This window comes from Lygodium microphyllum, chromosome 4 (genome assembly GCF_053477565.2).
Source record: "Lygodium microphyllum isolate KBCC chromosome 4, Lygodium_microphyllum_v1.1.10, whole genome shotgun sequence".
In the NCBI taxonomy this organism is placed as follows: Eukaryota; Viridiplantae; Streptophyta; class Polypodiopsida; order Schizaeales; family Lygodiaceae; genus Lygodium; species Lygodium microphyllum.
In genome coordinates, this window is record NC_141138.1 from 87,122,456 (window position 1) to 87,194,544 (window position 72,089).

Here is a 72,089-nt window from a genome sequence, read left to right on the forward strand (position 1 = left end):
CATATGAATTGACGGAGCTGGATACTAAGCATGAATATAGGAATATGGAAGAAGAAGAGGTAGAAGATGAAGACATTAACATGGCAAAGGATACTTCTTATGACATTGTAGATCCATAAGACTTTGGTACATGCCAGAGGATGTGTAAGTTAGGAGGGGTTGGAAGTCATGGGATTTTATGTTTACAGTGTGAAAAATGGAGATGTTGTGGATCATGTATATCTATATACTTGGTCTATAGGAGCTTTAGAGGATAGGTTGCATGACATAATGTTGTAGTGACTCTTTAAGTTTATTTTTCTTGGATGTCACTTAGTTCAACAAGTTTACTAGGTTTGAGCATAGGACATGCTATATGCCTTTGTTAGTGACTTAGGTAACTTAAGTATGTTGTGTGAAACTTTGGAGTTATGTGGGAGAGAAGAGGGCATTCATGTAACATGCCCACCTATCAGCTGTCCAAGCACGTTTTACCGGTCCATCGAGAAACGAATCTAAGCGTCGTCACCCGGCACTCCCATGGAATGTTCCGGGGTTTGTCGTCTAGGGTCTCTTGAGTCTACCTCGCAACAGAACGTTCGGGGCCAAACCCACTAGGATTGACATGAAATCCGGGTTTCTAGCTGTCAAGGTCTCTTGACAGCATTCTAGCATTGGGTTTTGGGCATCCTACTTTACGTAGAGATACCCAATCGAAAGCAAATCCATACCGCACTTGGTTCAAAGAGAATGAAAAATGAGAGAGATGCACCACTCAATCTGTTTGCCCATAGGGCATAGTCTCATTCCGGTCTCCTAAAACGGCATGAATCGGGTTCTAACTTAACAATACCTAAAGTCGAACGGTGATAAATCCTTGTGAGAAGCCTCCCAGTTCTCTAGGACCACCTAGCTATAGGATGGACTCGTTGGGGATTCCGCCCACCCGCTTTCCTTGAGAGCTTTAGTTTTCTAATTAGGTCCTACCACATTTATGTGCGACATTTAAAATGAGCTTCATTAATTAAGTCTTTTAGGAAACATGGTTCATTTGCGTAACTTATAGCACATACACGAAAACAAAACAAGCAGTCCTTTTGACAAACAAGTTCCTTAACTTATCTTCAAGTTAATCTTTTCTCCTGTCCATAAAGGAGAATTATGTATCCCTTTTGTCCAATAGAAGTACCTAGTCCACGTCACATGGCCCCAAAATTTCCATCCTTTATCTAGAATAGGATCTTTCAACGCCTCCAGACGTTGGGATCACGGGGATCTCCAACTCCATTCTGGACAAGCAAGGGATGCCCAGAGCTCCACCTGACCCACAAGCGGTCTAGGAGTGAGATGCCATTTCTGTGGTTGACATTTTCACCACTCGACAATCGGCTTGTGATCGAGCAGTGCCCTCTCGAGGTAATCCACGGTGCAATCTTGGATATGATCCACGCATGCAAAATATCATTCCTTAATTACTCCAATTAAGAGTCAAGCACAATCAAGGCAATGAGCCATAATATCATATTCTAGGAAAACATTCCTTTATTCCCATGGCAACTTGTCATTACAGATTCTTGCCATGAGTTGGCCATCAACACAAGCCTTGGTATATTTTTCCAAATGTAATGTGTCCCCGTGTCCACTTGTAGGACACGTCTTAGCAGCCCATTGGAAACAGAGTCTAGAAAGCGCCGCCCGGCACTCCCAAGGAATGTCACGGGTTTGGTGATCTAGGTCTTCTCGAGTCTGCCATGAAGCGGAAGCATTCCGACTGTTCCTACTTAGGACCGACCTGAATCAGGATTTTCCTAATGGTCAAGTTCCTAGAAGGTAGCTAGTGTCGAGCCCTAGACAAACCACTTTGCACAGAAACATCAGGGTCAAAGCGGATCTATACTGCACTTGGTTCAAGGAGAATGGGAGATGAGAGGGATGCGAAGCTCGACATCTCTGCCCGTAAGGCATAGTCCCATTCTGTTTCCCTAAAACAGCATAAATCGGGTCTCTAGCTCTATAGATTCTAGGCCATTGTTATTTGGCTATCAAATCATTCAAGAAAAGTTCATGGCCAACCTGGACCACCCTTCCATAGGACTGACCCAGGGTCACATCCACTGCACTTTCCTTGGGTTGCTTTAGTTATCAAATTACCTACCACATTTACTTTGACAAGCAAAAACAACTTCCTTAATCAACCAATTACTCACTGGTTCCTTCATGTATCTTAGGCACTAACACAGAAAAACAATATCAAGCAAGTTCATTTTTCAACATTTGATCTTTATTTACCAGTCTTTGGAATACATTAGATAAATCTACCCAAAGGCTATTCCAGCAATCCTTAGGGATCGCTATTCCAAGTTCCTCCTGTTGATTAGTATGCGGGCCTCGAGATCCCATCTCGAGTCACGTCGGCCTCTTGTGCAGGATCCGGAGGCAAGGGATTTACGGCCAGAGCCTCCCTTGGCACCCAAGCGTCCTCTTGCTCCAAGTAGCACCCACACGGTAGGTTTGGTCCATGTACCCGGCACGGTTAACAACCCCCTTGGATAGGGTCATGCAAGTAGTCGGAGGTAACTGATACTGCCTCTCCCTCCAAGCTTTAAACCTGAAGCATTAGTTATTTTTCCAGTATTAGTTCCTTGAGCAAAGAAGTACAAACAGTGCTCCTAAGTGTATAATCACAAGCATTTTAATGGTCATTTGTACGGCCGACTACTAAGGTGTGATTCCTTCTTCCCAAATGCTTCCAGCATTCAATCCTGGATCAATCGCGACTTGGCAAGATCCCAAGGGTTTTATAAGCTGAGTTGCTTGTTTACCCTCTTTCCTTGGGTTAGGGTATACCCTTTTGACCCAAATTGTTTCCACCTTAGGTTTCCTTAAATTATAGATAATAAATCCTGGGCAACCTCGTCGCCCTAACTTGTTTGGTCAATTGCTTTCTTGGTAAATTTGTAACGCCGCTAACTTGACAAGTCAGCCCCAAGGAAGGATGATGTAGCAGGATGACTACTTATCCTCTAGAAAATTAGACTTGTACTTAGAACTCGCCAAACTTGTTCTAAGGAGTGGCAATACCATTTTATGATTTAGACACAAAACCATGCGACGTTGCAACTTGTTGCACGAGATAGGTGTCAGCACCTAACTTGTGGGATTATTTTTCTCATCACACGGTATTCCTTGGTCTAGAATACCTTTGGTCAAGATGTAGGGTTTGGGAGTCCTATTGACCCAATCCAAAACCTTGACCCTACTAGGTTGATAGTCGTTTTGGCCCTAGGGTTCCTAAATTCATACGGAGGTCTAGTATTTGGTCAATTTATCTTTAGGGTGAGAACCCTAGATCGTTATTGCACGGTGCTTAGATAGTCTTAATATTTCGAGAATGTGGGTAAGACCTTTGAGATTGGAAATATTAGATCGGCATCCCAAGTGTGATACTAGGCAGAATTTTAACGTATCTTAACCCTACCTAGCACTTTGAGGTGATTTTCATATGCAATCTAATCGTACCTTTATGATTTTCATGTAAGCTACTCAATTATATGCGGATTACTTAGTTGATCTAACCAACCCATGATTAGAGACGATCATCCCTTTTAAAGATGCAAATACTTTCTAAGGTGTAAGTAATTGCAAGATGAGTGAGATGTATCATTCCATGCAAATTCAAGTCCATAGACCTTTTTGCCTTTATGCAACTAAAGGATCTACATTGGTCTTTCTTTTCCTTACCCTAAACGGTATTAGTTGACATTCAGAACTACTTCTTGTAAATCCCACGTATATGCATCAAATTCAAGGCTTTAGTCTTTTAATGAAAATGCATCCTTTCCCAATTTCAAACTTTGATAAAAGAGCTTCTATGCATGGATGCATCATTCTTTCGTGATGAGATGCCATTGAATACATGGTTGATTTAATCCTTCTTCTATCGCTTATCGCAACCTAAATTGTAACTAACATTGCATGCGAATTGCATAATATCAAGTTCATAAATCTTTTCCTTTGGGAGATGTACAAATTTGTCTTTTAACTTATGCATCATACGTTTAGAATTTCAGCTACCCTTGACTATGGAAGTGCAAGCAATTGCAAATACACGACATGTGACTAACTTATAGATCGAATGAGCAAATAAATTTCCTAATGCATTTAAACTTCCCTACGAGAATTAAAACATTCTTAATGCTTCTTTTCCATGCGCACATATTTTCGGAACCTGGGCATTAAGAATTGGGGTGTTGTCCACTCTCGTACTCGGGGTGGAAGCTCTCGCATGTGCTCCTCTCGACTTTTGCTTCGGAGCCATTGATGCAGTAGCTTTCGACTCACTGAACTTCCCCTTGGCTTTCTTACGCGTTTCAAAGTCACTCTGCCCGAGATTCTCCTCTTTTGCACAAGAATTGGGCCTTGCAGTCACGGTTTTAAGATAACCGGAGGCACGGGGTGAACAAGGCCTTAGGAAGCCTTAATAGAAGCTTCCAAGCTTCTGGAGAACATGGAAGTGACATGGAGGTGGGGATAATGATGGAGAAGATGACGACAATGTTGATGGTGAAGATGATGATGATGGTAATGATGATGATGATGACGATGATGGGGGTGGGTACAACTGGTGGCATGGCCAGAGCGGCGGGGGCAGTAGTAGGTCGTTGACGGTAGCGGGCAGCAGCTTCACGGCAATGGGCAACTCCACCATGGCCCCTCCCAAGCTTGGGGGGGGGGGGGGCAGCCACACAAGTGGCAATTGCATGCCTCCCTCCCCCATGCCCCTCCATGACATTACTCATACTCCCTCTCCCCGCCATGCAATGGCTAAAGGGGAGGGGTTTTAATAAAAAAATTTGCACTTAATTCATTATCTTTTTGTCCCATGAAGGGGTGTTCTCGTGTGGGCTATGGTTTTTTTAGCCACGGTCTCTTACGCACAATGCGGGCTAGAGTTTGTTAGTGCACGAAGACGGAGCACTTAGCCCAAGGTTTTTCTGTTGTGGGAGGTTACTTTGAACCGTTTTTGCGCGAGATTTAGGGTCTTCAATATTTCGTAGTGGAAATATTACATTCTCTCCCCCCCTTAGAGGAATCGAGATGTCCTCATCTCGAGAAGATCTGGGGGTATTGTTGGTTGAGAGTACTTTCATCCATCCAAGTGGCATCCTCTTCGGGGTAATCTTTCCACTGGATGAGATATTCTCTCAAGGTCCTGGATCTCAAATGCCTCTTCCTAATATCTAAGATCCTGTCAGGCCGCCGTAGCTCAAGGAATCCTTGGCTCGGTATTACAACTTGTTGATCATCAAGCACGTGACTAGGATTAGGCACATACTTTTTCAATAGACTGATATGGAATACATTATGAACTTTTAGGCTCTCATGGAGTTGCAGTCTGTAAGCATTAGGCCCTAGGCACTTGAGAATCTTATAGGGTCCACAATACCTTGGACTTAGCTTTTTGCATTCACCCAAGGATATGGAACTCTTCTTTGGACGTACGTGAATGAAGACCATATCACCCTCAATGAAGGATCTGTTTTGACGTTTCAAGTCTGCGTAGGCCTTCTGTCTATCCTTGGCGGCTTGGATGTCCTATCTTATTGACTTGATTTGGTCATCCATGTCTTCCAGCATCTGCTTTGAAGCTTCAACCCTCAAGGTTGGATCCGAAAAGCTTAAAGGAGTACGACAATCGCGCCCATATAATGCTTGAAAAGGGGTCATATGAATGCTTTGTTTGTAGGAGGCATTGTAGGCAAACTCAACCAGTGGCAAATATTGAATCCACTTTTTGGGTTTGCGACAACAGTGTGCTTTAAGTTTATCTTCAATGACTTGGTTGACTCGTTTTGTTTGACCATGAGTTTGGGGATGATAAGCTGTACTAAAACAGAGCTAAGTCCCAATGGCCTCGAAGATAGCCCTCCATAAGTGTGATGTGAAAAGAGAGTCACGATCACTAATGATTCTTTTGGGTAACCCATTTAGTTTGAAAATCTCCTTGATGAATAACCTTGTGATGTTTGAGGTTTTATAGTTTGTCTTAACAGGGATAAGATGTACAACCTTGGTGAGCATATCTACCACGGCCATAATGGAGTTGTATCCTCCCTGAACTTGGGGCAGGCCAACAACAAAGTCCATACTAATGAATTCCCATCTCATTTGGGGAATGTCAAGTGGTTGCAATTTCCTTGGCATTTTGACATGTTTGACCTTGATGCGTTGATAAGACAAACATTCTGTGACATATTTGAGAATGTCACATTTGATTCTATCTTAGTAATAGCTCTTCCTAACCGCATTAAGGGTCTTGGCATAGCCAGGATGTCCTGAGAAAGGGGAGTCATGGGCTTCCCAAAGTATCTTCTGCTTAAGTGATTGGCTTGTCGGGATACATAACCTTGTCCTATAGTAGACAAGTCCACTATTATTGACAGAGAATTCTTGATACTTTGTTTGTAGCTTCGAGTCTTGATCCTTGACGGGGATCTCCCTTAGCAATTTCTGATAGGTTGGGTCATGGCATGCCTCTTCTCTAGCTAGCTCAAGAATTGGGTTGTTTGGCATTGGATACCTTTGTGGCTAGAGATCTTGCTGTTGATGGGTCTTGCAAAATCAGAGAATTCAGAAATGCCTTACGACTGAGTGCATCGGCAACTACATTCTCCTTTCCAGGCTGATATTTGATTTCAAAATCATATTCTTTCAGCACTTCAATCCATCGACATTGCCTCATATTGAGCTCATTCTGGGTGAAATTCCATTTAAGACTTTTGTGGTGCGTCACTAAGGTAAATTTGTTACCCAGCAAGTAGTGTCTCCAAATTTTGAGAGCATGGATGACAACCAACAGCTCCAGATTGTGGGTAGCATAGTTCCTTTCATGGCTCTTCAATTTCCTTGAAGAGTATGCTGCAGGATGACCTTCTTGCATGAGCACACATCCTAAGGCAAGTGCACTAGCATCAGTTATCACTTCAAGCTTCTTACTAAGATCGAGAAGTTTCAAGATGGGTGCTGATACCAAGCTTTGCTTTAGTTTGTCAAAGTAGACTGTTCAGCAGGTGACCATACAATAGATATTTGCTTTTTTAGTAGATCACTTAGAGGCACTGCAATCAAAGCGTATTTTTTGATAAAGACCATGTACCATCCTGTCAATCCAAGAAAACTACGTATTTCTTTGACAGAAGTTGGTGTTAGCCACTCCAGAATGTCTCTGACCTTGGCCAGATCTACTGACATTCCTTCCGCTGATACAATGAATCCCAGATATTCAATCTGTCGCTTGAAAAATGCACACTTCTTGGCATAAAGCTTGTGTGCTCTCATTGTTTCGAGGACAATGCGAAGCTGGGGTTCATGATCTTTTTCCTTCTTGGAGTAGACTAGGATATCGTCAAAGAAGACAAGTACAAAGTCATCAAGATAGGACCTAAAGATATCTTGCATTAACCTGTTGAAGGTAGCAGGAGCATTTGTAAGCTCGAATGACACGACTAGGAATTCAAAGTGTCCATATCTTGTGCTGAATGCCATCTTTGGGATATCTTCTTCCTTGATCCTTATCTGATAATATCCAGACCTGAGATCTATCTTGGAGAATATCTTCGCACCTTAAAGACAGTCAAGAAGTTCATCTATTCTTGGAATGGGGTATTTGTTTTTAATGGCCGATTGATTCAACCCTCTGTAGTCAATGCATAGTTGAAGCGTTTCATCTTTCTTCTTCTAGAACAACACTGGAGCTCCGCATGGCAAACTGCTACAATGGATATAGCCTTGGTCTAATAGTTGCTTGAGTTGCTCCTTCAGCTCAATTGCTTTCAGGATGGACATCCTATATGGTCTCTTTGCGATTGGTGTAGCTCCTGGCGCTAGCTTGATCTCATGATCGACTTCCCTTTGAGACGGAAGTTTTGTCAGCTCTTCAGGAAATACATATGCATATTCCTTTGACCATGAAGGTTCTTCCCTAGATTCTTGATTCTGATCTAGCTTATTTAGTTTAATCAAATAGACAGGTAGCCTCTTTCTAACTCCTTTTATTATCCATGTTGCTTTGGCCAGTTGAATTTTTGGCTTCCCAGCCTCTCCTTGAGTTGTGACTAGTTCCCCTTTAGAATTTCGGAAGGAAACTTGGCCCTTTCCACAGTGAATGTAGGCGTTGTTAGATATTAGCTAATCCATTCCAAGCAAACATTCATGGACACCTAAGTTCATTACCCTGAATCTGACCGAAGCCGACTTTCCTCCCAGTAGAAATTTCACCTTAGCAGTTTGCTTGGTACAAGAGACCTCTCGACCATTTGCTAATTCCACAAGTAAGGTAGGTGCATCTTTTGTGGCTATTCCTAATCTTCTTGCATAGACCATTGAAATGAAGGAATGTGTACTGCCACAATCAATCAAAGTTTTGAAGCTTTTACCTTGGTAATCCGAAGGAGTTTGAATCACCGAGAATTGGCGATTTGGGCCTTTCTTGTGAAGAGTGGCATGAACCGTTGCCCTCTCAATGCCAGCTTCCATGGATGGATCTTCTTCATCACCCAGCTCCTTGTTGGCAACGCTGGATGTTCTCCCTCTGGCCCTGACGGTGGCTCCTTGACCATGGGCAGCTCCTTGGAATGGCCCTTGACGTTGTCCTCTGGTAAGCTTGGAACACTGCCTTTTAAAGTGATCGGGCTCGTTGCAATGGAAGCAACGGAGATTGCGGCCATTACCTTGAGTAGGAACGAAATAGTTGACAGTGCTGGCCTTAGCTTTCTTCCTTTGTGCCTGATTTTGGCCCTGCACTCTCTTAGTCTGAGACCTATGCACTCCCTTGTTCTGATCCTTATAAGACCAAGTCCTATTATTCCTTGGCTTGGTCTGCACCTCTTGTATTATCGGTGCAGCTCGAATGAGCATGTCTTGTAGGTCCGTCGGACGCATTGATTCCAAGCGGGTGTTAATGGGTGGATTTAACCCAACACAAAACTTTGACACCTGTTGTGTCATATCCATTTGTGGCGCGTACTTTAAGAGAGAGACGAACTTTGAATAGTATGCATCCAAGGATAGTCCAAGCTGCTTTAATTCGTAGAATTCGTTCATCTTCTATGTGCGATAGGTAGGTGGCAAAAATCTCTCTCACACAGCTTTTTTAAGTTTCTCCCAAGTAATTGACCCTTTTGAGATCCCTTGGTCTCTACACCATTGTTTCCACCAAAGTCTTGCTTTGCTAGCAAGCTTTTGTTTGGCGAGCATAGCTTGGTTGGCGAGTACAGTACCTGCTGCCTTGAAGTAATCCTCCATGGATTCGATCCAGACCTTAGCGTTAGTTTGGGCAGTCCTTCCCTTACCATCGAATTCAGGAGGCTTGATTTGTTTGAGAAGGAACTTCTTCTCTTGAATTACAATTTGTTTGAGAAGGAATCTGTACTTGAGGTTGCGCCTAGGGAATAAGATTCTTTACGTTAAAAACTTGCTAAACGTTTCTTACATTACATTAATATGCCCAGTTTAGCTTTTAGCCAAGTGACCTAATCACTTAAACCAACACTTACAGCCAAGACAAATAGTGATAAAAATCTTATTCATTCATGTGGGCATAGCCCTTTTGAGTACATTTATTTTTGGAAAGGTAGAACAAGCTGGTTGGCACATCAATTCGGGGAAAATAAGAATGTGTTACATTCGGCTACATGAACTGAGTAATAATATGGAGAGGGGTCATGAATTTTTAGGAATCGATAGGTCATAGGAAGCTTGGGGTATCCTTACCTTTGATACCCGTTCTTCTCATAACGTTCCAGCACCTTGATTCTGTAGGCAAGGATTATTTGAGTCACTTCCTCGTACACGTACTTGTTCTGCTTGACCTTTCGACCGCCGACATGTAGGGTTGCGTTTGCGTGAGCCTCGACAAAAATGAACAGCTTCACGATCTTTAAATCCTCCATCCACTTGAAGTTGGTCTGAAGGTATGTAAGTCGGTGGGCCGCTATGTAATATATTCCTGATTCACCTATCCATCTCCGTTCCATGTACAGGGGTGAAGGATTGTAGATATGATCTAGAATATTCATCATGCCTAGCCTCTGTTGATAATCTGAAGTATGCATCACAGTCATAAACATAACCTAAAACACCAAGAATTTGTTTCATGCTTCATGACTCTGCAGGCCAGCATCCATCAGTAAGGAAATGTTCTTAACGGCAACATTGCTCTACTTCCCCTCATTAAGTTCCCTGGTAAATATTAGATCTCGTTGGTTCGCCCTGATACCAACTGTAATGTGTCTCCCTGTCCACTTGTAGGACACGTCTTAGCAGCCCATCGGGAAGAGTCTAGAAAGCGTCGCCTGGCACTCCCAAGGAATGTCACGGGGTTGGCGATCTAGGTCTTCCGGAGTCTGCCATGAAGTGAAAGCATTCCGGCCGTTCCCACTTAGGACCGACCTGAATCAGGGTTTTCCTAATGGTCAAGTTCCTAAAAGGTAGCTAGCGTCGAGCCCCAGACGAACCACTTTGTGCAGAATCATCAGGGTCGAAGCGGATCTATATTGCACTTGGTTCAAGGAGAATGAGAAACGAGAGGGATGCGAAGCTCGATCTCTCTGCCCGTAAGGCATAGTCCCATTCTGTTCCCCTAAAACAACATAAATCGGGTCTCTAGCTCTATAGATTCTAGGCCATTGTTATCTCGCTGTCAAATCATTCGAGAAAAGTTCCCAGCCAATCGGAACCACCCTTCCGTAGGACGGACCCAGGGTCACATCCATCACACTTTTCTCGGGTTGCTTTAGTTATCTAATTACCTACCACATTTAGTTTGACAAGCAAAAACAACTTCCTTAATTAATCAATTAATCACTGGTTCCTTCACATATCTTAGGCAGTGACATAGAAAAATAATGTTAAGCAAGTTTTTTTTAAATATTTGATCTTTATTTATTAGTATTTGGAATACATCAAATAAACCTACTCGAAGGCTATTCCAGCAATCCTTAGGGATAGTTATTCCAAGTTCCGTCCGTTGACTAGTATGCGGGCCTCAAGATCCCATCTCGAGTCAAGTCAGCCTCTTGTGCAGGATCTAGAGGCAGAGGATTTACGGCCAAAGCCTCCCCTAGCACCCAAGTGTCCTCCTGCTCCAAGTGGCACCCACGGAGAGACCTCTCGCAGCGGGTTCGGTCCACGTACTAGGCATGATTAACAACCCCCTTCGATAGGGTCAGGTAGATAGTTAGAGGTAATTGATACGGCCTCTCCCTCCAGGCTTTAAACCTGAAGCATTAGTTATTTTTTCAATATTAGTTCCTTAAGCAAAGAAGTAAAAACAATGCTCATAAGTGTACAATCACAAGCATTCTAGTGGTCGCTTGTATAGCCAACTACTAAGGTGTGATTCCTTCTCCCCGAATGTTTCCGGCATTCGATCTCCTGGATCAATCGTGACTTTGCAAGATCCCAAGGGCTTGGTAAGTTGAGTTGCTTGTTTACCCTATTTCCTTGGGTTAGAGTTTATACCCTTTTTACCCAAATTGTTTCCACCTTAGGTTTCCTTAAATTATAGACAATATATCCTCGGCAACCTCGTCGCCCTAACTTGGTTGGTCAATTGCTTTTTTGGTAAATTTGTAACTCCCCTAACTTGGTAAATTAGCCCCAAGGAAGGGTGATGTAGCAGGATTTCTACTCATCCTCTAGAAAATTAGACATGTACTTAGAACTCGCTAAACTTGTTCTAAGGAGTGGCAATACTATTTTGTGATTTAGACACAAAACCATGCGACGTTGTGGTACACTGATCGGATGCCGTAAGCGCGCGTAGTGAGCGTCAGAAGGTCTCCAGGAACAAAAGAACTCTACTTTTTACACACAAATCCATGTAGAAAGCTTGCATGACATAAACAAGAGACCAATTGGGTGCAATCTCTCCCCATGCCTTGTGTGAGCGCTCCACAAAGCATGTATTTCATATATTAATCATCTTCAAGCTCAAATAATAGCCCAAATTACAAAATAGCATGCTTTAGCTTTTGAGTTTGCTTCTGTGCCAAATAGAATTAAAGCTAATGGATGCCCAAGAAGTCAAGCGTACCCAAATACAATGTCTAAATACAAATATCTAAATCGTGCGCCCACGCGCATACAATAATAAATAAATATCAAGTGCCTTGATAAATAAGCGCGACAAAATATAGACTCCATGCCTAAGACACACGCCCATCAAAATATTAGCGATAAATTTGAATACATGCTATCCTCCAATGCTTTCCACTGCCACTACTGCTATCTCTACACATCAACTGAAGCATTCACAATTGTTAGTAAAATAATACATTTAAACCGACAAAAGTGAATACCTAGCAGTCTTCAGCTATATAAATAAATTGGTTAGAAATCAATCCTAACCTTAATTTATCTCGAGTGCGCACTCTAAACTCATAAAAGCTTATTAATTAAATATGTATTTTGTGGAATCACCCGCTATGGAATCACCCATGTACACATAAAATTAATAAAACGGCCGAAAAGAATAGGCGTCCCCATCGACTTCTCGCACAAAGAATCCACTTTGTGTATGAGCCCTGGTAATAAAATCTTACGGAATCCACCGTAAAACCTCACGGAATCTATCGTGGCACGGAATCCACCGTGAAATATGCCTCCTGGCATCACGTTGCAACTTGTTGCACGAGATAGGTGTCAGCACCTAACTTGTGGGATTATTTTTCTCATCACATGGTATTCCTTGGTCAAGAATATCTTTGCTCAAGATGTAGGGTTTGGGAGTCCTATTGACCCAATCCAAAACCTTGACCTTACTAGGCTGATAGTTGTTTTGGACCTAGGGTTCTTAAATTCATACAGAGGTCTAGTATTTGGTCAATTTATCCTTAGGGTGAGAACCCTAGATCGTTCTTACACGGTATTTAGATAGTCTTAATATTTCAAGAATGTGGGTAAGATCTTTGAGATCAGAAATATTAGATCAGTATCTCAAGTGCGATACTAGGTAGAATTTTAACGTATTTTAACCCTACCTAGCACTTTGAGGTGATCGTCATATGCAATCTAATCGTACCTTTATGATTTTCATGTAAGCTACTCAATTATATGCGGATTACTTAGTTAATCTTACCAACCCATGATTAGAGACGATCATGCCTTTTAAAGATGCAAATACTTTCTAAAAGGTGTAAGTAATTGCAAGATGAGTGATATGTATCATTCCATGCAAATTCAAGTCCATAGACCCTTTTGCCTTTATGCAACTAAAGGATCTACAGTGATCTTTCTTTTCCTTGTCCACATTCATAACTACTTCTTGTAAATCCCACGTATATGCATCAAATTCAAGGCTTTAGTCTTTTAATGAAAATGCACCCTTTCCCAATTTGGAACTTTGATAAAAGAGCTTCTATGCATGGATACATCATTCTTTCATGACGAGATGCCATTGAATACATGGTTGATTTAATCATTCTTCTACCACTTATCGAACCTAAATTGTAACTAATATTGCATGCGAATTGCATAATATCAATTTCATAAATCTTTTCCTTTGGGAGATGCACAAATTTGTATTTTAACTTATGCATCATACGTTAAGAATTTCAGCTACCCTTGACCATGGAAGTGCAAGCAATTGCAAATACACGGCATGCAACTAACTTGTAGATTGAATGAGTAAATAAATTTCCTAATGCATTTAAACTTCCCTACAAGAATTAAAACATGCTTAATGCCTCTTTTCCATGCGGAAATATTTTCAGAACCTTGGCATTAAGAATTGGGGCGTTGTCCACTCTCGTACTCGGGGTGGAAGCTCCTGCATGTGCTTCTCTTGACTTTTGCTTCGGAGCCATTGACGCAGTAGCTTTCGACTTAGTGAACTTCCCCTTTTCTTTCTTACGTGTTTCGAAGTAACTCTGCCCAAGATTCTCCTCTTCCACATAGGAATTGGGCCTTGCAGTCACGATTTTAAGAAAACTAGGGGCATGGGGTGAACAAGGCCTAGGGAAGCCTTAATAGAAGCTTCCAAGCTTCTGGAGAACAAGGAAGTGATGTGTAGGTGGGGATAATGATGGAGAAGATGATGACGACACTGATGGTGAAGATGATGATGATCACGATGATGGGGGAGGGTATAGCTTGGCGACGTGACTAGAGCGGTGGGGCAACAACGTGCAGCTCCACAAGGGACAGGTAGCAGCTTCACGGTGACGGAAGACTCCACCATGGCCCCTCCAAAGCTTTGGGGGGAGTTTATATGTTGAAGGTGGGGGGAGGCAGCCACACAAGTGGCAATTGCATGCCTCCCTCCCCCATGCCTCTCCATGACATTACTCATACTCCCTCTCCCCACCATGCAATGACTGAAGGGGAGGGGGTTTAATAAAAAAATTTGCACTTAATTCATTATCTTTTTGTCCCATGAAGGGGTGTTCCCGTGTGGGCTACAATTTTTTCAGCGACGGTCTCTTATGCACAACATGGGCTGGAGTTTGTTAGTGCACGAAGAAGGAGCACTTAGCCCAAGGTTTTTCTATTGCGGGAGGTTACTTTGAACCGCTTTTGTGCAAGATTTAGGGTCTTCGATATTTTGTAGTGGATATATTACACTAAATCACAATGCAACAATCAATTGATTAAAAGAAAAACATTTAAGGTGTTGTTCAATCAATTAATTGTATTTTTTCCAAACAATAATAATTCCATCTCATATTTGCTCTCCCCCTTGGGGTCAAAGAGCGATTCTATGCAAAATTTACTTAATACTTGCATGCACAATTCTTAATGTTATTCTTTTTATGATTATGCTACTCAAAACCCTTGATTGATTGTCCTATCAACGAATAAGCCATACGCAACTAGTGAAATTAACTTCCCTTGATACATGCGCTTTGCAAAATTAATCTTCTAAATATGTGAGAAGAGATTTATCCCTTCCCAGGACCTATTCTCGTATGTCATATCATGGGCCTAATGTATCTCATGCGAGAATCAAAGCAAGTAATTTAGAAAATACATTACTTACGACCGGAACCGTAGTTGGATTAACAGTGATGGCTTCACTCAAATCCTCGTGGCTCATTGTAGGATTGCCATCCACACGCGACATTCTTCACTTGGAGGCCATCGTCCACAATAGACTCAAGAGATTAAAAAGGTGGAATAGATTCGAGATGGGAGAGTGTAAGAGAAGATGGCTAAGTCGAGGATTGAGATAGAGGGAATTATGCAGCCTCTCGGGGTAACTCTTGTCTCTCTTTCTCTCTCTCTCTCTCAAGCTCTCTCTCACAATGTCTTGGAGGGGTATCCTTCTCTCTACCTCTCTTTTGCAGCCTCTCGGGGTTTCCTTATGCTCACTTGTGCCTCCCCATGCCTCTTTTTTATAATGAAATAGAGAGGAAGGGATAAGGCTGAGAATAAGAGTGGAGGGGCTTTTGGAAGACTCAGTGATTTGGTGCTCAGATCATAAATCTGATGGTTGCATTGGCTCCAAAAGGGGGGTAAAACTTCAAGACACTTGTTAGAAATCTCTCAGTTCACTCCTCCTTCTTTTCTCTATTCGAAGTGATGTCTGCTACATGTAGACTGCGATTGCGGCGCGTGCGATTTTGCCAGTCACTTTTCTTTATTTTTCTTTTTATAAAGTCTCCAAAACGAACTAAAACATCACTTGTTTTTTCTTTTAAATGACTTTTAGTTCTATCTTTTTAGGATAATATCTAAAATATACTAGTTTTTTTTTCGAAAAATCTAATATTTTTGGACCATCCAAACCATACACATTAATACTAGTGATTAATATGGCTCATAAGTCTTGTTCACGTTGTAACTTCCGTGAAGGGTGGCTACGGTCCTAATCAATCTGAGAAAAATATCGGATTATGACTCTCGATTTATTTTAAAATATATTTTAATTAAATAAAAATTATTATTTATTAATTTTAGTTAGTTTTTACCTTAGTTAGTCTTTGATTAGTAATCTTACTAACTTATTGATTGACTAACTAACTTTTGAACTAACCGACTAACTTTTCTTGCGTGGAAATATTATAATTCAACATGAAATGTGCCGAGATCACGGGCCTGGGCTGTAGGGAGAGTTTTGGACTATAGGAGGAGCTTCCAAGGGCATGTAATTGAAGCTCAACTCAAGGAGGAACATGCAAGATTAAGGGGAGGAAGGTAAAGTGTGTCTTTGATATACATTTTTGGGAAGAGAGGAAGAGAGCCATGGTGCTATCCTAAACAAGAAAGAACAAGGAATCCATGACCAGCAAGGTCACTTCTTACTTCATATTCATTCTCAAAGCTTTTCTTGAAGCCTAGAGCTTGATTCTTGCTCCTGGGATCTAGTGCACCACTTGGGACAGCCAAAGGTGTGCTTTTTCTTGATCTATGGGCTGTTTTGGTCTGTTCAAATCTATCATAAACAGGGCAGCCCACAATCCACTCCATTTGGAAGTGCTTGTGAACAAGTGATCTAAGTGAATGCTTTTTTACTCAACAACTTACTTTCTTCTATCAAATGCTAATGTGTTTAGAAGGTTGAAAAAGAATTCCTTAATCTCACTCTTTGAAAAAATTGGAAGTTGTAGATGCTCAAACCTTTTAGGGATTCAAGTTGAAGGTCATTGAAAATTTTAGAACTCTATGAAGATTGGGAGAATATCAAGTGGAGTCTCTTTTTCTTGGTTTATCCCAATTCATATCTTTAGATCAACTTTTCACAATGAATAGGTTTACAAAGAATAAAAATAATGTGCTTGGATATGAAAATTCCATCCATAACATTGATTAAAACATTTAGATTAGATTTGAAATCAATGGAGGAAGTATGCAAGTGTGATTTATTTCTCTGTAAGTGTTCAAAGGACCGCGTCACCTTATCATGCATCATTCCAGGATGAACATTACATTTAGTTTTCCAATATAGAGAATGGAACAGAACTAAGGGTGCACGAGCGCCTTTGAACTTTGAGGAAAGCAATGATAACTTTTCTTTGACTATCTATTTGGAGGATGATGATCCAATGAATCTCTCAATAAACAAGAAAAGGATATTAGTTGATGTTAGAGAGGCCCTTCAAAGTCTAATCTTCAAGCATTGATAGGATAACCCTATTTAGTATAAATGGTGTTATAAAATACAAGATATACGCTCGACTTTCTTATATACTTAAAATATATATGGCGAATATTATGTTGGCATAGAGGGAGAATAGATGAGAGAAAAGAAAGATGTAGAGAGAGAGGTAGAGAAATTGGTAACACACTAGGGACTAGAAGATGGGCCAGTCCCCCCCCTTGTGGAGTTATATTATTGACAAGAAGCAAGCTCCTCCGTTACACATAAGCCAGTTCTTACTTGTAGATCTTGGAAACAAGATCACGGTTCCTTGCATGGTATACAACTGGCTAACACTTGCACAACTTGGAAGTTGGCACCTTTTGATCCTTCTTGAGTCTCCTTCTCTCCTACACAAGATGTGTAGGGCTCTCCTCTTGGTGCTTGATTTCAACAGAGCTTCCACAGCACTTGCACATTCTCTTCTCCTCTTGGAACTTGATTTCAGCAGAGCTTCTGCAGCACTTGCACTTTCTCTTCTCGGATACATGCAAAGTGATGCTTCTTTCACCTCTCCCTTACACCCAAGGAGAGCCTTCTCTTTTATAGGCTTTCAAGAGCTTCTCTTGTTGGAGAGAGAGTTGAGTTGATCTTCATGCAAGATGTGGTTGTTCCACTCTACAGTGCTAATTTCAAGATATCTCTTTGTGCGTTGTTTGGATGAAAAATGTCCAACATAAAAATTGTAGATCTCACTATTTCCGATAACCAACGCGGCCTGTTTTTAGAGATCGTTTTTCTATTGTGAGATATTTTAAAAATGGATTTTCCAAAAAACAGCTTTTAAAACTGTATTCTTAACTTGTGGTCCATGCAACCACCTTGAGTCATAGATAACGAGAGTTCATTAGATTGCCTTGGGCCTCAACCTTAAGATTGAATTCCACACAAAAACTTGTGTCATTTTAGACCTTAGAAAGAGAAAATCACTTCTCTCCTCACTTCCAGAGGATCACATCTCTCCTCTTTCTTAGTGAGAGAATTCTCTCTCGTCTTTCTTAATGAAAGAAAAGACCTTAAACCTTGACTTGTAGGGGAGAGGATGACCCCAAACGAATGCAATGCTCATTGCACACAAGTAAACATTCCCAGGTGTCCCTGACATAAATACATATACACAATGTTAATACACTTTCTCTTCTTAGAACTCAATCCATCTTCATTTATGTGTAACTCATTGGTTAATGTGTACACTCTTACACTTGGCAGACACTTTTTTTTCCCTTCATAACTTGTATTGCATGTACCAGATATCCGCGTCACAGTGCTCTAATCACCCCATTAAGTAATGCACTAGGAATACTGGTCTCTAAATGGTCTCATGGCCATGGTAGATCATCATCAACACTTAAACAAAAGTGATTCATTAATTTATTGACATGAATTTATTAAATAAAGAATGCGTAATAAGCAATCAATTTAGTGACATCCCTCTGGCTTCTAAATAGTTGACCTCAACTGTAGAGGGGATACATAGTCCTTAAGAAGATCTGGAAAGTCTTGTAGTTCTCTCTCAGTCATAAACTGAGCGTCCAATGGGGGATAATTCTTAAACTTAACCAGATACTTCCGTAGTACCTTACCTGGCCTTAGAGTATTGTCCTAATGGTGTAAAATTCTTTCAGGCACAATGAACTCTTTTGTTTCTTCTATGTCAGGTAAATCTTCATTGATTGGTTCCATTGGAGGTTCTCCAATATAGGGACATAGCAAACTTATATGGAAAGCATTATGAATGTTCCAATGACTTGGTAGATCCAAACAAAAAGTCACATCGTTTATCTTATATGTGGTCTTGAAAGGGCCATAATAGCGATTAGAAAGCTTAACCACTTTACCATTTTGACCTTTCTGCTTCTTCAAGCGAGTCTTCTCAGACTTAAGAAGAACATACTGTCCCAACTTGAGATCTAACTTACGATGATGCTTATCTGCTTCACATTTATGCTTCTCTTGTGTCCTTTGGATAGCAGCTTTTTCTTGAGTGAAAGCTGTATCAATGTCTCTAACAAACTCATCTACTGCAAAGATCTTATCCTTTGTAAGAAGAATGGGTGGTAAATGAGGCTTACCGTAGATGATCTCAAAGGGTGCCTTACCAGTACTAGAGTGCACTGTATTATTGTATGCAAACTCTACTAAAGGCAAATACTTTTTCTATTCTCTTTGATTATCAGAGACATAGGATTTCAAAAGGTCCAAAACAGTAGAATTAGCACTTTCACTCTGCCCCTCCATTTGAGGATGATAAGAGGATGAAAACTTTAACTTTGTCTCGAGGTTCTTGAAGAGAGCTTGCCAAAAGAGGCTGGTCATGCAAGGATCTTGATCACTTATAATGAACTTAGGCATGCCATGATGCTTGAAAATATGAGCAATGAATAGCTTAGCCATATGATTGGCTTTGATTGTCTTTCGCACAGGTATAAAGTGAGCTTGCTTACTGAATCTATCAATGATAGTCCAAATTGTATCATTGTGTGCTTGTGTGCGAGGAAGCTCCATGATAAAGTCCATCGCTATACTTTCCCGAGGCTCATTGGGAATAGGTAATGGCTTTAGTAGACCAAGTGGTTTATGCCTGTCATACATTACTTTTTGGCATATCTTGCACTCGCGGACATATCTTTCAATGTTAGCTCTAAGAGTGGACCAAAAGAAATATATTTCCAATGCTCGAGTAGTGGGTAGAATACCCCTATGTCCAACATATGGAGATGCATGTGCTTCATCCATTACCTTGTGTCGCAATGGTAATGCTACACAAATTCCTTGATGATGATACAAATAACCATCTCAAATCGAGTAAGGTGTAATCGACTGACCTGAGCTAAGCTAATCCCATATGGTTGACAAGTCAGAATCAGTTGCATACATTTTGGGTAAATCCATGAACTCATTATGGTAAATAGTTGTGATTGCATTTACTCGAGGTCACCGTGATAGAGCATCGTCTACCAAATTCTTAGTTCCAGATGTGTGAAGGATTTGAAAATTAAACATAGATAAGAAATTTACCCAATGCATTTGTTTCTTTGAGAGCTTCTTCTGAAGGAGGAGGTATCTTAGACATTGGTGATATGTTTTCATAACAAAATCAGCACCAAGTAAATAGTGTTTCCATACTTGACGAGCATGTACCACCGCCATAAGCTCTTTCTCATATACTGGAGCATGTAGCTCATGGTCCTTGAGGCATCGGCTCTCAAATGCTACTGCATGATGCTCTTGGTTAAGCACAGCTCCAATGCAATCCCCAAAGGCATCACAGTGAACTTCAAAAGGTTTTTGAAGATTTGGAACTATGAGAACTGGTTCTTGAGTCACAAGAAACTTAATTCTTTCAAAGGCTTGTAGTTGCCTTGATCCCCAGAAAAAAGGCATTCGCTTCTTAATAAGGTCATGTAGAGGAGATGCAACATACTCAAAACCTTGTATGAACCTCCTATAGTATGAATATAGGTCAAATAAACTTCTAACTTCATGTACAGAAGTAGGTGTAGGCCATTCAACAATGGCTCAAATCTTCTCACGATCCATTCTTACCAAATTGTGAGAAACAATATGGCCTAAGTAATGAATTTTCGAAAGGAAAAATTCCCTAACACAATATTAGTGAGTTTGGAAATCTCCCAATTTTCATTTTTTAAATACTAAAAACATGGTATTCAGATAACATGCCGATACATTTCTCAAAACCATATGATGTGACCTATCATTGGAAAGCACTTGATAATGGAATCTATTGAGCTATAGAGCATTCGATTAATGTTTAAGTTACGACAAATTCAAAGATTTGACAACGTGTCCCAAACTTATGGAAAATTCCCATAATCCCCAATATGGTGTTCACTCTTCTTAGCATTGACTTGTAGTCTATGCTTGTGAAGCTCTTGAAAAACAATAGATATATGTTTTCTATGCTCTTCTTCAGACCGTGAAAATATTAGAATGTCATCAAAGAAGACACCTGTGAACTTTGAGTGAGGTCTGAAAATTCTCTCAATCATTTGATTGAATGTGGCGGGTGCATTAGTCAAACCAAATAGCACGACTAAGAATATGTATAGTCAAGATGTCTACGAAAAGCTATCTTATGAACATCTTCAGGTGCTATCCGTATCTGGTGATAGATGCTCTTGAGATCAATGCGACTAAAGATACTAGCCCCTTGCAACTTATCCAAGATATCATCTATCCTTGGGATAGGAAAACGATTCTTGATTGTGATCTTGTTCAAAGATCTGTAGTCTAAGCACATATGGAAAGAACCATATTTCTTTTGAACAAGTAAGATTGGAGAGAGTATGGATAAGAGCTAGGTTAATGAACTAACCCTTTTTCCAACAATTCATTTACTTGTGTTAGGATCTCCTCTTGTTGACTTGCACTTACTTGGTAAGGCAGCTGATTAGGTGGTGAACTGCTTGGGATAAGATCAATTGTGTGATCTTCCGGGTGCTTAGGAGGTAACTCTCCTGGGAGTGAATCACTAAAACAATCTTCATATTGTTTAACAAAATCATGTCTAGCTTGATCAATTAAAGAGAGGGGTTCTTTTAAAGTCTGAGACTTAGAAGAATTAGTTGGTATTGTGTGTTCATTAGAGGCACCAAGTGCCCTTGAATCATTAGTTTCTTTTGACTCTCTCACAAAAATCATGTACGTAGAAATATCTTTCTTCATTTCTTTAGAAATGCTAACATGACTAACCATTGGCACAGGCCAATCTCCAGTATCAGCAATGCATACTATCTTCCGACCCTTGAATTGAAATGCAAGGGTCTTCTTAAGAAAATCGGGAAGAGGTCTAATCTTGTAATGTCAAGGCATACCTAAGATCACATCACAATTACCTATGGGTGCAAGTAGAAAAGATTCTTGGTTGTGGTAATCCCCAATTCTAAGATTCAACTTTTCTTGAATATGAGTAGAATTGGTTGTGAGTCCTTCAAAGAACATGATCCAATTGGTATTCCCAATCGATTCAGTGGAATTTGTAGCCTTTCAATAGTATCTGCTGACACAAAATTATCTGTGGACCCTGGATCAAAGAGTATCAAAACTCATTGATTGTTGAGTGTCCCCCAACCCTTTAAGAGTTGTCTTTTCTTCTCATTTGAATGAGTGTTAGCTTGCACATCCGGAATAGAATTTGAGGATGGCGGAGGAGGATCTTTAACCACATTTGCTTCCTTCCTTTTGTGAGGACAGTCGGGCTTCATATGCCCTCACTCACCACAAATAAAGCACCTTCCTTCCTCTTTGCACTTTTGTATCTCTGAGGGTGAGAGATACTTGCACTTCTTCTTGTTACCCTCTGGCTTTGAATATTGGTCATGGGTAAAGGTAGGTCTTCTTCGATTAGTTCTATCTCTTGGTTGATCATAAAGCTACTTTTGTCTAGCTCTATAACTTTTGAGATGTACCAGGTGTATGCAAACTTTCAGCTATGATGGCAGACTCCATCATGTGAGATAAGGTTTCATGTGGAGACACCTTCATGGTTCTGAGTAAATGAGGGAGTAAGCCAGCTTCAAACTTCATTTTCTTCTCTTCATCGTTGATCTCCATGAATGGAGTAACCTTGAGAAGAGTAGACCAAAACTTGTCCACATAACTAGTGACCTTTTCATGCTCTTTTTGGCCTAGCCAATCCCACTCCTTCTTGACATCATTCTCAAAGTGAGGAGTCAAGAACTGAACATAAAACTTCTTATTGAACTTTTCCCAAGTCCTAGGTTTCCTTCCCTCCAAAATGAGAGTCAACCACCAATTGCTAGCGGTCTCTTTCAAGTGCATGCCTACATGCCTTAGCTTGGACTTTTTTGAGAAACTACCATAATAAAAAGCAACTTCAAATTGCCTGACAATGGCTAACGCCTTAGTAGGATCTCTCTTACCAGAGTAAGGATCAAACTTTATGTCCTTATCCCTAGAATTTTTCTCTTCTTCTATGCTTTTTCAAAAGTGCAATAACAACTTCCTTGAAATGTCTCCACTATGTTTTCAAACCTGTCTCTGTAGTCTGATCCTCTAGCAAATCATCAAGCTTCTCTTGAAGCTCAGGATCAGTTGCCTGTAGAAACAATTCAATTTTCTGACTTGCAAGAGCTTGCTATTTTGCAAGATCCAACTGCTCAAATCAACTTTCAAATTCTCTTAACAATTATGTAGCCACAAGACCCTTATTGGGTTGTAAACCCCTCTCTTGAAAAGTCTTGCACATAATCAAACTGGTGTCCGGCAAGACATTCATGGCATAATTGGTTGGGAATTACCGGTAGATGCATATTCAGTGTATGCATATTTAGCAAAGGTACAAAACACGGATGTACTTGTGGAAGAAAAACAAAAAAGAGATAAAGATATTGCAGGGATATCTAAAAGAATGACAAGAAGAAGTGTGGATTAACCTAAAGCTACAAATCAGCCACCTCCCAAGCATGTTATGGAAGAGGTCAGTCAGGAGCAAAAATAGGATAAGAGGGCAAAAAGAAGGGAAAGCAGCCAGGATATAAGTTGCAATCTGACATTGAGACAGCCACAGATCTTAAGAAGGTTTTTGAAGAACGGATCTTAAACATCGGGTGGAATTTACCTTGGGAAAGGTGCTTGGCATTGCCAACATGCAAGAATTTCATGATGAAATTGTTGACATAATTAAAAGGAAGCGTCAGTTTCTTGGTGATACCATTAGTGCATTACTGCAATTTGAAGAGGAAACTGGTTTGTTGGGTATTCAGGCTGAATATGAGCATGAAGTAAGTATAGGATTGTCTATGCAGGATGCTAATAATCAGTGGTGGACAACATGTGAAAAAGAGAAGAATGTGGCTGAAAATGCATTGTCTTGTAGCGATATGCATGGTGGAGTAAGGCAAATACAACAATATGGAGAAGAGACTCTAGGATTTATTCCTCGAAGTCACTACACAAGAAATCATTGGGCTAGAGCTACCACTGAAATGATAGTGAAAATAGGGGAGCGTGAAACTCCTTGTGTTGGTTTACTTGACCATGGGTCTAAGATAGATGTCATTGAGCATGGATTGTATGAAAATGGTGCATGGCCTGTAGACACGGATCATGGTTGGTGAATGAGGGTTGCAAATAATTCTTCAGGGGAGTTCTATGCTGCACATCCTAATGTAAAAGTGATGATTGGTGATGTACATGAAGAGCAACACTTCTTTGTGCAAGATAATTCCTCATATGCATTGATTTTGGGATAGCCCTATATTACAAGTGTGCGTATGGAAACAAAGGTACTTGATGATGGTTCTACTTATGCAAGAGTCAGAAGAAAGGATGGGAGAAAAGTAGTCCAATTTCTTACTGTTTATGTTAATCATCCTAGAAATCGGGATACGCTTCGAGAGTCTTCTTTGGTTTGAAATGCAAGGGAATTCAAAGACTTGGATTTTCATTAAGCACTGCTGTAATGCGGGGCTACAATAGTGCTGTTTAGAGGGTGTACTCACCTCTTGATGAAATGAAGCATGTATTTACTATTGGTAATTCTCACTTTATAGCAAACAGTTCATGTTGGTTTAAGCCTATGGAAGCTATGTGTAGGGCTGAACGCATATCTATGAAACGGGCTACTAAGGAACTGAGAGTATTGGGACTATTAGCTGAAAATGAAGGCATTTCAGGCATGTTTTATGGGCTGAATATCAATGACACTATGACTAAAATTTCGGCAACTATGAGGCTAAAAACAGAGTGTTTTTAGTATGTTCTTTGGACATATATGTTGTTATAGCATTATTTGCTCAATATGAAGGATTACAATGGGTTGAAGCACTTGTGGAGACAAAGTATAAGACAATTGACAAAAAGGTGAAACCAATGGCTTAGCCACTTTCAACAGAGAGTGAGGATATGTAAGAAAAAGTTTCAAGGCAGCCAAGCTTACGGGATCCTAATGATATAGGTTATCAATTTACATCTGAAACATTACAGGAATTGAAATTTGGTGCAGAAGGGTTTCTTTTGCCTGCTAAGAGAGAGTGTTTTATGTGGATGTTAGCTAGACATGGAAAGGCATTTGCATTTCAGCCAAGTGAAATAGGTTGTGTGGATCCAAATGTTGTCTCTCCTATGGTCATATTTACAGTGCCACATGTACCATGGAACTTGAGGCCTATTCCAGTGCCTAAAGCTTACTTGCCAAAGATGATGGATTTTCTAAATGAAAAGATTCACATGAAGATTTTGGAGCCTTCTTCAGTCCTGTACTCAAATCATTGGTTTATTGTGCCCAAAAAGAATGGGTCTTTGAGATTTATTCAAGACATGCAACCAGTCAATAAAGTAACCATAAGAAATGTGGGTGCAGGTCCTGTGGTTGATGAATTTGCAGAGGCTTTTGCTGGCAGAGTGATCTATTATTTGGGTGATCTTTACTCGGGTTATGATTAGTTCTAGCTTGCAATTGAAAGTAGGGATATCACAACCATGAAGACTCCCTTGGGGTTAGTATGGATGTGTACTCTCCCATAGGGAGTAACAAACTCAGTGGCACACATGACAAATGCTATGAATAGGGTACTCGGGGATTTTATACCACAATTGACTATGCTCTTCTTGGATGATGTTCCAATCAAAGGGTATGAAGTGGATGAAAAGAATGAAGATATGGATACACATGGATGCAGTCAGTTTATTGCAGACCATATTGTGGATTGTGCGAGGATTTTGACATGTCTAGAAGAGGTGCATTTAACTCTTTCTATGGACAAAAGTCTGTCTTCGGATTTGAAGAGGTTTTGATTGTTGGGCATATGTGTGGGTCTTATGGGTGAAGGCCATCACCAGCAAAAATAGATGGGATTGATACAATGCAAGATGTATACACGAATGTATCAGAGGTGCGTAGATTCTTGGGTGCATGTGTGTTCTATTTGATATGGATTCCTCACTTTGCACATGTAGCCGATGCTCTTTATCAGCTTCTAAGGAAAGGTTAAAGTTTTCATTGGGAAAGGAAGCATTAGAAAGCAATGAATAAATTGAAGCAACTCTTAAAATCTACTCCTACATTGAGAAAGGCTAACTATTCACATGGAAAGCCTATCATTATTACTATCGATACAAGCCCAATCGAGATTGGATGGGCAATTGGGCAAGATGATGGGGAAGGGCAAAGATATGCAATTCGCTTTGGTGCTAAAGTATTGATTGAACGACCAAGAAGACATCCACATGTTAAAAGAAAATTAATGGGAATTGTGGCAGCCCTTAAATGTGATAAGGAGTATTTTATGGGTACTCGTGTAGTCATTGAGACTGATTGTTTACCAGTATTGGGTATGATTATTAGTTGTGCTACTTCAGACATTGCTATGCTCCGGTGGATTGCATACATCAAATCTTTGAACCCTGAATTTCAACATATTACAATAAGAGATAACCTAGTGGCAGACATGTTATCTCGAGCACGTTATGAGAATGAAGATGGGATAATGGATGAGGAGGAAGAAGATGACTTTCTTATGGCTGAAAATGATGTTGCAATAGTGAATTTAGCAATGCAAGGTGTTTAACTATCAAATGTATGCTTTGAATATACAATGAAAAAAATATAAAATATCCTTATGTTTATTGCATAGCAAGTGTTGGGTCTAAAAATTGGAGCAGCTTGCATCTAGCAAGAAGAGCCCCAACTAGAGACTATAGATTTGAGTAGATTTTAAAAACATAGAAGACATATGGCATCCCATTCTTTCAATTTATCTTAGAAATGTTTATATTTTTACTTTTATGCAAAGATTAAATTAATTGATAAACTTCTCAAGTTGCATCTCGACTATGCATACTCGATTAAGCCCTTATATTTATCAAATGAGTGTATTGACAAATGTGAGGCATTATTCTTGAAAATGGATTTTAATGGGGGTCAAGTTTACTTAAGAAAAGATCCAACTCTTTTAGGGAAAACAAGAGATGTCTTGGTTGGCTGATATCTCTATGGGAGGTTCAAAAGCCAGACGCTTTTTAGGACACCATATAGAAAAATAGATGAGCATTACTTGGGAGTATTGGAGAGAGTTATGTGGGATAACGATAAATATTGCAAGCATACCGCTACTTGCATTTCTAAGAATGGAGATTTGGAGACACCTCTATATCTTTCTAAAGGTCCTCAAGCAACAAAAGATAATATACACATATCCAAAAGAGTTCAAATACTCAATTACAAATCTTGTTCAAGCAATAAAAAAGACATGGAGAGAAAAGCATATCACGTTTTATTTTGTAAGAGACAAAATGTCTAATCTGAGTTTTCTTTAATAACATTTTCAATGGTATAAAACGAATGTTACTCTCTTGTACTATAGCATATCTTTTATATCCATAGGCCTTAGTTTGTGGAGGAGTAAGCTCCCCTAACAATTTATAGCGGCCAAGGCAGCATGGAAAAATCTCACTATCAAGCACGTACAAGTTTCTTTTGAAACACACGACATGGAGTAGGAGTTACAAAAAGAAATGCTCTTGACAAGCTATTCAATTATTTTTTTCAACAACTTCAAAGAATAAATACTAAAGACAATAATGAAACTTGAGAATTCATAGTATTTTTTAAGATAGAAAAGTACAATCTAGCTCTCAAGAGCTTTTACATCTTTCTCCTTAGGGATCTTTCCTCTATAACATAGAAATTTTCTTCTCTTGTAGCCAACTGTGGATTTTATATCAATTCGATTTGCTGCCAAAGCATAAGATGAGAGGACCAAAAAGTATATTGCTCTAGAAGCAGAGAAGCCATGAACATAACCAAAAATCCTAATTACTATTGTCTTCTCCAAAAATATCACCTCATGGACATTATACTAAAACCTAGAGAAACCAAGTAGCCTTGTAAGTGCCTTAATATAGAGGATAGGCTATGTTATGTCCTCTGAAATGGAATACTAAGAAAACATGAGAATCCATCCTTACCAAGTAATGGCTAAGTGAAACATCCTTCAATGAACTACCACCAGCTCTCGACCCTTTGCCATGTCCCAAGAAGTTATTAGAATCTTCAATCTCCAATTGCAAAAAAGATGAATATCAAATGAAAGTCGAACTCATTTTTTATCTTATTTAGTCAATCTTTCTTTTTCATTTGGTCTCTCTTTCTCATGTTGCACCACATAGGCTTGGAAGTGATATTCTTGCCCAAGGACTTGGTTTGGGATTCCAAACCTAATCCTTAGTTAATATTTAGATAATTTTTTATTACATGTTAGATATACTAAATGCCCCACCCTTGTAAGGTGCCACAAATGATCTATGATACTCTTAAGTTGTAAGGCTTCCATTATGAGCATGACTTCTTCTCATACTCTAAGTTGTAAGGGCCCCATCATGAGGAGATATCATGTGTGAGCATGGACATTAGTTGGATCCTAACTTGTATGTCAGATGAGAAGTCATGTGTAAGCATGGACATTAGTTGGATCCTAACTTGTATGTTAGATGAGAAATCATGTGTGAGCATGAATATTGATTGGTTCTTGACTTGAATGTTAGATGAGGTCTATATGATCGGATGATAAAAGGGAAACCTTTATGGATCTAGCCTTTGGGTTAGATAGAGTGGTTATCTTGGTGGCAACTCAAGGCACAAAGTATCGAGTCGAGGATGTGGGAGTCATTAGAGACTTCTATTTTGGGGTCGGTAAAGAGAGTATTTCCTACCCAACTAGGTAAGGTTCATAATATGTGCAGACAGGCTGACTAGATTGCATTCCCAAGTTATAAAAGGAAAACCTCTCCAAAGCCATCGTCAATCTATCTTTAACCTAGCCAAAGTTGTTTTAGTTACAGCTAAGCTCTTCGCCTATTATATGTTTGGATCACTAGCTAAGCTTTCACAATGGAAGTGCACAAGTGGACAAAGCCATCTTTGTATCAATTCATTTGAAATTAAAGAAACTTATGTTCTTATATTTGCTGGTGCATTCTCTACTCCTTACTCAACTCTATTGGTTGTGTTGTGTAAATTTTACGAAGTAAGAACATATATACTTTTAAAGATTGTGATGCACGATCAATATCCATTGCTTTCCTCTTTGAAAGAGATATCTTGTTTTTTTACCTTTTATCCTATTTAGCCACCCTTTCTTTTTCATCCGATCTCTCTCTTTCGCATATTGCACTACATATACTTGGGAGCAATGTCCTTGCTCGAGGACTTGGGTTTGGGATTCCAAACCTAACATTTAGTTAAAATTCTGAGAAGGTTTTATTGCATTTCATAGCTTTCATGACTTTGCAATGATTGCATCATGCAATGGCCATATTCTCATATAACTTTTGCAACGCTTGGGGTAGAAAATTAAAGGGGATATGATTGTCTTATTTTTGCTCGCATTTGCACAATTCTGCTCAATAGTCCCTAGAGTATTTGTCACAAGGGTAAGAAGACCATCAATCTCGATGGATGTTGGATGGGCCACACAAGGGATCCCAACTCCCAAGCAAAATACACATGCTGCTAATTTAGCAGGGACTCCCATCATGTTTGTCAGCTTCGTGCTTTAAGGTTGACGTTCGAATGTCATGCCGCACTACAAATTGCTCACCCCACCAAGGATCTTTGTCTTGAGGTCTACGATGACGGAGTTGAGAGGGTTGAGATATCATATAAAATCTATCGTATATGCCGACTTTCTCATTTGTTAGAGAGGAACATGATATAATTGACGTGCCATCCACCTTTGTATATAGCAACGTATCTCAACTGAATTTGCTACGTTGGGGAAAAACCTTTCGAACTGTATTAAAGCGAGGAAGCAAGGAAAAGGATCAATACAAAGTTCGGGGGCTGTGGCCCCTTGATGGGATTCGATGGCTATACTGGTATACAAAGACATTAGTACACTGGTGTGCAAACAACATTGTCAGCTACATTGCATTTGCTGTGGCGTTGCACCTCGGAAGACGGCCTGTTATTTTTACAGCTGGGGATCTCTCTCTCCATAGAGTGGAGTGTATTGAGGGGCCGGCATTCGAGGCTCAGCCGGAGATGGGCACGTCGGTGATGGCGGGCTTGCTGGGCTGCTAAGTCTGACGCTTGGGCACGGTGATGGTCAGCACGCCATTCCCCACGCGGGCGCTCAACTCCTCGCTCTTGGTATTGTTCGGTAGGCGGAAGCGCCTCAGAAAGCTGCCATGCGCCCGCTCCACGCAGTGCCACTTGTCGCCCTCCTGCTTCTCCTCCTTCCTGCTACGCTCGCCGCTAATGCACAGCACGCGCCCGTCCTCCACCTGCACCTTGATCTCCTCTTTCTTCAGCCCCGGCAGGTCGGCCTGGAAGATGTGGGCCTCGGGCGTCTCTCTCCAATCCACCTGAGTGTTGGCCACGGCCGATGCCTCGCGGGCCAGTTGCCGCGATGGCTCACTGTCCAGGAGGCGGAAGGGCCAGTCGGCATAAGGACTGAAGAGGGCGGAGCCGCTGGGGAATGGGTCCTAGGAGAAGGGGTCGAAGATGGCGTCACTGCTGCTCCTCCGGCCAAAGAATGGGCTCAGTGCCATTGAAACAATAATCTGTGCTAATCTGTCTGTAGAGCTTGGCGGCGCCTCTCTGAAAGTGAGCGAGCGAGGGAGGGAGAGTGAGTGCGTGTGTGTGACACAGAAAAAGAGGAATACTTAGTGCCCTGGGAATAGATCGAGCAGGCTGTAAGGCATGGATGGTGATGTATTACGATGAAGAGCGATGCCAGAAGGGTCCGAACAATGATCGACTACTCTGATTCGTCTTCTTGGCCTTCCGCGCAGCGTGGGCATCCTTTTAAATACGAGCCTGCGCGAGAGAGCCTAGAGGGTTCGGGATGCGTCTACAACCTTCCTTTTTTCTCCAACTACAAGGCAAGCTCTTAGAGTGTTCGGGAAGCGTCTACAACCTTCCTTTTCTTTCAACTCCAAGGCAAGCTCTTGTCGATGTGATCTTCCAGGCAGCGACTGCCAAGTTCCAACCCCTGACTACCCCAAGGCCCACCAAAATCGACGAATAATCACCCCCCAGAAGGAAGAAAATCGAACAATAGGAGGCTTTTAACTTGGCTCGTCCTCTTTCATTTGGACACTTTGATGTACATGCCACAACGTCCACATTTCTCCATTGCATCACACACACCTATATAACAACAATGCCACCTCAAGGATAAGGTTGGGTTTCCGGCCATTGATCTCATATTTTTGAAAGCAAAAGAAGTGCCTTGTCCCTCTTCATTCTAGCCGCTTTAACTCACATGCCACGAAGGCCACACTTCTCGATTGATGATCACGTACATACATATGTACATAATAACAATGCCCTATGCCGTTCTCATGTGTCATCATGCTTCTTTCGTGTGTGCCTACCTTGAATACTAGCTAACACGCACCATCATGCTCCAACCCCCATCCTTGATTGTAAACAACAAATGCTTTCGTCTTATGTAAAAATGGATAAAGACTTGATTTTGGGTAATGTGTTGATGCATGCAGAGGTACAACTTGATGAACTTAGAGTGTTCATGGTAGAGGCTATGGTATAGCAGGTCCATTTAGGAGAGGCACCATCTGATAACAAATGTTTGGATGCTCAAACAAAGGGAAGAAAAAATGAACATGCAAGTAAGCTAGGGGAGCCCAAGATGGTAGGAGGATGGACTCAAAGGAAAAACATCAATAATGATAGATATTAGGACTCCAAAGAAACATGGTCGTATGGGAGGGAATGGTCCTAGCAATACTAACAACATAAAACCAATAGACTAACAAAAGAAAGAAAAAAGTGTTTGGATTCTCAAACACATGGAAGAAAAAAAGAACATGCAAGTAAGCAAGGGGAGCCCAAGATGGTAGGAGGATGGACTCAAAGGAAAAACAGCAATAATGGTAGATATTATGACTCTAAAGAAACATGGTCAAATGGGAGGGAATGGTCCTAGCAATACTAACAACATAAAACCAATACACTAACAAAAGAAAGATTTAAAAAAATCTCTCTAAACCCATCAATTGAACTCAACCTTTCATCACGCGGAAAATCGATAGAATAAACTTAGAAATGAAGAAGTGTTTCATCGAGTACACAATCAAATGAAAAACTGGAGCATTGTTTGTTATGTAGCTCATATCTAAATCTAGACACTATCATTGGGTCAAACATTCCTTGGATCAATAAAGCAATGTTAGAAAAATAATTAATGTTACAATGATGACAAAAAAGGTCCAAGAAAGGCTAAGGCAACTAAAGATTGGAGAACTTAATATTAAAGAACAATGGAGATGGGCATATAGGTAGGCAAGATTGAATGCAAGGCTAAAAGGTGGAAAATGGGACAAACCAATATAAAGGCCGAACCTTCTTAAATTATTGAGCATTCAAATTTTCCACCAAAATAAACCCAACTATTCATTATAAATCTGGGTGCTAACTTCTCTCCCATGCAAATTTGTATAAGTTAGGAAATGAAAATATCTCATGAGTAAACCACAAAGGCCCCGCTGACCAAGATTGGGTGGGGTGTTATAAATAGACAAAGGCCCACAAAGGCGCTGAGTTAGACACTATTGGGTATTTGTTTATAAGCCCAATAAGACCTCTCCATTATGTCAACTCAAGATGTCATTGATAAATTTATGGGATCTAGGTTCCCCACTTGGCAATAAAAAATAATGGATCTTCTCATGTGGAAGAGCTTATGGGGCATTGCCATTGGAAGAGGCTCACCAAGTTTGGGAGAGAAAAATGAAGAAAACAAAAAGAAAGCATTGGGATATATAGTAGGAGGCTTAAGTGATGATGCATACATCACATTGATGGTATTCCAAGTGCAAAGTTAGCATGGGAGGAGCTCAACAAAGTTTTCAACCCTAAATCCAAGCACTCTAAGGGAAAACTACTAATGCAACTTTATAATCTAAAGTTCAACCCAAATGAAGGTCTCACAAGTCACTTGAACAAATATAAGGGTATTCAACAACAACTAGTTGTTTTAAAAAGAACACTAGATGAAGATGAGGCCAAAGCTATTTTATTAGTAAGTTGTGATATGGATGGTTATCTAATAAGGAAGATTTGAAACTGCACAACATCGAGGCATCCTTACTGGAGAGCGATAGCAAATATCAATCCATTGGGAGCACTTCAGCTACTACTTGTGACAATGCCTTCATTTCTACAAGACACTCAAGGCTCAAATGCAATCATTGTTGATTAACTAATTATAAAGAAAATAATCTCAAAAACAAAGGTAAACATCAATGCACAACTTTGTAAACGCTTTGGTCATTTTGATAGAGAGTGCTATTTCAACCAAGCAAACTATGCAAGCAAGCTGCTTCAAAATCATGATGAATCCATAATGATATACCTCTATTTAATGGACACCTATCCTAAATCATCCTACACTTGAAATGTCCACCATTAGTACCAATGATGCAGCCAAGAGGACAACTTCTTAATTTATTAATCTAGACTTATTTGCTTCTATCTTGATTGTGTTATGTAGAGGCGAGCTCAAGCTCAACTGCCAAGACCCACGAACTGCTTATTGGCCAAGAGTTTCAAGCGAGCACTAATGGCTACCTCTCACATAGCCAACGTGCTATCCCTCTCTACGAGTATAGTGAGCTTACCTTAATGTGTGATTGATTTGTGAGAGCGGAATTTTGGTTCCGGAAAGTGCTTAAAAATAGCTAAAAATTATGAATATAAAGGGAAAAATATTCACCATCAAAGGCGGCGGCTCGATCTAGGACGCGATTTTAAGCGTCAAAGTGCTTTAAAGGCGTCCGAGCGACACTTGTTGATTTTTCATAATTTTTCAGACAATCATGCGGGCTGACATGAGCTACTGGCCAATGCGGGATGCTAAGCCGGACACCCAAGATTTTTCAGAGTTCCATTCCGAGTCCAGACGGGGAAATGGCCAAGAATTGGTCAAGATTTGAAAGGGTGGCCATAACATGGATCAAAGGGGGGGTGCCCTTTGGGGGAATTTTAACCCCCCAACAAAAAGACATGCATTAGAGAGAATCGTGGAGAGAGAATCATGAAGAAAACGTGTGCAGGCATGGCGCCGATTTTTTCGCTAGGATGGAGAGAGGGCATCATGCCTGTTCAAAGCAACCACCATAACTGATCATTGCCCTTGCTTCCCTTCTGGATGCCAATCATATCGCCGCCCTTCGCTCCTCAATTGATGGCGTGAATGCTGAGATAGAAATCTAGTCTTTCTCTCTCCTCCCTCTCTCTCTTCTAAAGGCAAGTTCATGTGGGAAGAAGAAGGAAGAAGAAAGAATGATGGAGGCTTGTCCGTGCATGGATCGGATTGCTCCACGGGCTAGAAATGGTGATTTGTGATTGTGCTAGATATGAAGTGCTGCTGATTTTCAGATTTGCAGCCATGGACATGAAACCCGAAACACGCAAATAAGCGGTAATTCAATTTTTTCAAAGAAAATTTGAGATTTCATGGCTTTTGATTGATAAAATGTTGTTCATGTGGGCTAAAAATTGTTTATATTGCTGTTTTCCATGAGTACTTGCTGTTCATAATCAGAAAATCAGAAAAATATGCATCTTGTGGCTCAAAATAATATACTAAAACACGTAAAATATAGAAAATCAAGGGAAAATGATGGTTTTGAGAATAAAAATGAAATATGAATAGGAACACCAACTAAACTTTCATTTTTGCTGCAAGAAGGAACTAAGGGCCACAGCCCATAACCTATTTTAAATTTTTGGTAATAAAATAATGCAAAAAATAAGAAAAAGTACAAGGAAAATAGAGAAATATCACTAAAAATATGAGAAAAATGTATTTTGGGTGCGGAAAATTAATGAAAATTAAGAGCAATGTTTGTGAATGTTTGTGGGGACTGAAGCATGAGGATTTGCCTCAGTTCAACCCCACCTTCTTGTTCTAGTGTGTTTTTTCCGCTTTCTATACATAAAATGATGGCAAAATACCCTATAAATCTATACAACAATGCAACATTTGATCGATGGGAGGGTAGAGTGGTTAAAGTGTGTCTAAATGTAGAGTAAAATGATAAAAAGATTACTATTTTTGTTTGCATGCCATATAGGTCGGTGAATAATTATAAAATAAGGGCCTAGTAGTACGAGGGTTCCCTTGTCAAGATTGTGGGAGAGAAGGAAGGAGTCTCACTTGTAGCTTTCTTGCTTGCACAATGGGGGAATACACACAAGGGTGGAGGTTGAAAACAATTTTTCCTCTTCTTAGTTTGTGTAAGCCAAAAGAACTCAAGTACAAAAGAAATAGAAGAACCCTAGATATGGGTCTCAAAACCAAACTCAACTAAATAAGGTGGCATACTAACTGAGCCACGAACTAGAGTAGATAAGGATAGCTATCATGTAGCTATTATTCAGGGGCGGTGTACCAACCGCATCTGCAACTGACAAGTCGGTGACATAAATACACAACGGTCACCCTGGCGTATCACGAGTGGAGCTCGATATCTCAACACTTCCCCTCGAGCTCAATCCTAATTCCTGCACACCAAGCAGGTCTCTGAACTTGCGCAACTTCTCTGCGCCCAATGCCTTCGTAAATATGTCAGCTACCTGATCCTCTGTGCTGACATAAACTAGATCAATAAGACCTAGTAAAACCCTCTCTCGCACATAGTGATAATGCACCTCAATGTGCTTTGTTCTAGCATGATAGATTGGGTTATTTTCCAAGTGTATACTACTCATGTTGTCACAATAAATGACAACTGGCCCATCTGTAGACTGATGCATATCATAAAGTAGCTTATGCAACCAAGCTACCTCACATGCAGCCATTGCTGCACCCCTGTACTCAGCCTCTGTGCTCGACAAGGCAACTGTAGGCTGTTTCTTGCTGCTCCAAGTGACTGCAGCACTCCCAAAAGAGAACACATATCCACAGGTAGATCGTCTATCAGAAATACTACCAGCCCAATCAGCATTAGTGTATCCATGCAACTGTATCTGAACCCCAGTCTCATAAAATAGTCCATACTGCAATGTGGACTTCACATACCTGAGTATGCGTCTAGCCGCATCCAAATGTGGTTTCCTTGGAGCCTGCATAAACTGACTTACCAATCCAACAGCATAGCTCAAATCTGGCCTTGTAATAGTCATATAAATCAAACTTCCTACTATGCGTCTGTACATAGTAGGGTCTTCTAGAAGCTCACCTGCATCTGTGCTCAGCTTCACATTCTGCTTCAAAGGAACTGAAATAGGCTTACAGCCTGTCATCCCATATTTGGACAGCATGTCCAATCCATACAGCCTCTGCAAGAGCTGTATCCCACTTGGTGATCTAATCACCTCAATGCCCAAGAAATAACACAGCTCTCCCAAATCCTTCATCTCAAACTTCTGCTTCAATAGCATTTTCACATGAATGATATCTTCATCACTGTCACCTGTCATAATCAAATCATCAACATAAATGACAAGTAGCATAATACCTTTCTCTGTTTTTCTCACATAGAGTGAGAAATTTGCCTTGGAAATCTGAAAGCCAATAGTGACAAGATACTGTCCTATCTTGTCAGACCATGCTCTAGGTGCTTGCTTCAAGCCATACAAGGCTTTCTTCAACCTACAAACAAACTCAGGATGAATAGTATGCACATAACCTGGTGGCTGCTCCATATAGACCTCTTCTTGCAAATCACCATGCAAGAAGGCATTCTTTACATCCATCTGATGTAAAGACCATCCCTTTGATGCAGCTATAGCAATGACTGCTCTTACGGTTGCCATCCTTGCAACCGGACTGAATGTTTCTTCATAGTCAATGCCATATGTTTGTGCATACCCCTTGACTACTAATCTTGCCTTGTATCTATTCACAGAACCATCTACATTGTGCTTCACATTATAAACCCACTTACAGCCAATTGCATTCTTACCTTTAGGCAAAGGTACTAACTCCCATGTAGCATTTACTTCCAAGGCATCCATTTCTTCATCCATGGCTTTCTCCCATTTTTCTTTTCCCATGGCTTGCTCAAAAGATGTGGGTTCTGGTTCCTGTATCACTTTGACCATATATGCATAGTGAATGGCTGTAAATCCATCATATTTCAGCCTATCCACAGGATACCTAGCTCTCGTAGACCTGCGCAAAGTAGGTTCACTCCCAGGTGCTCTCAAAACATCCCTGGTCTTCCTTACTCCAGGTGTAACAATAGAAGGAATACCCAACTCATCATCAATGCTCTGTTCTGAGCCACTGGATTCACCATCCACATAAGAGTGACCAGCATTCACATCAAACATGGGCTGATCAACCTTCTCTTTTCCTTTTCGTGATACCTGCATACCACTATCTGCATTGCTTTGAGAAGATTCTCCTGATCTCAATCTGCCTGTCCACGGCGAAGAATGTGAACCACCGCTAGAGGACGCTCCAGGTCCACTAATATTTTGTGACTGCTGCTGTGAATTCTGTGCAGCATTACCATTTTGTGCATCTACATCATCAATCACATTTACTGGTTTATACCAGCTACTCATCTCATCAAAAACAACATCTCTACTCACTGTAAACTTACGAGTAGAAGGGTTATAGCATCTATACCCTTTTTGCTGCAGAGAGTAACCAATAAAGATGCACTTCTCAGCTTTTGGATCCAACTTGGATCTCAACTCATCTGGCACATGTACATAGGCAATGCAACCAAAAATTTTCAAATGAGAAATATCTGGTTTCCTATCAGTATACCTCTCCTCTGGAGTCATCCCATGTATTGCTGCAGTGGGAGTCCTGTTCATTATATAGACTGCTGTAGCAACTGCTTCAGCCCAATAAAAATCTGGCAAGTCTTTTTCATTGAGCATGGCACGAGATACCTCTCCAATATGCCTGTTTTTCCTTTCTGCAATTCCATTTTGTTGTAGGGTATAACTGCATGAATATTGCTGCTTTATGCCATGCTCCTGCAAGAACTTTGCAAACTCATTTGAGAGGTACTCTCCCCCTCCATCTGACCTTAGGCATTTTATCTGCAGACCTGTTTCTTTTTCAGCCATAGCTTTAAGGGTTTTGAAATGCCCAAAAACTTCACTTTTCTTTTTCATAAAATACACCCAAACTTTTCTGCTATAGTCATCAATAAAGATGATAAAATAATGACAGCCTCCAAGAGATGCAGCTTTAGTAGTCCACACATCAGAGTGGATTAATTCCAATGGCTTCTCACTCTCTTGAACATGTCTAGGAAATGGTTTCCTTGCCTGTTTTCCAAACTGACAGGCTTCACATACCTTATGCATTTCTGCAACCTTGAATTTCGGCAAACCTGCAACAATATTTTGGGCCTGCATTGATTTAACTCGCTGTACATTAACATGACCAATGCGTTTATGCCAGATATCAATATCTGCAACTACACCGGTCCCATGTGCAAACATTGCTGCACTCAATTCAGACATGTCTGCATCCAACGTAAACATTCTTCCCTTCTTATTTCCTTTTGCTATCAAGCGACCTTTATTTTTCATATCCTCAACAAAGCATCCATGAGGATTAAATCTGACCTGCAAGCCCTGTTCAACCATTTGACCAACAGAAACCAGATTCTTGGTGATATTCGGGACATGAAATACATCGGACAAGTATTTCTTTTTCCCATCCTGCATAGACAAGGGAATTTTTTCAATGTGCACAATAGGATGTGCAGTATCATCACCAGTCTCCACAAATCCTGGTTTTTCCATTTTCCTTGCATCCTCCATCCATTCTGCATGACCTGTCATGTGGTTTGATGCACCTGAGTCAACATACCATACATAATTGCTTTCTTCTGCACTTGTCACAGAATTGTTCATGTGCTGCACCATGAACAAATGCTCATTTCTGTCATCACCGTGTCTGCTAGAAGATGCATAATTCCCTTGTTGCAGTTTTCCATTCATGATGTCATTCTGCTTTTTATAGCAGTCTTTAGCCATATGACCCATTTTACCACAGTAGTAGCATTCAACATTACTGTTTGCATTTTGACCTCTTTGCCATCCACCACGACCTCTTTGGCTCCCCCTGCCTCTAGAGTTACCACGTCCTCCTCCATAGGACTGGTTTTCTTGAGTTTGCTGCATATTCTGATTTCTGCCACGGCCTCCAAATCAGCCTCCTCTACCTCTGCCTCTATCTCTTCCAACATTTGAGTAGAAGACAGCTTCTTTTGAAGTTCCTCCTGAAGAAGATGCACCACCATTTCTCTGCTCCTCAGAAATTAGAAGAGCAATCAACTCCTCAAAATCAAGAAATCTTTCACGGACAGAAATGGATGTTCGGAACTGTGCATAATCTTTTCCTAGACCATTCAAGGTCACGGAAACCAAATCATCATCTTCCACTGGCGACCCAATGGAAGCAAGTGCATCTGCAATCTTCTTCACCTTCATGTGGTAGTCGTTGATGCTCATACTTTCTCTTTGCACATTATGCAACTCTTGCTTGAGCTGCATTTTCCTGGCTTGCGTATTTGTGCTATACATTTTTGACAAAGTATCCCATGCCTCCTTTGGCGTACTTGCATCCTGAATATGCACAATCATCAAGTCTGAAATACTGATAGATAGCCAATACATAACTTTCCTGGCTCTCTCATGCCATGTTTTGAATGCCTGCGTTTGCTGTTGATTGGGAACATCAGGAAGAATTGGTTCTTCTTCATTTCCTGCAACAAATTCCCAATATCCTTTTCCCATAAGGAAATTCGTCATTCTAAACTTCCACGCTTGGAAGTTGTTCTTGTCAAGCTTTTCAGTGACAATCTGTGAAAGAGAATCAGATGCCATTACAGAAGACTGCAAAAAATTCTGTCACTGCAAAAACCACAGCTTCACCCTCACAAGGGAAAATCTGCAAAACTGGCGAAAGTGGTATTTGACCACACAGTCACTTCCTAGTGACGATTTTGCATCAACAGGCAATAGGGATGATTCTGTAACTCCCAATGTCTCTGCGCACAAGCATACAAAGTAAATTTTACAGTAACTATTCACCGACCTGTAAAACAGTGGCTGCACAGCATAAAACTGGGCCTTTTCCTGAGTGCGTGCAGAAAACTTCCGCCTCCAAAACAGGCCCCGAAATGGCCTCAAATAAAAAAAACAAGGTCACCGAGGGCTTTAGCCCTCGGCCCGCAGCATATACTGCCCTCTTGCTTCACCGCGAAGGGCGTCTCAACCTGAGACAATACACTCCTGCACTTTCCGGCTGTGCTACCTGCAGAGATCTGCTCCCAAAACAGAAAATGAAAGCAACACTGCTCCTCTTACCAGAACACCGCGAGCTTGGCTTGCTTTCTTGAGCTCCTTACCACGAACAAGGCTCTGATACCATGTCAAGATTGTGGGAGAGAAGGAAGGAGTCTCACTTGTAGCTTTCTTGCTTGCACAATGGGGGAATACACACAAGGGTGGAGGCTGATTACAGTTTTTCCTCTTCTTAGTTTGTGTAAGCCAAAAGAACTCAAGTACAAAAGAAATAGAAGAACCCTAGATATGGGTCTCAAAACCAAACTCAACTAACTAAGGTGGCATACTAACTGAGCCACGAACTAGAGTAGATAAGGATAGCTATCATGTAGCTATTATTCAGGGGCGGTGTACCAACCGCATCTGCAACTGACAAGTCGGTGACATAAATACACAACGGTCACCCTGGCGTATCACGAGTGGGGCTCGATATCTCAACATCCCTCGGTGCTAGATTCATGCAACGCCGCATAAGAACAGTAGTTGAAAATCATTGAAAGGATGTTTTCCACATGTGCACAATATTGATTTCATAACTGTTTGAGCACTTGGCATCCACATTATGCATAGATCATGGAAATATTTAAAGGTATCAGAAATCCTGGATGCACAACAATTGTTTTCATTAGGATATTGACCCACGTTGAGTGAGAGACAGGGTACCCTAAGCCATAGGCTAGTCGTGGGGTCTAGGGAAAAGAGAAGTAAGAACAATGGTACATTCCTGTATACGATTAAATGGTACCTTGAGTGGATTTTGTGCGAAATGTTTATATGTTGAGCGACGCATCGAGGGACCAATCCCCAAGGTGTAGGAGAGTCACAGAGGGGTGGCGGCACTCAGCTGTTGGAGGACCCCCTATGTCTGTGCTTTGTGCTATTAGGCAATGTGTAAGGGACTCCCTCTGAGGAGTAGTGGGTGAGAGAAGAGGGGACTACAAACAACGTATTACAAACGCAATGTTTAGGAAGGCAGAGATTTTGATAGATGCTCCTGGCCGCGAGGCCGAGGGGTTGTCTTGTGCGTAGTGACGAGGCCTGGCTAGTGCATGAGCCAGTGTCGGCCCGGTTTTTGGTCCATCAGTGGTGCGTCTGCCGGGAGCTGCTTAAAAGTGACGGTCCTCGAATCCTGGTTGTCTAGGGACCAACTAGCAGTTAATGCCAAAGGAGACTGAGATTGATCCGTTATTTATTGATAAGCATCGTCTAGCAGAAATCCAAAAGCAAGAAAGAGACGAAAGAGTTAGGCGACGTGCTAAAATTTTTAGGAGATATTTCCCTAAGCGTAGCGGTGCTGAACCCTTACGAGGGAGTGGATCTAGTGGTCTTGGGGCCACAAGCAGTAAGTTAGCAGAAGGTGGAAGCTCTAGTGCTCCCCTTTCTGCCATAAGCCAGTCTACATCAAGTACGGGAGGTATAACCCCACCGTCCCCTATTCCTAGTGTAAATCCAATCCTCATCATGGCGCAGCCTATTGCAATTCCAGTAGGAATGATGGATTTGCCGGCTCTAGGTTACCCGCTACCCATTTTTAATGGGCTAGTTGAGGAAGATGCAGAACTCCACATTAGGGAGTTTCAAAAGCTGATGTTTAACTGTCGCATTCAAGAAGAAGGACATTTAATGATGTTCTTCAATATGACTCTCAAAGGAAGAGCTCCTATATGGTATCATGGTTTAGAAGCCGGAACCGTATTGAATATTGATTCATTTTATGGAGCTTTTCGAAGGGAGTTTGCCCCTTAAAGGGGTGGGCAATATTGGTTGCGTGTACTCAACGTGACCCGCCAAGAACCACACGAGGATATTTGTGCTTATGCGAAGAAAATAAAAGAGGTTTTCCGTAAGCTGGACACCTCTATTCCTATCCTCACAGCTGCCCAATTGCAATATTTCCTACATGGTTTGGACTTTAATATCCAATTGCAGTTGAGTAGTGTCCCCTAGGGGGATATAGATACTGCCATTACACGAGCACAAGAGGTGGAATCCCGACTACAAGCAGCCTATGCTTCTCGAGGCAATTCGAATATGGGTTTAGTATTGGGAAACAATATGGCAATGGCCAATGGTAGTAGTGGCCAAGGGATAGCAATGGCTAACCCTAATGGGAGAGGGAACATGATGCAGAATGTCCCTTTATTACCAGCTCCCCCTAGCATGTCGATGCCTACGGGCAGTCAAATGGCTCCAAATGGTGGAGGCCAGGTGGTCAATTCTAACACCATGCCTGTGGCTCAACAACCTGTGCCTAATCGAATTGTTATGCCGATGGAACGACATGGTAATGACCAAGGCTATGAGTTGAGTGCTTCCAATGTTCTTGGCGAGGTTAAGGACATGATGAAGCATTATACCGACATGATTACGGAGCAGTATCGACAAATAGCCGTTGATGTCAACTTCCTTAAAAAACAACAAAATTTGATAGGAAATAGATACCCAGAGGAGGGTGCACCTTCGAGGTTTAGCTGTAAATGGTGTGGTGGGCAGCACTATCCAAGAAATTGCCCAAATGTTAAGTGCGACATTTGTGGAAAATCCGACCATTTAGCAGCTACTTGCTGGAGTAAGATCAGTTCCCTCCAACGAGGTAGTCGGCAACCAGGGCCTGTTAATCATCGTGCACAAGAAAATGATTCTCAGCGAGAAGATGGACCTAAACAAATACTTCAACGACCAAAGACTACAGTGGAGGAGCTACCAAGTGGTAGTGGGGTTAGTTTGATTGAGGCTGTACGCGTTAACGATGCTGAAACCTCTAATCTGCGAGTTGTTCTTACAAGAGGTCAAAAGGGTAGAGAAGCCGACAAGGATAAGCCTGTCGACGGAAACCCTAAACAAGGCGACAAAGGAACACAAGTTTTGGATCCTGCTATGGAAGGGGGACCTTTGAAGCCCGTAGAAAGTAAAGCCGATAAGGAACCACCAAAGAAGAAGGTGAAAGTTAAAAAAGAGGCAATAAAGCCGATTCAGCGACTTAAAGAGTGGATGGTTTGGCGTGAAAAGTGAGCTCTATCAAACTATCATGAATTCGATTTGGTGAGCTCTCTTTGCGAAGTCTAGCCAGATGTGAATCTCTTACAGCTTATTAAGCTTTCCCTAGGAGTACGCAAGGAATTTAGAAAGATCCTCCGTACCGGGTATATCGTAGAACCTTTGGGTATTGCGCGAGTTGGTGATGACTGGTTCAAGCATGCTGAGAAGCATTGTCCAAGGGTTGTAGCCTATGTCGATGGGATATTAGTAGATTATGCCATTGTCGACACGGGATCATCTGTTAACATTATGAGTTTTGAACTGATGGAAAGGTTGGGTCTTGCAATCCAGAAAGATACCTCCACAATCCTCAGAATGGCAGATGATAGTTTGAGATAGCCAGAAGGCTGCATTACTAAGGTCCATGTCATTGTTGCCAATGTAGAATGCATGTTGGACATTAGGGTGATTCGTTTTGCAGGCCGTCCAAGTTACTAAGTATTACTCGAACGACCTTGGATCTTGCAAGCGGACTACCAAGTGGATATACCCGCCGGTCGGCTAATATTCAGTAGAGGTGCCCAGCGTGTGGTGGTTGATGCTTATCCTGAGTCCCCGCAGAGTGAGAGAGCTCCTCTATCTTCTACAGAATTGGAGACATTAGAAGATTTATCTGCCAGTGAGACATCATCGAGTGATGAGTCCAAAGAGGGATCCACCACGGAAGACATCTATCAGATCACTTTGAACGAGCCGATAGAGGGCCAAGATCGTATGAGAGATGCAGATGTTATCGAGCTAGACCTTGGTACGCCTGATGATTCACAGCCAATCAAATTAGGTTCTATACTCAGCACAGCAGAAAGGGAGGACTATGTGGCCTTGATCCAAGAATTCCGTGATATCTTTGCCTGGAGTTATGATGAGTTGAGAGGCATTCCTCCTAGTCTTGCTATTCATACAATTCCGTTGAAAGAGGGCAGTTGTCCTGTACGGCAGAAAGTAAGGCGTATGCCTTTCGAACTAAGGGACGGGCTGTTTGAAGAGTTACAGAAGCTTCGAAAAGCGGGTTTGATTTTTCCTGTGCAACACACAGAATGGTGTTCGTCGGTTGTGATAAGAAAGAAGAAGAATAATCAAATCCGATTATATGTAGACTTTAGGGAGCTGAATAAGCAGACAGTTAAGGACTACTACCCGTTGCCATTTATTGACCAGATTTTGGATCAATTAGCGGGTAGGGAGATATATTCGTTTATGGATTGCTTTGCAGGATACAACCAAATGGCAATTGCAGAAGAGGAAAAGTTGAAAACAACTTTTATAACTGTATTTGGTACTTTTGCGTACCATGTGATGGCCTTCGGTTTATGCAATGCCTCTGGTTCGTGGCAACGAACAGCAGATAAGACATTCAGTGACACATCCCCTGAAGAGTTGAAGGTGTTTATTGATGACTTAGGGGCCGCCACCGTGAGAGGAAGGCAGTTGATTATTTTAAGAAAATGCTTCGAGCGCTGTAGACAATTTTGCATCGCCCTAAACCCACTTAAGTGTGTTTTTGGAGTACCTTATGGGCTATTGCTGGGTCATGTGGTTAGTTCGGTAGGAATTGCGACAGACCCTGAGAAGGTTAAAGTTATAGTTGCCATGGGTCCACCATGCACTCCGAAAGAAGTTCATAGCTTTCTGTCTTCGGTTGGTTACTACCGTAGATTCATCAACGTCTTAGCAGAAAGAACGTTGCCGCTTACAAATTTATTGTCCTTTAGCTGTTCGTTTGTATGGGGTGACCCTTGTAAGGTAGCATTCGAGGATGTGAAACAAGAGCTAGCAAGAGCGTCCGTTTTAAAAGCACCTAAAAGAGGTGAGGTGTTCTATATAATTTCAGCAGCCACCATGTATAGTATCAACTGTGCTGTTTAGCCCAAATTTGGGAAGAGAAGTGGTACCACCCGATTGCTTTTGCTAGTCGAAAGCTGGGGGTATCCGAAATCAATTATACCTACATGGAGAAGTTATGTCTAGCGATGGTCTTTGGGACCAAGAAATTCAGACATTATATTCTCTATGAGAAAGTTGTGCTTTATATGAAGGCAGAGGGACTTCGATTATTGATGAATAAGCTACAGCCGCTTGATCGTCTAGCAAAGTGGTTGATCACTTTGTAGGAATTTGATTATGAAATCAGGAGTAAGCCACCAAGGTTGCAAGGCATCGTGGAATGTCTTGTGGACTTTGGGGAGCCAAAAGAATCTGTGGTTGAAGGTAGTGACATGGAGTTGTTATTTAAAATAGATACTGCATCTATTCCCTCCTGGTATGCTGCAATAACGCATTATTTATCAACAGGAGAGGCGGGATCCGAATTATCTAAAGCTGAGAGAAGGAAAATTAAGCAGCAAGCGTTAAAGTTTGCTTTGATCGCAGGTACATTATATCGGCAAGGGGTTGATGATATCTATCGCCGGTGTGTGATGCCTGACGAGGTGCCATTCATTTTGGAAGAGTGCCATGATTCTGCTTGTGGTGGCCATTTTGCTGGACGGCTTTCAACACAAAAGGCTTTAAGAGTAGGTTATTGGTGGCCTGCCATCTTCCAGGATGCGTTTGTGTATGTTAAGAGATGCGATATTTGCCAACGACATGATAGTCGAGAGAATAGGAAATGACCACTCACCCCTATTATGGCGATACTTCCATTTGAGAAGTGGGGAATAGACTTTGTGGGTCCTATTACTCCATCGTCGACTACACAAAAGAGGTATATCATTGTAGCAACTGACTACTTCACAAAGTGGTCAGAAGCACGTGCAACAAGGAAAGATAATGCTAAAGAAACTGCTAGTTTCCTTTTAGAGCAGATAATATGCTGGTTTGGTCCGTCGAAAGAATTATGTCGGACCGCGGAACCCATTTCCTGAATAAGGTGATTAAAGGTTTGACAGAGATGTGGCAAATCAAGCATAACAAGATAACCCTATATAATCTGCAAGCCAATGGGCAAGTTGAAAGCACCAACAAGCAGCTTGTGGGCATCCTGTCCAAAATTGTGTCGAAAAAGAAACATGATTGGGATAAAAAGTTATACGTGGCAGTGTGGGCTTATAGTACAACCTTCAAACGAGCCACTGGCCATACCCCGTTCAAGTTAGTATATGGGGAGGAGTGTGTCTTGCCTTTAGAAATTGAGCTGCCGACTATTCGGTTTGCCATCAATCATTCTTTGAGCGATGAAGACGCACTTTTTGAGCGCTTGACGACACTGGCACATTTAGATGAGCTTAAGTTGCAGAGCTTATTGCACCAAGAAGTGGGGAAGCGCCAAATGAAGCAGCTACATGACCTCAAAGCCAAGAAATACACCTTCAAGAAAGGACAGCTTGTTCTGTATTATGATGCACGACGTGAATTATTTCCAGGCAAGTTAGAGCCCAAATGGGACGGGCCCTATAGGATCGTTAGAATAGGAAAGAATAAATCCACAGTTTTGTTAGCTGACCTTGAGGGGGTAGAATTTAATAATAAGGTTAATCTTAATAAGATTAAACCTTATTATTTTTGATTACACTAATACTATGACTGCCTTGCACGTCTAGGCGAGATCGATCAAACATCTGCAAGGAAATCGTGATAGAGGTTGATGGGTCGTCTGATCCCTTATTTAGAACACCCATATTTAGAACAGAGATATCATCAGGGAAAGCTCATTTGGTGGAGCAAAGGCTACAAGGTGATTGAGCAAGAAGGCGGGACATTTATTTGGGAAATCAAGGTCTTCTGCCATCACTGCCTACAAATTTTGACGAGCATCCCTGTTGAATTCAATGATGATGGAGGGATGGAGCCTATAGTCCACCCGTTGAATATGCTGAATTTCGATTACCATAATTACGAGTAGAGTTCCGGATGGCGGGATATGTAAACCCTTTATGGACGTACACCTTGTACTTTGATGGGGCGTCCAGGGGTGCATGCAAAAAAGAAAGTGTAGGAGTTGTCATCCGAGACCCCCGACGACGCATTGTCATGAAGTTAGCTACTTATCTTGGGGTGAATTTTACCAATAATATGGCAGAATACAAAGCCCTGATAATGGGTTTGAATATTGCAAAGAAGAGTGGTATCCGCCACTTATTGGTGAAAGGGGACTCTCAGTTGGTTTTAAATCAACTCAATGGGACGTACATGGTATGAAACCCCATTCTTTGCATGTACCATCATACTGCCATAGCCCTGCTAGACGAATTTGATAGAGTGTCTTTTCAGCTGATTCCACGGAATTGGAATCAATTTGCTGATTCTTTGGCTAATTTTGCGTATGAAGAAGACCTCTTCTTTAATTGTGGCCCTTGTCCCGATATATCTATTGATGGTGAGACAGGACCCGGTCGTTTGTGGGGTATGCTTTCTGAACATGCCCTCTTTGGCAGACGATGGTTGATCTGGGTGATGCAGAGGGTAAGCGAGACTCATCTGCCTTTATTATCTTGGACCCACAGACTGATTAGACGACATGTGATGCGAACGCCTCTTGCGATATACGTAGGAGGGATGTGTCATAATTTAATGCACCTAGTTTAGGGCTATGAGCCCTGTTCCCCTGGGAATGGTAATCTTTGATGTCTATCATAGTTGTTTCCAGGAGGATGTTATGCGTAGTATTGTTTGATTTCATTAGGCCAAGAGGGCCGATTCAGTTTTGTAGTGAAGTGTTTGATTTCATTGTCAAGATTGTGGGAGAGAAGGAAGGAGTCTCGCTTGAAGCTTTCTTGCTTGCACAATGGGGGAAGACACACAAGGGTGGAGGCTGAAAACAGTTTTTGTCTTCTTAGTTGTGTAAGCCAAAAAAACTCTAGTACAAAGAAATAGAAGAACCCTATATATGGGTCTCAAACCAAACTCAACTAACTAAGGTGGTATACTAACTGAGCCACGAACTAGAGTAGATAAGGATAGCTATCATGTAGCTATTATTCATGGGCGGTGTACCAACCGCGTCTGCAATTGACAAGTCGGTGACATAAATACACAACGGTCACCCTGGCGTATCACGAGTGGAGCTCGATATCTCAACACTCCCCCTCGAGCTCAATCCAAATTCCTGCACACCAAGCAGGTCTCTGAACTTGCGCAGCTTCTCTGCGCCCAATGCCTTCGTGAATATGTCAGCTACCTGATCCTCTGTGCTGACATAAACTAGATCAATAAGACCTAGTAAAACCCTCTCTCGCACATAGTGATAATGCACCTCAATGTGCTTTGTTCTAGCATGATAGACTGGGTTATTTGCCAAGTGTATACTACTCATGTTGTCACAATAAATGACAACTGGTCCATCTGTAGACTGATGCATATCATAAAGTAGCTTATGCAACCAAGCTACCTCACATGCAGCCATTGCTGCACCCCTGTACTCAGCCTCTGTGCTCGACAAGGCAACTGTAGGCTATTTCTTGCTGCTCCAAGTGACTGCAGCACTCCCAAAAGAGAACACATATCCACTGGTAGATCGTCTATCAGAAATACTACTTGCCCAATCAGCATCAGTGTATCCATGCAGCTGTATCTGAACCCTAGTCTCATAAAATAGTCCATACTGCAATGTGAACTTCACATACCTGAGTATGCGTCTAGCCGCATCCAAATGTGGTTTCCTTGGAGCCTGCATAAACTGACTTACCAATCCAACAGCATAGCTCAAATCTAGCCTGGTAATAGTCATATAAATCAAACTTCCTACTATGCGTCTGTACATAGTAGGGTCTTCTAGAAGCTCACCTGCATTTGTGCTCAGCTTCACATTTTGCTCCAAAGGAACTGAAATAGGCTTACAGCCTGTCATCCCATATTTGGACAGCATGTCCAATCCATACTACCTCTGCAAGAGCTATATCCCACTTGGTGATCTAATCACCTCAATGCCCAAGAAATAACGCAGCTCTCCCAAATCCTTCATCTCAAACTTCTGCTTCAATAGCATTTTCACATGAATGATATCTTCATCACTGTCACCTGTCATAATCAAATCATCAACATAAATGTCAAGTAGCATAATACCTTTCTCTCTTTTTCTCACATAAAGTGAGAAATTTGCCTTGAAAATCTGAAAGCCAATAGTGACAAGATACTGTCCTATCTTGTCAGACCATGCTCTAGGTACTTGCTTCAAGCCATACAAGGCTTTCTTTAACCTGCAAACAAACTCAGGATGAACATCATGCACATAACCTGGTGGCTGCTCCATACAGACCTCTTCTTGCAAATCACCATGCAAGAAGGCATTCTTTACATCCATCTGATGTAAAGACCATCCCTTTGATGCAGCCATAGCAATGACTGCTCTTACAGTTACCATCCTTGCAACTGGACTGAATGTTTCTTCATAGTCAATGCCATATGTTTGTGCATACCCCTTGACTACTAATCTTGCATTGTATCTGTTCACAGAACCATCTGCATTGTGCTTCACCTTATAAATCCACTTACAGCCAATTGCATTCTTCCCTTTAGGCAAAGGTACTAACTCCCATGTAGCATTTGCTTCCAAGGTATCCATTTCTTCATCCACGGCTTTCTCCCATTTTTCTTTTCCCATGGCTTGCTAAAAAGAAGTGGGTTCTGGTTCCCGTATCACTTTGACCATATATGCATAGTGAATGGCTGTAAATCCATCATATTTCAGCCTATCCACAGGATATCTAGCTCTCGTAGACCTGCGCAAAGTAGGTTCACTCCCAGGTGCTCTCAAAACATCCCTGGTCTTCCTTACTCCAGGTGTAACAATAGAAGGTATACCCAACTCATCATCAATGCTCTGTTCTAAGCCACTGGATTCACCATTCACATAAGAGTGACCTACATTCACATCAAACATGGGCTGATCAACCTTCTCTTTTCCTTTCCGTGATACCTGTATACCACTATCTGCATTGCTTTGATAAGATTCTCCTGATCTCAATCTGCCTGTCCATGGCGAAGAATGTGAACCACTGCTAGAGGACGCTCCAGGTCCACTAATATTTTGTGACTGCTGCTGTGAATTCTGTGCAGCATTACCATTTTGTGCATCTACATCATCAATCACATTTACTGGTTTATACCAGCTACTCATCTCATCAAAAACAACATCTCTGCTCACTGTAAACTTACGAGTAGAAGGGTTATAGCATCTATACCCTTTTTGCTGCAGAGAGTAACCAATAAAGATGCACTTCTCAGCTTTTGGATCCAACTTGGATCTCAACTCATCTGGCACATGTACATAGGCAATGCAACCAAAAATTTTCAAATGAGAAATATCTGGTTTCCTACCAGTATACCTCTCCTCTGGAGTCATTCCATGTATTGCTGCAGTGGGAATCCTGTTCATTATGTAGACTGCTGTAGCAACTGCTTCAGCCCAATAAAAATCAAGCAAGTCTTTTTCATTCAGCATGGCACGAGATACCTCTCCAATATGCCTGTTTTTCCTTTCTGCAATTCCATTTTGTTGTGGGATATAACTGCATGAATATTGCTGCTTTATGCCATGCTCCTGCAAGAACTTTGCAAACTCATTTGAGAGGTACTCTTCCCCTCCATCTGACCTTAGGCATTTTATTTGCAGACCTGTTTCTTTTTCAGCCATAGGTTTAAGGGTTTTGAAATGCCCAAAAACTTCACTTTTCTTTTTCATAAAATACACCCAAACTTTTCTGCTATAGTCATCAATAAAAGTGACAAAATAATGACAGCCTCCAAGAGATGCAGCTTTAGTAGTCCACACATCAGAGTGGATTAATTCCAATGGCTTCTCACTCTCTTGAACATGTCTAGGAAATGGTTTTCTTGCCTATTTTCCAAACTGACAGGCTTCACATACCTTATGCATTTCTGCAACCTTGAATTTTGGCAATCCTACAACAATATTTTGGGCCTGCATTGATTTAAGTCGCTGTACATTAACATGACCAATGCGTTTATGCCATATATCAATATCTGCAACTACACCGGTCCCATGTGCAAACATTGCTGCACTCAATTCAGACATGTCTGCATCCAACGTAAACATTCTGCCCTTCTTCTTTCCTTTTGCTATCAAGCGACCTTTATTTTTCATATCCTCAACAAAGCATCCATGAGGATTAAATCTGACCTGCAAGCCCTGCTCAACCATTTGACCGACAGAAACCAGATTCTTGGTGATATTCGGGACATGAAATACATCGGACAGGTATTTCTTTTTCCCATCCTGCATAGACAAGGGAATTTTTCCAATCTGCACAATAGGATGTGCAGTATCATCACCAGTGCCTATGATGACATTAGGTAGGAGGAGAGGCCGAGGCCTAGGAGCACAAACCTAAGAGCCGATCGTGTGATGGGATTGTGTTTCTTCACACTGCCCTAAGAGGGAGCAAGCAAATAGAGATAAGGCTGGCCTGAGATGCGCTGAGTGTGGAATCACTCACCTCTTTCTCGATTGCCCTAGGTAGAGGCCATCCTCTAGTTTGGAAAATGAGCCATCAATTCCATTAGGGTTGTTTGGTATCGAGACACTCGATGGAGAGGCCACGCCTATCTTGTTTCATATCATGACCCACCCGCAGATGAAGCAGGCCGGCATATCATTGCCACACGGCCTATTTGTCAAGATTGTGGGAGAGCAGGAAGGAGTCTCACTTGAAGCTTTCTTGCTTGCACAATGGGGGAATACACACAAGGGTGGAGACTGAAAACAGTTTTCCTCTTCTTAGTTGTGTAAGCCAAAAGAACTCAAGTACAAAGAAATAGAAGAACCCTATATATGGGTCTCAAACCAAACTCAACTAACTGAGGTGGCATACTAACTGAGAACTAGAGTTGATAAGGATAGCTATCATGTAGCTATTATTCATGGGCGGTGTACCAACCGCGTCTGCAACTGACAAGTCGGTGACATAAATACACAACGGTCACCCTGGCGTATCACGAGTGGAGCTCCATATCTCAACACTCCCCCTCGAGCTCAATCCTAATTCTTGCACACCAAGCAGGTCTCTGAACTTGTGCAGCTTCTCTGCGCCCAATGCCTTCATGAATATGTCAGCTACCTGATCCTCTGTGCTGATATAAACTAGATCAATAAGACCTAGTAAAACCCTCTCTCGCACATAGTGATAATGCACCTCAATGTACTTTGTTCTAGCATGATAGACTAGGTTATTTGCCAAGTGTATACTACTCATGTTGTCACAATAAATGACAACTGGCCCATCTGTAGACTGATCCATATCATAAAGTAGCTTATGCAACCAAGCTACCTCACATGCAACCATTGCTGCACCCCTGTACTCAGCCTTTGTGCTCGACAAGGCAACTGTAGGCTGTTTCTTACTGCTCCAAGTGACTGCAGCACTCCCGAAAGAGAACACATATCCACTGGTAGATCGTCTATCAAAAATACTACCAGCCCAATTAGCATCAGTGTATCCATGCAACTGTATCTGAACCCCAGTCTCATAAAATAGTCCATACTGCAATGTGGACTTCACATACGTGAGTATGCGTCTAGCCGCATCCAAATGTGGTTTTCTTGGAGCCTGTATAAACTGACTTACCAATCCAACAATATAGCTCAAATCTAGCCTGGTAATAGTCATATAAATCAAACTTCCTACTATGTATTTGTACATAGTAGGGTCTTCTAGAAGCTCACCTGCATCTGTGCTCAACTTCACATTCTGCTCCAAAGGAACTGAAATAGGCTTACAGCCTATCATCCCATATTTGGACAGCATGTCCAATCCATACTGCCTCTGCAAGAGCTATATCCCACTTGGTGATCTAATCACCTCAATGCCCAAGAAATAACGCAGCTCTCCCAAATCCTTCATCTCAAACTTCTGCTTCAATAGCATTTTCACATGAAGGATATCTTCATCACTGTCACCTGTCATAATCAAATCATTAACATAAATGACAAGTAGCATAATACCTTTCTCTGTTTTTCTCACATAAAGTGAGAAATCTGCCTTGGAAATCTGAAAGCCAATAGTGACAAGATACTGTCCTATCTTATCAAACCATGCTCTAGGTACTTGCTTCAAGCCATACAAGGCTTTCTTCAACCTACAAACAAACTCAAGATGAACAGCATGCACATAACCTGGTGGCTGCTCCATATAGACCTCTTCTTACAAATCACCATGCAAGAAGGCATTCTTTACATCCATCTGATGTAAAGACCATCCCTTTGATGCAACCATAGCAATGACTGCTCTTACGGTTGCCATCCTTGCAACCGGACTGAATGTTTCTTCATAGTCAATGCCATATGTTTGTGCATACCCCTTGACTACTAATCTTGCCTTGTATCTGTTCACAGAGCCATCTGCATTGTGCTTCACCTTATAAACCCACTTACAGCCAATTGCATTTTTACCTTTAGGCAAAGGTACAAATTCCCATGTAGCATTTGCTTTCAAGGCATCCATTTCTTCATCCATGGCTTTCTCCCATTTTTCTTTTCCCATGGCTTGCTCAAAAGAAGTGGGTTCTGGTTCCTGTATCACTTTGACCATATATGCATAGTGAATGGCTGTAAATCCATCATACTTCAGCCTATCCACAAGATACCTAGCTCTCGTAGACCTGCGCAAAGTAGGTTCACTCCCAGGTGCTCTCAAAACATCCCTAGTCTTCCTTACTCCAGGTGTAACAATAGAAGGAATACCCAACTCATCATCAATGCTCTGTTCTGAGCCACTGGATTCACCATCCACATAAGAGTGACATGCATTCACATCAAACATGGGCTGATCAACCTTCTCTTTTCCTTCTCGTGATACCTGCATACCACTATCTGCATTGCTTTGAGAAGATTCTCCTGATCTCAATCTGCCTGTCCATGGCGAAGAATGTGAACCACTGCTAGAGGACACTCCAGGTCCACTAATATTTTGTGACTGCTGCTCTGAATTCTATGCAGCATTACCGTTTTGTGCATCTACATCATCAATCACATTTACTGGTTTATACCAGCTACTCATCTCATCAAAAACAACATCTCTGCTCACTGTGAACTTACGAGTAGAAGGATTATAGCATCTATACCCTTTTTGCTGCAGATAGTAACCAATAAAGGTGCACTTCTCAGCTTTTGAATCTAACTTGGATCTCAACTGATCTGGAACATGTACATAGGCAATGCAACCAAAAATTTTCAAATGAGAAATATCTGGTTTCCTACCAGTATACCTCTCCTCTGGAGTCATCCCATGTATTGCTGTAGTGGGAGTCCTGTTCATTATATAGACTGTTGTAGCAACTGCTTCAGCCCAATAAAAAACTGGCAAGTCTTTTTCATTGAGCATGGCACGAGATACCTCTCCAATATGGCTGTTTCTCCTTTCTGCAATTTCATTTTGTTGTGGGGTATGACTGCATGAATATTGCTGCTTTATGCCATGCTCCTGCAGGAACCTTGCAAACTCATTTGAGAGGTACTCTCCCCCTCCATCTGACCTTAGGCATCTTATTTACAGGCTTTCTTTTTCAACCATAGCTTTAAGGGTTTTAAAATGCCCAAAAACTTCACTTTTCTTTTTCATAAAATACACCCAAACTTTTCTGCTATAGTCATCAATAAAACTGACAAAATAATGACAGCCTCCAAGAGATGCAGCTTTAGTAGTCCACACATCAGAGTGGATTAATTCCAATGGCTTCTCACTCTCTTGAACATGTCTAGGAAATTGTTTCCTTGCCTGTTTTCCAAACCGACAGGCTTCACATACCTTATGCATTTCTGCAACCTTGAATTTTGGCAATCCTACAACAATATTTTGGGCCTGCATTGATTTAAGTCGCTGTACATTAACATGACCAATGCGTTTATGCCATATATCAATATCTGCAACTACACCGGTCCCATGTGCAAACATTGCTGCACTCAATTCAGACATGTCTGCATCCAACGTAAACATTCTACCCTTCTTCTTTCCTTTTGCTATCAAGCGACCTTTATTTTTCATATCCTCAACAAAGCATCCATGAGGATTAAATCTGACCTGCAAGCCCTGCTCAACCATTTGACCGACAGAAACCAGATTCTTGGTGATATTCGGGACATGAAATACATCGGACAGGTATTTCTTTTTCCCATCCTGCATAGACAAGGGAATTTTTCCAATCTGCACAATAGGATGTGCAGTATCATCACCAGTCTCCACAAATCCTGGTTTTTCCATTTTCCTTGCATCCTCCATCCATTCTGCATGACCTGTCATGTGGTTTGATGCACGTGAGTCAACATACCATACATAATTGCTTTCTTCTGCACTTGTCACAGAATTGTTCATGTGCTGCACCATGAACAAATGCTCATTTCTGTCATCACCCTGTCTGCTAGAAGATGCATAATTCCCTTGTTGCAGTTTTCCATTCATGATGTCATTCTGCTTTTTATAGCAGTCTTTAGCCATATGACCCATTTTACCACAGTAATAGCATTCAACATTACTGTTTGCATTTTGGCCTCTTTGCCATCCACCACGACCTCTTTGGCTCCCCCTGCCTCTAGAGTTACCACGTCCTCCTCCATAGGACTGGTTTTCTTGAGTTTGCTGCATATTCTGATTTCTACCACGGCCTCCAAATCGGCCTCCTCTACCTCTGCCTCTACCTCTTCTAGCATTTGAGTAGAAGACAGTTTCTTTTGAAGTTCCTCCTGAAGAAGATGCACCACCATTTCTCTGCTCCTCAAAAATTAGAAGAGCAATCAACTCCTCAAAATCAGGAAATCTTTCACGAACTGAAATGGATGTCCGAAACTGTGCATAATCCTTTCCTAGACCATTCAAGGTCACAGAAACTAAATCATCATCTTCCACCGGCGACCCAATGGAAGCAAGTGCATCTGCAATCTTCTTCACCTTCATGTGGTAGTCATTGATGCTCATATTTTCTCTTTGCACATTGTGCAACTCTTGCTTGAGCTGCATTTTCCTAGCTTGCGTATTTGTGCTATACATCTTTGACAGAGTATCCCATGCCTCCTTTGGCGTACTTGCATCCTGAATATGCACAATCATAGAGTCTGAAATACTGATAGACAGCCAGTACATAACTTTCCTGGCTCTCTCATGCCATGCTTTGAATGCCTGCATTTGCTGTTGATTGGGAACATCAGGAAGAACTGGTTCTTCTTCATTTCCTGCAACAAATTCCCAATATCCTTTTCCCATAAGGAAATTCGTCATTCTAAACTTCCATGCTTGGAAGTTGTTCTTGTCAAGCTTTTCAGTGACAATCTGTGAGAGAGAATCAGACGCCATTAGAGAACACTGCGAAAAATTCTGTCACTGCAAAAACTCAGCTTCACCCTCACAAGGGAAAATCTGCAAAACTGGCGAAAGTGGTATTTGACCACATAGTCACTTCCTAGTGATGATTTTGCATCAACAGGCAACAGGGATGATTCTGTAACTCCCAATGTCTCTGCGCACAAGCATACGATGCGATTTCTACAGTAACTTTTCACTGACCTGTAGAACAGTGGCTGCACAGCATAAAACTGGGCCTTTTTCTGAGTGCGTGCAGAGAACTTCCGCCTCCAAAACAGGCCCCGAAATGGCCTCAAATAAAAAAAACAAGGTCGCCGAGGGCAGCCCTCGCCCGCAGCATATACTGCCCTCTTGCTTCACCGCGAAGGGCATCTCAACCTGAGACAATACACTCCTGCACTTTCCGGCTGTGCTACCTGCAGAGATCTGCTCCCAGAACAGAAAATGAAAGCAACACTGCTCCTCTTACCAGAACACCGCGAGCTTGGCTTGCTTTCTTGATTTCCTTACCACGAACAAGGCTCTGATACCATGTCAAGATTGTGGGAGAGAAGGAAGGAGTCTCGCTTGAAGCTTTCTTGCTTGCACAATGGGGGAAGACACACAAGGGTGGAGGCTGAAAACAGTTTTTCTCTTCTTAGTTGTATAAGCCAAAAAAACTCTAGTACAAAGAAATAGAAGAACCCTATATATGGGTCTCAAACCAAACTCAACTAACTAAGGTGGCATACTAACTGAGCCACGAACTAGAGTAGATAAGGATAGCTATCATGTAGCTATTATTCATGGGCAGTGTACCAACCGCGTCTGCAACTGACAAGTCAGTGACATAAATACACAACGATCACCCTGGCGTATCACGAGTGGAGCTCGATATCTCAACATTCATTAGGCCAAGAGGGCCATTTCCCTGTCTAGTGCGGGTGCGTTTAATCGGGTTTTTGTTTTAAGTTCTGTGCTAGACAGGTTTGAAGGCAAGCTTGGAGGGAGCCTTTGTCGCGGCATCGATGGAAGCTTCTTGTGGCCAATCCAGGTGATATCTCTCCTTTACGAGTATCTTTCTTTCCTGTTATATGTGTATTTGTACTTGTCGAGGGGATACATTTTTGTTGGGGACCGGTAACCAAGGCATGAAGTCCCAGGTTTAGGCTAAGTATGTTTGAGGGAGGTCGGAGTAGTCATTGCCTCCTGTAAAGACATTGTCAGGCATCGAAAGGCCTGTTTTAGAAGGAAGTCCACGTGGCCCTGTTCTGCTAGCCTGCTAGGCAGCCGTTCTAGGAGTTCTTGTTAGTAGTGAGGTAGTTAGAGAAGCTTGCCAGAAGATAATAATGATGATGCCAAGAAACCCTGGACATCCTAGAAGATGAATATAAATACGAAGGTGTGTAAAAAGGGGTTCTAACCCCTATCAAAGAAAAGAAAAGAAAAGGAATGGAAATGTATAGGCAGTTGATCATTTTTCTTGCGAAGGCCTGGTAGGTTCCTGGGGATGAGTAAGACCCGAGGCCGATACCTTGTCTTCCTAGGGGTGGCTTCTTGCTGGAAAAAAAATGACAAAACAAGGAAGGTTGGAGCGAAAATAAAAGTGAGCGTTAGAAAAGGATTAAGTGTCGCATTGCGAGGGCTTGGTAGGTTCTTGGGTGCTGAGACAGGTCCTGAGACCAATGCCCTGTTCTCCTTGGGTCACTACGCTCAGCTCCCTCCTTTTTACATGCCCAAGTATGTTCATCCAATACAAACCCTAAAAGAAGACATGTACTGAAAGAAAATACTCTTTGATCAAGCTATAGGAGTCCTCGCCTTGTAGGAGCTCCTAGTTGTGTTGTCTTTAGTTGGTAAGTAGTGCAGACTACCACTTAGGGCAACCTCTTTGATAGGTTTTTTTAGTTTGGCTGTGTTGGAGCAGCTGGTTAGTGACTCACTTCGGATCTTTTATTAGATGATGCTAGGCCTACTCCTTGTGGATATCATGCCTTGGTTCTGTCCAGGGGTAGGGGGAGCATTGTGCTGAGTTTTATTATATATTTGTTTTGTATCAGTTTGATGCTTCTTTGGTTGTTTATGTGCAGATATGTTCATGGATTCGACGGGCTGAGTTGCCCTATCCCGTGGTCGCCAATGAGAGTGGAATTTTGGTACCGAAAGTGCTTAAAAATAGCTAAAAATTATGAATATCAAGGGAAAAATATTCACCGTCAAAGGTGGCGGCTCGATCTAGGACGATTTTAAGCGTCAAAGTGCTTTAAAGGCGCCCGAGTGACACTTGTTGATTTTTTATAATTTTTCAGACAGTCGTGTGGGTTGACACGAGCTACTAGCCAATGCGGGATGCTAAGCCGGACGCCCAGGGTTTTTCAGAGTTCAATTCCGAGTCCGGACGGGGAAATGGCCAAGAATTGGTCAAGATTTGAAAGGGTGGCCACAACATGGACCAAAGGGGGGGTGCCCTTTGGGGGAATTTTAACCCCCCAACAAAAAGACATGCATTAGAGAGAATCGTGAAGAAAACGTGTGCAGGCATGGCGCCGATTTTTTCGCTAGGATGGAGAGAGGGCATCATGCCTGTTCAAAGCAACCACCATAACTGATCATTGCCCTTGCTTCCCTTCTGGATGCCAATCATATCGCCGCCCTTCGCTCCTCAATTGATGGCGTGAATGCTGAGATAGAAATCTAGTCTTTCTCTCTCCTCCCTCTCTCTCTTCTAAAGGCAAGTTCATGTGGGAAGAAGAAGGAAGAAGAAAGAATGATGGAGGCTTGTCCGTGCATGGATCGGATTGCTCCACGGGCTAGAAATGGTGATTTGTGATTGTGCTAGATATGAAGTGCTGCTGATTTTCAGATTTGCAGCCATGGACATGAAACCCGAAACACGCAAATAAGCGGTAATTCAATTTTTTCAAAGGAAATTTGAGATTTCATGGCTTTTGATTGATAAAATGTTGTTCATGTGGGCTAAAAATTGTTTATATTGCTGTTTTCCATGAGTACTTGCTGTTCATAATCAGAAAATCAGAAAAATATGCATCTTGTGGCTCAAAATAATACACTAAAACACGTAAAATATGAAAAATCAAGGGAAAATGATGGTTTTGAGAATAAAAATGGAAAATGAATAGGAACACCAACTAAACTTTCAGTTTGGCTGCAAGAAGGAACTAAGGGCCACAGCCCATAACCTATTTTGAATTTTTGGTAATAAAATAATGCAAAAAATAAGGAAAAATACAAGGAAAATAGAGAAAGATCACTAAAAATAGGAGAAAAATGCATTTTGGGTGCGGAAAATTAATGAAAATTAAGAGCAATGTTTGTGAATGTTTGTGGGGATTGAAGCATGAGGAGTTGCCTCAGTTCAACCCCATTCTTGTTCTAGTGTGTTTTTCCCGCTTTCTATACATAAAATGATGGCAAAATACCCTATAAATCTATACAACAATGCAACATTTGATCGATGGGAGGGTAGAGTGGTTAAAGTGTGTCTAAATGTGGAGTAAAATGATGAAAAGGTTGCTGTTTTTATTTGCATGCCATATAGGTCGGTGAATAATTATAAAATAAGGGCCTAGTAGTACGAGGGTTCCCTCGGTGCTAGGTTCGTGCAACGCCGCATAAGAACAGTAGTTGAAAATCATTGAAAGGATATTTTTCACATGTGCACAATATTGATTTCATAACTGTTTGAGCACTTGGCATCCACAATATGCATAAATCATGGAAATATTTAAAGGTATCAGAAATCCTGGATGCACAGCAATTGTTTTCATTAGGACATTGATCCACGTTGAGTGAGAGACAGGGCACCCTAAGCCATAGGCTAGTCGTGGGTCTAGGAAAAAGAGAAGTAAGGACAATGGTACATTCATGTATACGATTAAATGGTACCTTGAGTGGATTTTGTGCGAAATGTTTATATGTTGAGCGACGCATCGAGGGGCCAATCCCCAAGGTGTAGGAGAGTCGCAGAGGGGTAGCCGCACTCAGCTGTTGGAGGACCCCCTATGTCTGTGCTTTGTGCCATTAGGCAATGTGTAAGGGACTCTCTCTGAGGAGTAGTGGGTGAGAGAAGAGTGGACTACAAACAACGTATTACAAACGCAATGTTTAGGAAGACAGAGATTTTGATAGACACTCCTGGTCGCGAGGTCGAGGGGTTGTCTTGTGCGTAGTGACGAGGCCTGGCTAGTGCATGAGCTAGTGCCGGCCCGATTTTTAGTCCATCAATTTGCTTCCTCTCTCAAGCACTTCGATAGCTCCACGATTTGTGATGCACACTCAAGCATCCTCAAGCCTCTTCCTTCAAGCTCCATCCTCCATAGCCACACGTGAGACGAGAAAAGAGAAGAGAAGAAGAGAAGAAGAAGAGATGGTGGAGGTCTTCACCTCCAAGATCTCTCACCCTCACACACTCTCTCCCTCACTCACTCTCACTTCCTCCCTCAAGCACTCACAAGCAAGTAAGAGAAGAGAAGAGAAGAAAAAAAGAAGAGTCCACTTTGCCACTCACCAAATAATGAGCTCTTATTCACTTTTTGAACTTTATATACAAAACCCTAAATCCCTTTTAGGTGGTCATCCCCTTATCTCCTTTTTTACATGGCTGGCTATGGCCTAGGCCCTTTTTCCCATTGTCCTCCTATCTTCCTAGCTTCATTCCTACTGCCCACCTACCTTTACAATTTGCATGGGTGAGAGCCCGACACTCTTTTACAGAGGTTTTGGCTGCGCTTTTATATTTAAAGGTGTGTCTTCTTGCTTTTGGCTTCTTGCGGCTTCCATGGTTGCTTCTTATACTCCTAGTGGTTGTTTCCATGCTTTTAGATTTCTTTCAGGAACTCTCTTGTAGGGCGCCTTTTTCTTTTTTTCGCCTTGCGTTTTTTCTCTTGATGGCTTGTTTTTTACTTCCTTTGCTTTGCAGTAAACATTACCCCCCTCTCCTATTTGAGTGCTAGTCCCATGGCACTGCTGGGTGGCAAGTCAGGTAGTGTTGCTGGGGTAGCTAGGTGACTTTTTAAGTGTGTATACAAGCCATGTTGGAAAGTGTATTGGAGGGATTTATGGAACCAGAAGGCCCTTACGTTGGGAATGAGACCTGGTGCTAGAGGGATTTATGGACTTGCTGGAGGGATTTATGGAACTGAAAGGTCCTTGAGTTTGGAATGAGCCCTGGTGCTGGAGGGATTTATGGAACTGAAAGGTCCTTGAGTTTGGAATGAGCCCTGGTGTTGGAGGGATTTATGGGCTTGTTGGAGGGATTTACGGAAATGAAAGGTCCTTGAGTTTGAAATGAGCCCTGGTGTTGGAGTGATTTATGGACCAGCTGGAGGGATTTATGGGACCAAAATTGAATATCGTGTTGGATGGATCCCTTTGCTGGCCCTCTGCACTTGTCATCTCTTGCATTGTTCCAAATGAGCTTCTTCATTCACTTTTTGGCTGGGGCTATTGCATCCACCCCTTGCTTTATTGTGCTTGCATGGTGGCACGTTGCATAAGATGGGGAGTATATTGCATGGATGATGAGGTCTCTCGAGCTGGTGGTTGGGGCCTTTGTTTATACTTGGAAAGAAAAGAAAGGTACACTACCTAGGGGGCGTTTCTACCTTACCGTGGAGTGTGTGGTACCCATGCTTGTGGAGCTAGAAGATGGGGCAACCCCTCGGTGGTATCCCAAACTTGAGGACCCAATTTGTGCATAAGGGAGGTGTGATGCATGGGGTTTAGGGGGACAGGTCTACGCATAGGCGAGTGTTACCTCCCTAAGTGTATCCTGCCCTTGATATGCCCTAAGCGTGAAGTGGGAAGTGAAAATGAGGCTAGGGGGTTCGGGACGGAGCTGGCCGAGACCGAGGTCGCCTTACGCACCTAACTTGAGGACCCCTAAGTGCAGTGACTATGATCCATGTGTAGCTTGCAGGGTCTATGTATGATAGATTTTTTTATTAAAAAAAGTTACATAGTCATGATAAAAGTTAATCTTTTTCATCAGAGTGAGGTGGAGAAGAGGGCTTAATAGATTTCTTAAGAAACCAGCGGCTTTGGAGATACCCCTTGAGATTTAGGCAGACCTAAAGGGTGGTGGTGGAGGGGAATGGATGATTACAATGGGTGAAGTGGCTATCATTTATGTCCTCTAGAAGGGCTAAGAAAAATGAAGGTAATAGAGCAGCTCACATCATTAGTCGGGCGCAACTATCTATATCGTTAGGATCAAAATGGAATATTGGAAGGCCGCGCTCTTGCGAGGTGAGGTCTTGTCTAAGGAGTATCCTAAGCAATCTAAGGTAATTACAAGTAGTAATAAAGGTGGGGTCAGGGAATGAAGATAATTCATTAGTGAATTGGATTAGAGTATCATACAAGTTCTTTGATGTGAAGACAAGGGCCTCTTCATATGTAATACAATGACGATTATAGACTATAGGGAAGTCATAGTGGCCATGGACACTGACGTCAAAATCCACTCCCACCCTTCAAGGGTAAGGTATAAAGGTTAGGTCATTCCGCTCGAAGGTTTGAGTGTTGTAAAAGGCCATCCAAGTGTCCAGGTTGGAGTTGCAAACCTTTCTTCTCCATTTAGATTGACATTCGTAGCTGGCCATCGACCTTGGCACTTCAAAAACCTTATTCTGCCAAAATTCAGCATCTTCAGTGGCCCATAAGGTAGGATTCTTCTCTCTCTCCTCCATCCATTTCTGTTCGAGCTTACTTCCGATGTTAATCACTTCATCCACCACCTTGATGGGCAAAACCCTATGCAAGGTGGTGTGGAACTAGAAGTTAAAGTCAAAGGGGCTCGTGGACATTTCTTGCCTCTCCCAAATTATAAGGTCGGTGTGGAAACTTGCTGGGACATTATCCTCGCATGGTGGGATAGGTTCCTGGGGCATCCTCACTCCCTTGGCATTCTATTTTCTCCTTGTGTCCTCCACCATTTGTTTTCTTCTTTCTCTCATTGTTTCCTTTCTTTCTGTGGAGGTGTCTGCATGTTGGTGCTCTTCATTTCGCGGGGAAGGAGGCGGTGGGACAAGCTCTTCTTTGTGTGATCTCATTTCAAAGTTCATATCCACCTTCCTCTCCTGGCTCGGCTCTTGCTTCTCTTCTTCAAGGAACCCAAGTGCATCCACTTCCTACGAGGCTAGGCCTGCCAATAGGAGATAATATCATTGCTCTTCCAGGCTTGGGCCAACTCCACTACATTGTGGCAGCATCTGCAGTTATTCTTTCAATGTCCTACGAGCCATTCTCAGATTCTTTTTCATTGCCTCTATGCACTCTCCCTCCTCTGCCTGGGTGATGTCCAATAGGGTATCTAGGAAGGCGCGTTACTGGGTTTGGAAGCTCACTTGGGTGGCTTTCGCTCTACTTTCAGCAAGTATCTTTTCTTTTTCAACTTGAGTGAGACGACATGCCAAGGCTTTGACTCTTTTTTCATTCTGATTAGTCCATTCTTTTGCTCTCCTATTCATATCTTTGAGGCTTTCCTCCTGCCTTTGAGCTAGCACTATTAGTCTTCGTTCTTGATCTTCCATTTTTGTCCTTAACTTTTGTTGCTCTTCTTGTGTTGAGGCAGCCTCTCGGGTTAGTTTCTCCACCTCTCTTTCGTACGTGTGAGCTCTTTCCTCCCTCAGCTCCTCCAGCTCTTCTATGGCTTTAGTGATTTTCTCCATTTCAGCTTATAGATATTCATAGCATGCCACAATCTCTTCATTGTGCTGTTGTAGATATCGTATGGCCTCGGTTTCTTCATTCACTTGTGCTTGCCATCCCGCTTCTATCTCTTCCTTAGCTTATAGCTGCTCCTTCAACTTGTGAACTTCCCTTTGGGCCATGGCTATTTGATGTGATTTCTCCAACTGGGACGCAACCATGGCCTCTTTTTGTGCTTCAAGCTCTACTACCACGATTTTCTTCTCCTCGACTTTCTCTAATTGAGAGAGGAGCTCCTTGATATACTTGTTGTATTCTTTGGATGGCCTCTCTATTGCGAGGACGGAGGTTGTGGAGCCTGCTACCTTTTGCCTCTTAGGGTCTTGCCTCAACTCATTGTTAGCTGCAGTCGACCTTTTGGTTCCTACTAGGGGGGTTCCTTCTCCTGCTCCTTGGCCCACTTTTGTATTCACGAAGTATTGGACCCAAGCCATTAAGTTACTGGCATCCACCTGGTCGTAGAACTAGGAGTGGATATGGTAGTGGTAGTGGCGGGCACCAGGAGAGTGGGGATGGGGGTGATTGGGGCCTTGCCCTCGCCTTCTTGCACTACAGGTGGTACAAACTTTGACGCATGGGTGCTTGAGCTCGGCCCTTCATTTCTAATTGGTCTTGCAGGTTCTGGCTCATCTTGCCTAGATTGCTGCTCAATGGACTTATGCATGGTGAGGGCCATGTCTTCCTCCTCTTTTTTCCTCAACTCCTCTTCCTTCTCTTCCTGCTTTCTCCTTCTTTCCTCCTTGGCCTTTTTGGACTCCCTATGGGCCTTCTACAAGTTCACCTTCTCTTGTTTTCTCCTCTCCTCTTCCTGCTTTCTTAGCATAATTTTCTTCTTTATCTTCTTAGCCCTCCCCCGCCTAGTCTGCTCTTCTTGTTCCTTGTCTTCTTCTTCCTCACTTAGTGTCCTCTCACTGGACTACGCCTCCTATTCCTAGTGAGGTGGCGGCCTGCTTGGCGTTTCATCTACTCCTTCTCTTGCTTCTTCCTGCCCTTGTCCCAAGGCTTCCCTGATGATCGCTATGAGGGCCCCATCAAATTTGATGGTTGCAACCTTTGAAGAAGAAGCTTTCCTTTTAGCCTTGGTGCAGGAGATTCTCCTCGACCAGATTGTCCTCCCGTTGCCAAAGCTTTTGCTGAGGTCTCAATGGTCTTTCTCACAAAACCGTTGAGATTTACCTCATTCGGCAACCTTGTTGCGATGATCTCTAGTAGGGGGACGTTGATGCGACTCATGATGGTGTTGTACCTCTGAGTAGAGAACAATGCGTGAACCATCTTGGCTTGGAGTTTGACTTCAGGATCTAGGATATCCACCAATCTGATGCCGTCGTTGGTGTGGAACTTTATGTTGTCCATTCCTAGCAAGGCATATACATCCCTCTTCAGCTTTCTCTCTACTTTATTTGCCAAGCCCAACACCTTTTCCACTAGCTCTGGGGTCAACTCAATCTGCACCTGACGAGTTCCCTCTCTCTCATGCACAGTTACTGTGCCGCGGTTCCTTTGGAAAGTTCCCATGAACTCTACACAGTGGAAGTAGTCCACCCCTTGGCTTACTACTTCCACATATTTCTGCAAATTGCTTTGCTTGATGATCTGTCTCATAGCTTGCTCTTTAATGGCCACATATTCTAGGTTGAAGATATGTTGGATGGTTGGAAGTCTCGTATTTCCACTGAAAGCCCATATTTTCCTTGTTTTTCTTTTGAAAAATGCAAATTTCCAACCTTTTCTTGGCCTGCCATGATGGGTCTCTGTCATGAAGCCATATTCACCGTTTGTGTTTTTCATAATAATTACAAGCAACATGAACCAACTACATACTTGCTGAACTGAAATGCTTGAGTGCAGAAGTAGACATTTTCTTTGTAGTCTATTGATTTCAAATTTTATTAACATTTTCCTCAAATACAAGTTGTTGCATCCTACCCTTGCAATGTGTGCTTTTCCTTTATTGTTTTCCTTATGTGTTGGGTTTGATTTACCTTACCCCCTCCCCCTTTTCAAATAAGAAGAATCCTTCCTAGGATTAAAGGGTTAGAGGACGAAGGGTCTTGAGCACATAATCTTCGTGTTTTACTTGCGCATGAGCCAGGCGTAGAAATTCAGATTATATTCTAAATTAGCATAGCTATCCATATTGAAAGGGTGGATGCCTACATGCGTAATGTAAGTGAGGACATTAAGCAAGAAGTCACCGAAGTCCACTCAGCTAGCAACATGCAACTCCTCCTTAGTGAGGATGCAATCTAAATAAGGATGTCCCTTAATGTGTTCTTCCAGGGGTTGGTTACGAATGGTAGTTAACACCCTATAGGAAGTTGGAGCTACATAGGTTGGGTCATATTCTGATGCCTTGATTATGCATCATTGTTCAATGTGGGTCATTATTTGGCATCCCTCTAGCTCCCATTGCACTCATAGGGTGTACCATTTTTGCAAAAAGAAGGAGTTTTTATCAGCAAGTTGTTTCAACTTCTCAATCTCTTGGTTTGTGGCCATGATCGTGTGCTTACTATATGACATAATGAGATGTTGTTTGGTTGCTTGTTCCTTTGATATCTCAGTTGCAATTAATGCCTAAGTTGATTTGAAAGCCTTAACAAATACAAATTTAGACTCCTCCCAAGAGTAAGGAAGTGTTTGTACTTCCATTGCTATAAGTTCTTCTAAGAGGCCTAAGTCTAGTCGATCGTATCTTTTAGCCAATGTCATGAAAGTAGCTACGTTTAAGCATTAGAGGCAAGCAACCAAGTCATCCCCAATATTTTTAGCTAAGTCTGCGACCAAGGTTAGAATTGATCATCACTCATAAGAGGGTCTAAGCCTGGCAGGTGGTTGAGGTTTGATAGCGCTAGAGAGTTTAGCTTGAGGGTGGTTGAAGTGGGATATTTCGTGTGGTCAAGCTTGAGGGTGGCGTTTGAGTAGGGTGTTTGGTTGTTTGGGCTTTAGGTAGCCAAATCTAAGTGTTACCCGCATAGTAGCTTTGTGCTTGCAATAAGGTCTTGGGGACCTATCGTGGCTTGACCATACGTCAATGTTTATTGTTTGAGTATACAAATAGACTTGGAAGGAATCATGCTGCCCTTGCTGAAATCTGTAACTACACAGACATTGCCCATGGCTAGGTGGATACGCTACAACTTGTAGTCGACATTGCAATGAGCTTGCTTCTTAAAGGTTTGTTCTAACAGTAATGTTGTGCATGCATCCTTAACGTTGGGTAACACATAGAAGATTATCGGCATGCTTTCATATTCGATAGAAATAGTAACCTTTCACTTTCCCAAAAGTGTGTAGGGTTGGCCTCCATAAGGAGCATAGCATTAGTGGGTTGCAATTGCAGTTTGCCAATTTGGGTCCAATGGTCATGGTTTAAGACATTAAAATTAGCTCCCTCATCGATTAAAACATTGATGATGCATGTGTGCTTAGCAGTGACCATCATGCTTAGGTAAGCTAGTTCTACTAGTTCCTCATCCTCATCATTCATCTCAATGATAGTGGCTACTCGTACATGGATAGGAAGTGCGAGCATTGGGGGCTCATGCAATGGGTGTGTGGGAGGGAAGTACCTCTTTATGCCGCTGCCATTGAAAAATCCTATGCCCTCACCTTCTAGGGTTTTGAGCTCTACATTGCCAATTCCGCTGATAGTTTGAACCCTAAAGAGACCTAGCCCTTGAAACTTTAGTTTCTACTTATGTCCTTTGACTGAGTATAGTAGCACTAAGTCTCCCTGTTCAAAGTTACACAGCTTAATATGCTTATTAAACCAGCATTTGCATCTTGCCTTTTTGCATACTAGCGCATGGGTGGCTAGAACCTGGGTTTTCGATAAGTGTTTAGTTCAATCAAGCATTCGGTCCATGCTTCCTTCCCATTCCATCTCTCTTAAAGGGCTATCCTAAGGCTTGGTATGAAGAATTCCAAGGGAAAGATCACCTTTGTACCATATGTCAATCTAAAGGGGGTTTGTCCTATAGCCGTCTTGTAAGCTGTGCGGTAGGCCCACAAGGCCACCATTAGCTTGTTATCCCAATCACTATGTGAAGTAGAGATGACTTTGGTTAGGACATTTATTAAGATTTTATTCGTGGATTTGGCTTGACTGTTTGCTTGAGGGTAATAAGGCAAGGATTTCCAATGAATGATCAGAAAGGAGGACATGAGGTGAGCTATCACTTTGTTGATGAAGTGTGTGTCTTGGTCGCTAACTAGTTTGATGGGGCAGCCAAATTGTGAGATCACTTGCTCCCATAGGAACTTAGCGGTGGTTCTAGCATCATTCTTTCTCGTAGCTCGTGCTTCTGCCCATTTCGTTAGATAATTGGTAGCCACAATGATGCATTTGGCTTGTGAATACTGTGTCATAGGACTAATGGGTCCGACGAAGTCAATCCTCCATTTCTCAAAGGGTTATTGATAATTGGGACTAGCTCTATGTGACCCTTATGAATCAGAACTTTAGTCCATTGGCATTCATCATAGTGTCTCACAAACTATGTTGCATCTCGAAAGAGGGTGGCCACCACAGCTGAGATTGCGGCACTTTGTGGGCTATGGTGTCTCCGCTGAAATGTCCTCCTATGATTCCACCATGTGCCTCTGTCAGTATGCCATGCGTCTCATGCTCGCACATGCATCTGCATAGTAATCCATCTTGCCCCAACCTGTAAAGTTGGCCTGCTATCAGCTGATAAGGTTGGATCTTCATGATGAGTTGCTAAGTCAAGCTTTTTCTATCGGTCATTCCGACAGCCCGTGCCCAAGAACTTGAACTATGTCATCTACCCAGTACGGTGTCATGTCAGCTCTAAAGAAATCTTTTTCACTGGATAAGCGAAACAGATGCGCGTCTGGCAATTCATCCACAATGCCTTGTCCAGTTGCTTCTCCTGTGGGGATACGGGATAGATGGTCAACCATGTAATGATACCTCCCTTTACACACCACCACAGAGAAATCAAACTCTAAAAGTGGAAGAAGCCATCTAGTGATGCATCCTGTAGTGCATGGTTTGTTAACAAGATATAATAAGACTTGATGGTTAGCAAAGAAAGTAAAAGGCATAGCCAAAAGATAATGTCCAAATTTCTTTACGGCAAACATCATGGCCAAGCCCTCTCTCTCCGTTGTCGAGTAATTTATTTCGATCTCAGTGAATTGTCTGCTAGCAAAGCTCACTAGATAATCCAGGTTGTGCTCACTAGGTTGGCACAATACAGCTCCTATGATGAATTTCGAAGCATCGATGTGCACATGAAAGGTGAGTTTCCAATCTAGGGCTCATAGAATTGGTGCTATGGCCAGAGCCTTTTTTAGTTCCTCATACATGCATTGGCATTCCTCGGTCCATTTAAATATGATCAACAGCTTGTATAGAGGTCTAGCAATCAATGCATAGTTCAACATGAACCGTCGATAATACCCTGTGTATCCTAAGAAGCACCGAACACCCTTGAAATCATTTGGGGATGGAAGATTGACAATGGCCTTGATTTTTGAGAAGTCTATGGAAATGCCATTCTTTGACACCATGTGTCCAAGGATACATCCATGCTTCACCCAAAACTGGCACTTCAGGGGGTTCAAGGAGAGACGATACAGTCGACATCATTCAAAGACCGCTGTCTAAGTGTTCTTGCCAAGTAGAATGAACACACAAGTCATCTACGAAGACCTCTAACTTCTTTCTTAGCTTGTCTTTGAATATTGTACACATCAGACATTGGAAGGTGGTTGGTGCATTAGTCAATCCAAAAGGCATGACTATGTAGGCAAAGATGCCCCATTCCATGGTGAATGTGATTTTATGCCTATCGTTAGGATGCACTTATACATGGTTATATCCAGAGAATTCATCGAAGAAACTATAGGCCTCTTTGCCAACCACTCTCTCAAGCATGTGCTTGGTGTATGGCGACAGGGGGTAGTTATCTCTCTTTGTAGCTGCATTTACCTTCTTGTAATTGATACACACTCTAATCTTTCCATTCTTCTTTAATACGATGGGGGAAACCCAGTATGTGTGTTCAATTTCATAGATGAATCCTACTCTCATTAGCTTGTTGATTTCTTCCTTGATAGCATGTGTGCGCTTTGGATTCATGGGATATGGTCGCTACTTGACCGTAGGTATCATGGGTATGTTGTGAGTCACCACATTTGGGTCTACCCATTTGAGCTCTTAGTCAAGTCATCAGCTATATAAATACAGGTCGTGGTGGTCTCCTCTTCCCTCGTTAAAATAACCTCCTTGACCTTGGCGAGTTCCTCGATTGGTTTGCTTACTTGCCTATGTCGTTTGGCTCCCACCAAGATCACCATCATATCTCCCTTTTTGAACTTCAAGAATCGTTTCAACAGGTCTTGCGGTTTTCACTGTTCTTCTGTCTGCGTTTCTTTAGGTAGCTTCTGCCGTTCCTCCCTTAATCATTGGCGCCTTAGGTGGATGGGTAGGCCCCCCTTGGTGCATCTAGTCTTGGGGGGTCGAGGTATTTTAGGATCACTATCTGAGCTAACTTCTGATTCAGAATTAAACTCTCCATCTTCGCTAGAAGAGGGCTTCTCTCCTGGTGGTCGTAGCTCAAAAGGTGAGTCTGTTTGCAATAGTGGTGCATCACTTGGCGGGGCTAGGCCTACCTATTCATAGTTGATTACACCTGTGTGCTTCACAACCAAGTTTGATTGCAGTCCTTGTGTCGGACTCCTTTCACTACTCTAAGGGCACTCTACTTGCCTAGTCTAGGTTCTACTCGTATATGTTCAATTATATGTCCCCCAGTGTCGTATTATAGGGTATCGATTTCTCTTTTGCTCTCATCACTGAAGGAACATCAGTCCTCATATTTGTCGTCAGAGCTGTCTTTGTCTGGTTGCTCATCATTCTCCAGGTTCTGACATATCTCTTCTTACTGGTCCAAGATTAAGGCCCAATCGTATCGCAAGTTTAAATCATGCACTTTGGACCATCGCCATTCAGGTTCATCTAAGAGATCTCAAAGTTGCTTAAGATTCATTGTTGGATTGCCAGCCAACTTGTCGGTCAAGTACCCCAAGACCTCTAGGAGCTCTCGTCTATTGTTCGGGACTTGGAATGCAACAAGGTTGGTTCTTTCATGTAGGTTTCTCATCATCATACAGATTGGCACTAAGGGTGTGTCCTTGGATTTGCTGGTTGCCTTGATGGCTTGTTCGTACTCCTCAGTGTCTGAGAATGGTAGATCAATGGTAGCAAGAACATGCATCCAGTCTTGCTTGTCCTCAGGGCACGGGATATACTTAGTAAGGGCCCCATACGATCCCCTAGTCAATTCGTCGCCCTTCAGTATGGTGGAGATGGCATCCAAGTCAACAGATGTAGTCTTCCATCTCCACTCTTATGGCCTCCATTGGATTGCCTAGGAAGATAAGACCGTTGTCCCAGTCCTATACGACTCTTGCATTGTAGGGTTGACCTAGTAGGATGTTGTAATCCACTCCCTTCATGAATTTTGAAGTCAATAGAGAATTGGATTGTTGCGATCTTCATTGGCCAAAATTTTAACACTCTGAATGGTTTTACCTTCATTCGGTGGTTAGCAAGTGTGATGTTGAACCTAGCAGTCTTGATCAATGGATTACCCCAAGTTTGGAGTACCGCATGTCTTAGCACACTTACTCCTGCCCCTGTGTCCACGATCCCCTTTCTGGTGACGTT

At 42.0% G+C, this 72,089-nt stretch overlaps 1 pseudogene; it reads right to left on the minus strand.

The window, feature by feature from the left end:
- Positions 1-29,845: 29,845 nt before the first annotated feature.
- Positions 29,846-30,946, minus strand: LOC148037270 (17.8 kDa class I heat shock protein-like; annotated as a pseudogene).
- Between the last annotated feature and the right edge of the window lie 41,143 nt (positions 30,947-72,089).